Below are 72,089 nucleotides of genomic sequence, written 5' to 3' on the forward strand. Positions count from 1 at the left end.
TTCACCTTGGTTGATTCTTTGAGTTCAATGTATAATTAAATTTTTCACTTTCTGAAGTGTCATTCTTTTGTGTTTACTGTTTCTGCACTGAAAGTATTCTTCCTGAGCTTATAACACCACACCATGAAACTTTTAACTAAATATAACATGGAGCTAATCAATGCAGAAAAGGTTGTTCTTACTTAGTAAGAGGCAACATGGTGTAGTAGAAAGAGCTCATTGGGTAGACAACCTTGGTGTGAGAACTACCTTGACTACCGATCAGGAGAGGGCTTATTTGATTTTGTTGTTTTCTTATGTTAGGTCTCCTAATTTTTCTGAGGTTCAATATCTTCACCTATCACAGCTGGGTAATTAATATTTTCCACACATAGAATTGGTTGGAACTATTTGCTTGCAAGTAATATAAACCATTCTAAACTAGATTAAGCAAAATTAAGTTTGTTAAGGAAATAGGATGTATTATGACCCAGGAAAAAAGCAAAATCTCAGGAAGGGCTAAAACCAGTAAATTGAAAATAAAAATTGTTTTCTCATTTGCCATTTCTTGTATCTGCCTCTTTTTCAATCTTTACCTCATGGCAACCAACTTCCCTGCCTCTCTGTCCATACAGCAGGAGGCAGTGTGGCAGAGTGGCTAAAAGGTGACCAGCCATGCAGTCTAAGGCATGTTACACAGCTCTTTAGAAGTAGTTTTCAACATAGGTAGAATGGTTCTATTAATAGTTTCCTCTCTCCTTTAAAGATTAAATAAGCTGATATATGTAACGTGTTTATTGCAACCCTAACATACAAATACTATCATATGGGAGGGTAAGGGTTTCAACAAAATTTAGGGGGGAGTCACACAAACATTTAGTCCATAATTGTGGTTATGTAAATAGCTGAGGAACAAGATAAACAGATGAGATACAAGTATTCATTCATTCACTCATTTATGAATTAAACCTTTCACTTTAGCAACTGCTATACCCACATACTTCTCTTTACACAAGGTTGAGGGAGGCAGATATGATCATTACTACCACATTGCTAAGTGACATCCAGTTTGATTTTTTTCCCCTCTCAATCACTAGTAGCCCACGGAGAAAAGTCATTACAAAGAAGAGGTGTTAGGTGTAGTTTCCTACAGGGAGCTCTCTCCTGCCATTTGGACAGTGGACTCCCAGGTTTTTGTGACTCTACTTCAGCAAGGACAAGGACCTTTAGGATGAGACCAAATGACTGCATCTTACATGCTTGCCATCTGACTCACCCCTTGAAACCTGGTCTCCCAGGCCAGCTCTCTGGTGAAGGGAACCATGCAGAATGGAATCTTGGCCTAACGATGTCTGCTTGTTGCAATGCAATGTCCTTAGCCTCCCAAGGGCTCTGCCCCAGAGCCCTCCCTACACAGCCAACTCCATTTGGCAAGCATGCCTCTAACAAAGCAATGAGATTGGCTCCATTAATCTGCTTGCCTCAAGGTCTGTAGTACGTCTGCTTTCACTCTTTGGGGCTCAAATTCTTTGGTTTTCCAGGGCTGAGTATACTCAAGGTAACAGATGGAGTCAAGAGACTTGAACTTCCTGTCATAAATGAACACTGCTCCAAAGGGCTTACAGTGAACTTAGACAATTCTTTCCTAGATTTATCCTCTATTCTTTACTAGATATTCTTTTTTTTTTCTATCTGTAAAGTGAGAAACTTGGCTAAGACAGTGATTTCAAACTTTGTAATAGCAGCAGAATCATTTGTACCAAAGAAAGCTCATATGCGAGCCTAACATGTTCTGTGCTCCAGAATAATTATTACTTGTAGTTCCCCAAACACAGTCACACCTTGTTCTTTTGCACAAGCTATTTTCTTTGCAAGAAATGTTCCTGCATAACATTCTTCAAACGTAGCTCAACAATCACCTGCTCTTTGAAGCCTTTCCTGTCTACCCCCTCCTCCTCCAAAGTGTTAATCATCCATTTGCTCATTAATTAATTCAGAGATGTAAATTTAACTTCAACTGTGTAGCATCCGCTACTGTGCTAGAATACATGGCTGAATGACAGCCTCGCCTTAAAATCTCTAAAGCCTAGGCTTCAAAGGCTCACCACCAACTAGGGGAGACTGTATGAGCCAGGGTCCTGGTAAAAAACAGGTGGCCCACTCAAGTGGAAAAAATCAAGAAGCGTCTAATGAAGGACTTATTTACAAAGGTGTGGATAGGGGTAAGGGAAACCAACAAGGGATGGAGAATGGACCAAGAGAGGGAGCCTGAGAAAGGCAGAGGAATGGAACATGGAAAGAATAACTGGCTATAGGAGATGTGACCTTGGGACCAGGGGGTCTGACAGGGAGAGGAGCAGGGGAATGAATACCTGGCCTTCTGCCATATTGTGATTCATAATAACAAATATATATTTGGTCCTCATCCCCCTTTCTGACACAGAGCTCTTTAACCCTTAGAATTTCTGAAGTGAGGAGTGTATAAAAATGTCTTTTGTTATGATAACAAGGTGGCTATTGGATCCTACTTAAGGATGGGGACTGGCTGCCCCTGGAGCCAACCATGTGATTATCTATCTGGTTGGAATAATATAGTCAACGATTTAATGAATCATGCTCATGTAATAAATCCTCCCTAAAAAAACCAAAAGGACCGGCTTCAGAGAGGACCGGCTTCAGAGAGCTTCCAGGTTGCTGAACACATGGAGATTTGGTGAGAGTGGTGCCCTCTGAGAGGGCATGGAAGCTCTGAGACCCTTCCCCATACCTCGTCCTACGCATCTCTTCCATCGGGCTATTCCTGAATTATATACTTTTATAATAAACCAGCAATCTAGTAAATAAAGTTCTGTGGGGCATTCTAGCAAAGTAATTTAAACCTGATCTATAGTCTGTCTGTGAGAAGCACAGAGAACAACCTGGGCTTGCAACTGGCATCTGAAGGGGCGGGGGGAGTGGGGAGCAGTTTTGTGGGACTGAGCCCTTCCCATGTGGGATCTGGTGCTACCTCCAGGAGGATAGTGTCAAAACTGAGTTGAATTGCAGGACACCCAGAACCCATTTTGTCCTCACTCTCCCCTAGGCCTCTAACCATCTGACAGAGCCTCCTGTTGTCCAAACCCCAGCAAATGCAAGATAAGCACTGGGGCAGCCATAAAGCTTCCAGAGCTGTGAGGAATAAATTTCAGTTGTTAATAAACAACCTAGTCTGCATTATTCTGACATAGGGCAACTGCCCTGAATTGGTATTTATTTTAAAGATCCACTTATCTATATATATAAAAGGCTAATATGTTAAGTATCCATTCAATCGGTTGCTATGATGAGCACTGACCACCAGGGGGCAGACGCTCAACACAGAACTTTATTTACTAGATTGCTGACATACACTGGCCATTTATAGAGAAATTGCACCATGGTCCTGGCACCCACAAAGCAACACTCAGCTTCCCCCAAGTGGGACACAGGCCCTATCACCACCTCAGAGTGACAGCCTACCAAATCTCAGGCAATGCTGCCAAGACCCCATGGTGCAAAATGTGGTCCACAGTCCAGCCCAGCCCAGAAACGGTCACTGTGGGTGCCTGGTAATGATGTCACGTAGCAACGCCCAGCTTCCTTTCCCTAGTGACAACTAGCCTCCTTGTAGTTTCTTCAGCCCAGGAACACAACTTGCTTTATAGCCAGGTGCAAACATTTCACACTTTAACCAAATGTCTGTGAAGTGTTTTTCCATGCCTCATCTCATTTGATCCTTACAGAAGTCCTGGAGTAGGTAGATAGGAGACTCAGTGGAATCCTATTTTCTTTTCATTAGCTCGGAAATGGAGATTTAGAAAGCTTAGAAGCTTGACCCAACTGAAAAGAAAAAATGGTGGACCTTGAAAATGACTTCCAGTTTTCTCACTGCACGGAATATAGTCAAATATTGCTGCAGTTAAATATTTTACCCTTTATTCTCCCTGCGTGATCTATAATAATAATCTATAATAATAAGCTGCTTCATGTTGATATTTACTGCTGTGTTGCTGCCAATTACCTGAAAGAGAAGTTGGGGTGCTTCACTGGGCTGGAAAAGTTTAGCTAAATCAGAAAGCAGGTCTAATTAAGCAAGTTTATTATATATATATATATGTATATATGTGTATATATACACACACACACACACACATATGTGTGTGTGTGTGTGTGTGTGTGTGTATGTGTGTGTGTGTGTGTATATATATATATATATATATATATATATATATATATATATATATATCATCAGTCAGACATCCCTCTCACAATCCTGGACCACTGGCTCCTAATCGCTCACCTGCCTGCCTGCCTGGTCACCTCTAACTGCCCCCCACTGCCAATCAGGTTGCCCCCAACTGCCCCCTCCCTGATGGCCTGGTTGCCCCCAACTACCCCCCTCTGCTGGCCTGGTCACCCCAACTGCCCCCCCCTTGCCAGCCTAGTCACTAATCACTTCAACTGCTGCCCCCTGCCAGCCTGGTTGCCCCCAACTGTAACCGCCCCCCTCGCTGGCCTGGTCTCCCCCAACTGCCCCCTCCCCCCCACAGGCCTGGTCGCCTCTTACTGCCTCCACTGCTGTCCTGATTGCCCCCAACTGCCCTTCCATTGGCCTGGTCATCCCCAACAGCCCCCCCCTACTGGCCTGGTCACCCCCAACTGCCCCCCGCCCCTGCCAGCCTGGTTGCCCCATGCATCCTGCTTGTTCAGTCATTTGTTCATCCCTCGGGCCAGCCCTGGGTGGCTGGGCAGCCACCATCCCAGGCTTGCCTGCACCTCAGGCTGGCCCTGGGAGGCTGGGGGGCTGAAGGGACTGGGCGCCACCATCTTGTGGCTGTGGGCACCGCCATCTTTGTGAGGGCATAATGGTCAATTAGCATATTCCCTCTTTATTAGATAGGATAAAAGGCTAAGTTGACTCACACATGCACAATACATATAAAGCTCTCGCTGGCACCAATCACACGTGTGTTTCCATCTGTCATTGTCAATCATGAATTTGGTTGACATTTCTATTTATAGAGAAAGGGCGAATAGCAATATTAAAATATTTCTTCTAATTAATTTTCTTTCAATGTGCACTAATTCGTGCACTGGGCCACTAGTACCCAAATATAAATAGATACTTTGAATGGACAAACATCATTTCTTTATTCCACCACCAAGCGAGAGCTGTGGTACAGCAGGACGGGAGAAGCAAGAACTGGGTGATATCAGCTTGAAAACAGAGAGCATTCCTTTTTTGTACATTGGAATTGTAGTAAGAGACTTGTGATCATGCTACAAGTAGTAAATTTTAATGATCTGTCTAATGATAAGTTTTCCTCCTAGACAAGGAGCTCACTGGGAGGAGGAATGTTTCTTGTTCATCTATCAATCTCCAGGTCTGGCACAAAAGAGATGCTCTATAATTTCCTACAGAAAGAATAAATAATCCAAAGATATATTAGTCTACAGAGACAGGGCTCAGTTGTAGGTACTCTTGGTTTGTGTAACTAGTGGATAAACAGGCCAGGGTTAGATACCTAGCAAAGTTCCAAAGTTTGAAAACTCATTGCCGCGAACTCTTCTAGCTTCATCATGTGACTTCCCCTTGAGTTATGAAACAGTTATATATAGGGATCCCCAGCAGAGCACTGCACTTGAAGCTGATTCTGTTTTGTTCAAATGAAATCCAGACTCCAGGTACATAATGATGGCACCCCAGAGCTATTACCAGTGTATATTGTGGCTTTGGTGTTGATAATGAGCATGTTCAAGTACATTCCATTCCCCTCTCTGTTTTAATCTCAACAGCATTCTGGTTACAAAGCAGAGAGCCTGACCTTATCTCTTCTTCTTCTGTCTGCTTTGGTTCTTTTCAGCATATTCTTGGGTCAAGGGTGAGATTCCATTCTTGGCTCTCAGCTGTAACTCACCCAGAACAAACCCTTCTTTGCTTTTCCTGTCCCCAATTGTGCTTTCAGAAAAGACAGGCTTTGGGATGACTCCACGTCCTGTCCTAGAAAATTTCTTTTCACTCAAGTCTGTAAAAGGAATGTTCAAAACGTGATAACTATATTCCTTTTGGTCACACCCCACCCAGCCATATGTTGTTGTTTTTTCGGCACACTTAGATTTTTTTGCAGGGTGGCAATATGTTGTTTTTTTGGGTTGCCGCTTGTTTTGGAGTGCTTTTTTTTTTTAGTCCTGTGGTTGTGAGAAATATGCTACATTTCTGGGATCAGCCCCTTGACCAGACCCCACATTTCATGAAAGTTGACTAATATCTGACCCAAAAAAAAAACTGAGGTAGAGGGAAAGTACTTCTTTTCTTGTCCTGGTAAATCTCCAGATATAGAAAAAGAAGTCACTTGGCAAAGCAGCTACATTTTCATTCCTTAAAGTAAAAATGGTCTCCAGCCCCGCCCACCCCCAAGACACAGATAAAATATTTCTGTTTTTGTTACATGCCTGAATTCATGTTCATGTTCATGCACTAGCATGTGTGTATTTGTAGAGGCAAATTTTCCTTCTTGTCTCAATATTTCAATTTTTTCTTATGTTATCTTTATTCTTAGGTATGTCCTTAAGTAGAGCATATAATTTACCCCTAGCTACCTGGAGAAATCATAATAGCACCTTTTATGGAGACACTGGACATGCATGATCTCTAATGCTCACAATCCCTCCACCAAATGTCAGAGCTGGAAAAACAGGTCTCACTGGCTCCTGATATGGCATTCTGTTGACCTTGCTGGACTGTGTCTCTCTCCATCCCCTGCCCTTGATTCTGCCCAGTAGAACCAAGAATCCCTTCTAGGACCAGACGACAATAAATTCTATCCTAATCCCCCAAATGCGGCCTCTCTCCTTTGAACCTTGGTGAAAGAAATTCCAACATTTATAATGACACCTTCTTGGGACCTTTACTTTTCTGTGTTAACTTCCACCATTTACATAGTTGTCTTCACTTGCACAGTTACTCTGATAAGCACTTGAAATGCAGAAGTCTTGGTCTTGCTCGGGGCTTTATCCTGCCAAGGGGTAGTTATACGGATTCTGGAGTCAGGAAAGCCTGACTGGAACCCAAAGCAACTTGCTTTTCCACGCTAAGGTACAGTGTCCTCAGATGTATAAAGTGAGTATGTAACAATGACAATCTGTAGAGTTATTGGGAAGAGCAAATGAAATAACTGCCTGTAGACTGGGAGTAATATATTAGTCCTTTGAAGTCCTCCATTTTTTTAGGAAATTTATATGGTTCTCTAGGACTTTCACTTCTAGAACTGTCGAACTTTATTAATGCATTGCCACCTCAACATATTTATTCCCCAACATAAATCCTGGCTGTTGGGGCATCTGACCTATTCCTGTCTAGGTCCACATGCCATATGGGTACTTCATTCTGAATGGAATTACTCAACAGAAGGAAGAAGCACCTTCTTGCTGGAAGTGGCTGGTTGCAAAATTTAACTTATCCACTTTTATTTCCTGCGCACCTTCTGCATGCCAAGACCTGTACTAAATAATTATAACATTTGATTAATCAACAACTATTCTTATAGTACTTATATGTATTGAGTTTTATGTATGCATGTTCTAAGCAGCTTTTTGTGGGTTGCTTTCATCCTTACAGCAACTCTATGCAAATGGCACTATTATTATCTCCATTTTGCAGATGAGAAAACTGAGTTTTAGGAGCCTTAAACAACTTGTAGAAGTTTGAATGCTCAGCTTGAGACAAAACTGGAATTTGAACACAGGTAGTCTGACCTGTCCACCATGCAATACTGGGCCTTTTTAATATCTATGGTAAAGGTGGATTATTACTACGAGTCTTGGAGATAGGTGATGAGGAAGCAGGCTAAGAGAGGCCAAGGGCTTGTCCAAACTCACTTGCCTTGAAAGTAAAAATGCAGAGCTCTGAGCCAGGCTCATGCATGTGGCCTGTCAGACTCCTGTCTAGCACCCTCTCTCCTTTACCCTGACTTGCATGTTTCTTCAGGGGTAAAACGAAGGGACAGGGCACAGAGGGAAAGACTCCATTTATTATTCCCTAATCACATGATCAAAAAGCAATCAATGGTCTTTTTCTAGACCCTTATTAGAGGTGGTAGAAACTCACTTATTTTCATTTAACTAACAACCTTAAACTTTTCTGTCAAAGTCCTGAGGATAAAATTTTGAACTTTACAGAGATACCGACACATACCTCTTTGACTAAGACTTGGTTTTGGTTAACAATATTCATATTCCATGCCTTAAAAATATGTTTTATCCCCCAGCCGTCATGGATCAGTGGTTGAGCATAGATCTATGAATCAGGAGGTCATGGTTCAATTCCTGGTCATGCAGAAGGCAGCCAATCAATGATTCTCTCTCATCATTGATGTTTCTGTCTATCTTTCCCTCTCCCTTCCTCTCTGAAATCAATAAAAAAATATATTTTAAAAATATGCTTTATTTTCCTTTCTTTGAGCAAGCTGTGATTCTTGTGGAGTGGGTGAGATGCAACACTAGACCCTAAGTTGCACTAGCCGTCACAGGTGAGTGTGACAGTTGCCCTTGTGGCCTGCATATCACACCAGTAGTTCCAGAGACCAACTTCCTAATTATATCCGAAGATTTTAGGCAGTTAATCTGTGATTGTGATTGTCTACTCTGTTGATACTTTTTTTTTCCTTATAAATAAAAACAGAAAACTTCTCAAATCATTATTTACTTTCCCTTCAGAGATGCTATTTTGATATTTCCAGGCTGTCACTATGTTCTGGTTTGGAAACAGCCAGAGCAGGGCCTGAGGCTGCCGCTGACTGGCCTCACACACAGGAAGCAAAGCCCTGGCCATAGCAGCATGTGTCCTATGACACAGAAACTTCAAAGTGCACAGCTGGCCTTTTATGTTGGCTCCAAGATGACCCGAGACGTTTATTCCCTATTGCTTTGTTCATGGTGTTCCCATGGATAAAACTGTCTTTTCCAACCTATTTTCATTTTTATTTTAGTGGTCTCACTCATCCTTCAGGATCAGAATACATAATTATATGAAGAAAAATTAATCAGGAAAGCAAATCGGAATTGTAGGTGAGGTTAAGATTCCATTTTAATTCGAGTAATTGAGGTGGACCTCACGGGGAAGGTGATTTGTAAACAAAGTCCAAAAGGAAGGAGTGAGCTGGCAGTAAGGATAGCTGGCAGATGAATATGTAAGGCCAGGCACAGGCCAGTGTCCAGTGGGAGGAGGTCTAGCTTGCATCAGAGCATCAGCACACAGGGTGGGCTGGTTAGAGCTGAGGGAGCAATGGGAGGCTTGCAGGAGTGGAGGTGAGAGAGGAAAGGCTGTAGTAAAGAAGTGGGGCCCTGATCCTGTAGACCGCTGCTAAGAATTTGACTTTCCCTCTAAATGAGATGCGAGTTACTTACCTAATATTGATCAGAGGGTTAGTTATTTAGTAGTCGACAGCTTTGCAAGTTACCTCTTTGCTATGAATTAAGAAGCATGTACATGCTACTGTGTTCAATATATCTCTCCATGAGTCCCTTGACTATAAGAAAATTAATAACCTTTGAGCCAAAGACTTGGGTTCCAATCTTATCTGTGTCATTACTGTTTGGGTATTCTGGGGTAAGTTACTTAATCTGTTATTGCTCAGTCTTCATCTGCAAAATGGGGTGATGATGTCTCTAACTTATTTAATGGGATATGTTGGAGGAATAAGATAATGTTCCTAAAAATGCTTTAAAATATAAAGTATTATCAAAATAATACAATATTTTCATCCAGGCTGGAAGATCTCCATAGAAATGCAAATACCATCCATAATTAATAGACAAGCAGATAAACCTTGGTTTATTGGATGGCAGAGCTATTCACCCATGTGGGTCCATAAGGAATATCACCTGGAGAGTGGAGCTTTGGTGAGGTGCAGTGAGGAATGAATTTAGAATATAAGCTCTGCTCAGAAGAACATCACAGGAGGTGTGTTAATTTTCTACAGCTGCTGTAATAAATTACCACAAACTGGGGAGCTTAAAATAACAGAAATGTGTTCTCTAACAGTTCTAAAAGCCAAAAGTCCAAAATCAAGGTATCAGCAGGGTCTTGCTATCTCCAAAGCCTCTAGGGGAGAATTCAGCCTTGCCTCTTCCATCTTCTGGTGACTGCAAGCATTGCTTGCTTTGTAGCTGCAAAATGCTAATCTCTGCCTGTCTTCACAGGACCTTCTTCTCTTCTCCCTGTGTATCTTCTATAAGGATGTTTGTCATTGGATTTAGGGCCTACACAGATAATCCAGGATGATATCATTTTGAGTCCCTTATTACATCTGGAAAGACATTTTTATAAATAAGGTCATGTTTACAAGTTCTGGGAATTACAATGTGTATATATATTGTAATGGGAGCTTCCATTCAACCTTCTACAGAGGAATGCTTGGCGGTGAAAGACAGCTTGAGGACAACAGCCACTCATGATAGAAAAGTTATACAAATTAAGTGGAAGAGAAATTGACTTCAAATAAAAGCCACACAAAGTAACTGGGATCAAATGGATATTTGGCTACAACATATTCAGAATTGAAGACTCAGTTCTAAAGCTTTTTTCTTTTAGGGAAGTCAAATACTCTCTCTCTTGCTCAAAATTAAAAAACAAACAAACAATAAGCTATTCTATGCTTCTCTCTCTCTCTCTCTCTCTCTCTCTCTCTCTCTCTCTCTCTCTCTCTCTCTAGCATGAAGTAAGCCCATAACAAGCATTATGAACAACAGTAGCAACAAACTTCCACTAGGGATACAGAGGCTCTGACTATGACTAGGGCTCCCTAGGGTCTAGGTGACTGACCCTATAGGTAACTTACCCTATATTCAATTTGAAGAAATGTTTTTTGAAGGCATGCCATTGATTTAACAGATGTTTACTGAGCTCCTGGCATGTGCCAGACACTGAGCAAGTTGACCCACTCTCAGGCAGCCAGTCCATCATAAGCCAAATTCAGCTTGTTTCAAGAGTCAGGGCATGACAATTACTGTAAAAACATTCAGCCAAGTGTGGCTATCTACAGCTGCTCCTTTACATCCTAGTACTCGCTTCTATGTCAAGCCATTCCCCAACTCACTGTTGTCACCAAGTGACCTATTTATCATTATATAAAAGTGGAATAAGTATAAGTGGAAGAATAAAGTGACCCTATTGTTTCCCCCTACCTAGAGAAGTAAAAGAAGACATCAGCTAAGATTTAATTGAGTTCTGATACAGGGTAATCTTTAAGCTATATTTGGGTCATTGTGTAGCAATGGTAGTGGATGTGTAGAAATTCAGTTATAGGACCCTTGAACTTATCTGAGTTCTGATAATTACATGCAACCACCTACTCTTACCTCCACTAGTTTATGAACAGGCACATAAAACTTAACAACCTAACAGAACTCTAGAATTTTCTAACCCTCACTGTCTTGAGAAGTTATTCAGCTTTTTATTGTTATTGTCTTGAAGACTAAGGATAGAGTTAGATACACTTTTAAGTAGTCATATTTTACGCTGAAATGAAACACGAGGAGTTATTTCCACCCAATACCCTGAATGTGGAGACACTAATGAGGCAAGTACTCTCAACACACCAGACCCTTAGCCTGACCTAGTCTCAGGACACCCCGCAGTCAGTTTCAGATAGCTTCTCCAACCCACATTAACTCCACAAGGCTGTGCTCTCAGAGCAGTTTCCTTCCCCATTTACTTGTGGTGACTTTAGCCTAACATGCTTATTGACTAAGTTGGAACACGGATATAAATGAGACTCTAATCACAGTCTTAAAGGTCCAGAGAGAGCAGCCCCTCAGCGATATTCACTGACCTGACAACACACTGATGTCCTCCTTAAAAATGCTCTGCTTCAGAATTCAGAGAATATCTGAGGCCATCATCACAAAATGTTCCGGAAGAGGAGAAAGACCCACAGATAAGTGTGGACTCTGTCTCTCTATCATTCAAAACTTCTTGAAAAAGCAACTCTTACAATCTCATTCATAGATTAAAAACCAATCTTCTTAAAGACACACTGCTTTACTGTTTACCACACTCTTGGAGAGAAAATTTCCCTCCTGCTTTCCACTTTCGACAAATAGCATGCATCTCAGACTTCCCTTTAGTCATAGCAAGGCCACCCTGTCACTGGGAGTGAGGTTGTTTCCTCCCTGTCTCTCTCCTCCTTATGTACGTTCCAATCTATCCCTGGGCATTAAGGCAACATGACATAAGAATATATTTTCTAAATTTGCATAAAATGAGAACTTCACAGATGGGCAGCACATGCTTCCCATAAGTCCAGTGTGAAAATGGCTCGATAGCACTTGTCGCTACACACATCCTTTCCACATTTCTGGCACACGTACATCTTAAACAAACAGGAATTGCGACAAGCAAAACAGATGGGCAACAAAAAAAAAAGTTTCCAAGGCACGCATCCCAAAATTCTTCCTTGAACATGATACTGTATCACTTGTCACAATAAATCTGAAAGTAGTTGGAGTATTAGCAGACAGTCTTTGCTGGAGGGAAAAGATCAAGATATTAATTTCCATTCCTCCGGAAGAAATGTGGGAGCCACCATTGCCTCCCCTAATTAAAGAGAGGGGGTTCTCCAAATCACCCTCCTGTATATTGGGTGGCTTGCTAAGTGTGTAGAAAGCTTCCTTTGCTGTCCTTTGCATTTGTCAGTACACAGAAATAGAAGTGGTATAACTAGAGAGCAGGAGTGGGCCAAAGCATATTTCATACTGCACATATTGTCAAGTATAGCTCCTGACTCGTTTCTCTGAAGCTACACTCTACCAGGTAGCCTCTACTCAGACATGTGCACATCCCCATTGAAGAAGACATAGTACACTGACAAGGTTTGCAGCATTAGCATCTAACTAAATTTTTATCAAAAGTTATCGGCACTGCCCTAGCTGGTTTGGCTCAGTAGATAGAGCGTTGGCCTGAGAACTGAAGGGTCCCAGGTTTGATTCCAGTCAAGGGTACATGCCCTGGTTGTGGGCTCCATCCCCAGTGGGTGGCGTGCAGGAGGCAGCTGATCAATAATTCTCTCTCATCATTGATGTTTCTATCTCTCCCTCTCCCTTCCTCTCTGAAATCAATTAAAAAAAATAATGTTTTTTTTTTTAAAAAGTAACTGGTACCACAGATGGGTACTGGAAATATTAGGGGGAACACTTTATAAAACATATGACTATCTAACCACTATACTGTACACCTGAAATTAATACAAAATAATATTCAAAGTCAACTGTAATTGAAAAATAAAAATAAAAGAGTTATAGGCACCATACAGTTCTAACAAAATTTCTAGAAGTACCTGGAAGGAACTAAAAGCACGTTTGATGAGAAGTTACGAAACTAGAGCTTTGGTTCTACCTTTATCACTGACTGCCTGAGCGAATTTGGCAGGCCGCTTCACCTTTCTGGACTTCTGTTGTCACCTGTCTAGTTGATCCACTAAAGGGATATTCCCTATTGCTATCACTGCAGGTTGTTCCGTAAACCTGAGGACTTAGGAAAAGCTGGAACCGATGTCTATTCAACATCACTACTACTGCTCAGAGCACTGATTTCTCTGGGTGCTAGTTCAAGAGACGTTAGCAGCTGTGTCAGGACCAGACCTCCCCCACTAGCTTGCCCCACACTTTACACAGTCTTCTCCTGAGAACAACTCCTCAACCCACCTCTGACTAACGGCAGTTTGCAGAGTCTATAGAAGGCAACGGTAATAATCCCCAACCCATTTTTTAGATCTAGGATATTTAGCTTGTGTGGGGCCTCAGAACTTCAATCTAAATCTTAACATTTTTCTCCTGCCTTGAAAGCCTCATGCTCTCTGTGCCTACCTCTCTAAGCAGAACAAGTGTGAGTGAACCCAGGCGACAGCTTCTCAGCGTTCTTCAGGAAGCCTTATTTGTTTGACTAAGAGGCTTATCTTGGAGAGTTTATCAAAATGAAGTAATAATATACTCACATCCAGAAATTAAAAATTGACAACAACCTTCTTAAAGGTATTTTCTCTAAAAGGCTTTGTTTTTTAAAAATTAAAGTTACTAAGTTACTCTACTTTGGGCAATTTACTATACATGTTGTGCTTACAATTTAAATAAATAAAAACTAACTAAAAATCCCTAATTTATAATAGCTAACAATTTTTAAATTAATTGACTCATTTAATCCTCTTAGCACCCCTATGAGATAAGTATAATTATATCATTCCCATTTTATAGATGTGGATATTGGACACACAAGGTTTAAGTACATGCCCTTACTCTTTTTTTTTTTCCAATCTCTCCAGCCTCATGAAACTGCAATGAAAGCTAAGTCTTTGAAGTCAGACAGACATGAATTCTATTCTCAGTTCTGCTCTTCATTAGCTTCATGGCCTTGAGTAAATTCCCAACTTTCTTTAAAGCTCAGTTTGCTTCCCTATAAAATGGGAAAATAACTACCTATCTCATAGGGTTACTATGAGTGTTAGGTGACAAATTCATGGTACAATGTATGGCACAGAATAAAAACTAAGTAGATATTAGCTAGTGTTAAGATTTTCCATAGGCTATGGCAGGAAGAAAAGCATCCATCAATCTAGACCAATATCATTTTTATCTTATTGGTTGGGTTTCATATTTGTTGACTTTATTGCTTTTAATGAGATGGAACAGCCTATGTTCTTGAGACCCTTGGGTCTATGTATAACATGGTATCAGGCAGGTTCATGAATACATAAAAATTTATTACATTTCTATACACTAGTAATTATTAAAAAGAGAAATTAAGAAAACAATCCCATATGTAATTGATCAGGAAAAATAAAATAACTAGGAATAAGTTTAAGCAAGTAGGTGAAAAACCTTCATACTGAAAATTATAAAACATTAATAAAATAAATTGAAGAAGACACAAATAAATGAAAAGCTGTTCTGTGCTCATGGATTGGAAGGATTACTATTGCTGAAATGTCCATACTACCTATACTATAGATTCAGTAAATCTCTATCAAAATTCCAATGACATTTTTCACAGAAATAGAATCGACAATCCTAAAATTTGTATGAAACTATACAATACCCTGAATAGCCTAAGCAATCTGGAGGTAAAAAATAAAAAATAAAAAAAACACACAAAAAAAAACCCAGCAACAAACAAATCTGGAGGCATATGCTCCCTGATTAAAAACTATATTATAAAGCTATACTAATAAAGCCAGCATGGTTCTCACATAAAAACAAAAACATAGATTAATGGAACAGAATTGAGAGCACATAAATAAACTCATGCATTTGTGATCAATTAATTTATAACAAATGAGCCAAGAATATGCAATAGGGAAAGAACAGTTGTTTCAATAAAAAATATTGGGAAAATTTCACAGCCACATACAATGAAACCAGACCACTACACCACACACAAAAATTAACTCTCAATAGATTAAAGATTTGAAACCCATAAAACTCATTGAAGAAAACATACATAATAAGCTCCTTGACATTGGTCTTGGTGATGATTTTTTAAATCTGACACCAAAAGCAAAAACAAATAAGTGGGACCACATCAAACTAAAAATCTTCTACACATCAAAGAAAATTATCAGCAAAATAAAAAGGCCACGTACTGAATGGGATAACATATTTACAAATCATATATTTGATAAAGGGGCTAATAACATTCAAAAAATATAAAGAACTCATAAAACTTTATAGCAAAAAAAAGCAAACAATCTGATTTAGCGAAGGACCTGACATTTTTTTTAAAAAAGAAGGCATATAGAAGCCACTGTTCTCAAAACAGCCTGGTACTGGCACAAGAACAGACATATAGATCAGTGGAACAGAATAGAGAATCCAGATATTGACCCAAACCACTATGCTCAATTAATATTTGACAAAGGAGGCATGAACATACAATGGAGTCAAGACAGTCTCTTCAATAAATGGTGTTGGGAAAATTGGACAGATACATGCAAAAAAATGAAGCTTGATCACCAACTTACGCCATACACAAAAATAAACTCAAAATGGATACAGGACTTAAACATAAGACGGGAAACCATAAAAATACTAGAGCAATCCACAGGTAGCAAAATCTCAGACATATGCCAAAAGAAATTCTTCACTGACACTGCACCTAGGGCAATGGAAGCTAAAGAGAAAATTAACAAATGGGACTACATCAAAATAAAAAGCTTTTTCACAGCAAAAGAAACCATTAACAAAACAACAAGAAGGCCTACTGCATGGGAGAACATATTTGCAAATGGCATTACTGATAAAGGTTTGATCTCCAACATCTACATACAGCTTATACAACTTAATAAAAGGAAGATAAATGATCCAATAAAGAAATGGGCAACAGACCTAAATAGAAGCTTTTCAAAAGAAGACAGAAGGAAGGCCAAGAGACACATGAAAACATGCTCAACGTCACTAATTATCCGAGAGATGCAAATCAAAACAACAATGCGGTACCATCTCACACCTGTCAGAATGGCTATCATCAACAAATCAACAAACGACAAGTGTTGGCGAGGATGCGGAGAAAAAGGAACCCTCGTGCACTGCTGGTGGGAATGCAGACTGGTGCAGCCACTGTGGAGAACAGTATGGAGCTTCCTCAAAAAACTGAAAATGGAACTCCCATTTGACCCAGTAATCCCACTCCTGGGAATATATCCGAAGAAACTAGAAACACCAATCAGAAAGGATATATGCACCCCTATGTTCATAGCAGCACAATTCACCATAGCTAAGATTTGGAAACAGCCTAGGTGCCCGTCAGCAGATGACTGGATCAGAAAACTGTGGTACATCTACACAATGGAATACTATGCTGCCATAAAAAAGAAGGAATTCTCATCATTTGCAGCAACCTGGATGGAATTGGAGAACATTATGTTAAGTGAAATAAGTCAGTCAATGAAAGAAAAATATCACATGATCTCACTCATTTATGGGTAATAAAGAACATTATAAACTTGAACAAAAAGATAGATACAGAGACAGTAAAGCATCAAACAGACTGTCAAATTACAGGGGGAAAGTTAGGGAGAGGTGGGGGAGATAAGAGATCAATCAAAGGACTTGTATGCATGCATATAAGCATAACCAATGGATGCAAAACTCTGGGGGGTGAGGGCATATATGGGAGTGGGGTGGGGGGTGGCAATGGTAAAATATGTACACATATAATACCTTAATAAAAAAAATTGGGAAAAAAAAAAAAAAAAAGAAGGCATATAGGTGGTCAAGAAGTACATGAAAAGATGCTCTATGGCATTAATAATCAGGAAAGTGCAAATCAAACCCACACTAAGTACCACCTCAGACCTGTTAAAATGGCTATTATCAAAAAGACTAGAAATAATAGGTGTTGGCAAATATGTGGAGAAAGGGAACCCTTGTGTATTGTTGGTGGGAATGTAAATCAGTGCAGCCATTGCGGAAAACAGTGTGGAGGTTCCTCAAAAAATTAAAAATAAAGCTACCCTATGATCTAGCAATTCCATTTCTGGGTTTTTATCTCAAGAAAATGCAAACACTAACTCAAAAAAATATCAGTACCTGTATGTTCAGTACAGCGTTATTTACAATAGCTAAGATATGGAAGCAACCTAAGAGTCAATGGATGAATGAATGGATAAAGAAATAGTAGTGTATATACACAATTACACTTTGGTGTATTTTCATACACAATGGAATATAACTCAGTAATAAAAAAGTAATGAAATCTTATCATTTGCAACAACACAGATAGACCTCCAGGGCATTAGGCTAAGTGAAATAAGTCAGAGAGTGAAAGACAAATACCATATGATCTCTTTTATATGTAGAATCTAAAAATATAAACAAACAAACCCAACCTCATAGAAACAGAGAACAGATTGGTAGTTGACAGAGGGGGTGGGTTGGGGTTGGGAGAAATAAGTGAACTCTTTTTTGTGTTGTTTTTCCTGCTTAATTTGAATTTTTAAAAGTAAAGAAATAATCCACTGCTCTCCCCGCCCCCCCCCCCCCCCAAAAAAGAAGTATTTTAGAGTGGATGTTGGCATGTAAATAGGGCTTTGGACTTTTTTCCCTTTGGTCATATTAGTCAATTAGAATATTATTTAAATTGCTAAGGTCCCCTCAGATAGCTTTAAAACCTAGATACAGTCTTGCATGTAATTTGCTAGCTACACAATTGAAAAATATAAGAGAGTTTGGATTTCTGTGCAGAAGTGCTAAAAGAGTATGGGTGGATGATCTACAAAAAGACAAAGATTATTGCAAACAGTTATTATTTCAACAGAATTAGTCAAGGTTTTGCTGAAGGTCAAGACTTATAAATTGCAATAATTCCCTTCTTCATTTTATCCTAAGCAGAACCTACTTTCTTCCTAAACATTAATAGTCCTTTTTTCTTCTTTTATCACCAAAACTTTCTCATGTTTCTTTGTTTCCTGCTTAGATCCCTGTAACATGCACAAACTGTCCAGAATCTAATCTTCCTTTTTATCTAATAAAGGAAGCTTTTTATACCCAGCATTGGTGATTGAAGCTATTGCTTGATTTTTCCTAAACTCCTAGGTGAATGTTTATGTAGTTTAATATAGCCGTTGACCACTGTGAAAGGGAAACAGACAATCAAATATTCTCCAGATAACCAGGAATGGTGGAAGCATCTATATTTTTAACACTCTAATGGGGCTTCATGTGAATTAGAAAATGTCTAGAACTTCCAAAGGGAAAAAAAGGGAAACAAACACATAATTTTTCTTTTTACCCTTCTATGTATATGATTTTGCATATTGTATAATATGAACTAAGTTGTCAGTATAAGACCTAGTTTAGAAGACTTTGGCAAAAATTGAAATGAATGTTGTGTAGGGAAGACTTGCTTAATTATGGGAAATATTTACTATGTGGTCTTGATTTTAGATTTCAGATATGGGTAAACATATACACCACAAACTAAAGGGCAGAATTAGCAACTAAGTAAAAAGTCATATAACACATTTTAAAGGCATAGAGTGATCAATCCTGACTGACATGTCAATGTCTTCCCAAAGATTGATATTTTCAGGTTTAACTCTCTAGTGAAAGAATAGTTTAATTCAAGATTATATTATAAAACTATGTTTCCTGCTTAAGAAATCCATTTAAAATAAGGTAAAGAAGGCTTAAGTATTGCCCCTGGTCACACAACTAGGAAGTAGGAGAACCATTTTCAATCCTGGGAAGTGTGGCTTAATAATTAATATTCTATCTAGGTTTTGTTGTTGTAGCTATTTTGCTTTTGTTGTTAACCTTATTTTTTTTGCATGTTTTATGACATAAAAAAAATCTTTCGAAGACTGAAATTGGTATACATTTGGTCTATTCATTTATCTTGTAGTCTATGATGAAAATTGATGTTGAAGTCTCTGGGATTCAACAATATTCTTGGCCATCAAAGTAAGATATTTCCTAAACTTTACTTACTAACAAAATGAATTATATGTTTTGTAAAATAATCTATAATAAGAATTAAAAACAAAAGAAATGTCTAAGTAACTTTTACATAAGGTTTAGATATGTATATATTCTATATTTTGGTTTAAAATTACATTTCTCGCCCTAGCTGGTTTTGCTCAGTGGATAGAGCATTGGCCTACAGACTGGAGGGTCCCAGGTTAGATTCCAAGTCAAGGGCACTTGCTCTGGTTGTGGGCTCGACCCCCATTCGGGGGCGTGCAGGAGGCAGCCGGTCAATGATTCTCTCTCATCATTGATGTTTCTATCTCTCTCTTCCTCTCCCTTCCTCTCTGAAATCAATAAAAATATATTTTAAAAAAATTATATTTCTCATGCAATTTTGTCGTGCTAATGTTGAATGAGTTTGTATTGCTGATGAAGGTGGGCCATGATATAGGAAAGCAACAGAAATACATTGGGTGGCAAAGAAAGTCAGTTGAGACAAATAGCATGTCATGAGCAGTAGTTAACCATGGAAATAATTAAATATCCTGAAAATAGCCCTAACCGGTTTGGCTCAGTGGATAGAGCGTCGGCCTGCATACTGAAGGGTCCCAGGTTCGATTCCGGTCAAGGGCATGTACCTTGGTTCTGGGCATATACCCAGTAGGGTGTGTGCAGGAGGCAGCTGATCGATGTTTCTCTCTCATCGATGTTTCTAGCTCTCTATCCCTCTTCCTTCCTCTCTGTAAAAAATCAATAAAATATATTTTTTAAAAGATTTTTTCTATAAAAAAATAAAAAATAATAAATATCCTGAAAATAACATTTTCCAAAAACCTGCATTTCTGAAGTCTTCATTATAATTAGAACATTCAGATTTATGGTACTTTAAAAACCAAGTCATTTATTTAAGCCATTGGGTTAATTTTCTAAACTCCAAATTCACCTCAAAAACTACTTGTGAGAAAATGTCAGTGTGTCCACGTGGGACAAATTCCAATCATTCAGAACACTATGGTGGAATCTTTTCTTCCTGTTTGAAAAAAAAAAGGCAAGCTCAGGGAGCCAAATCCCTCATCCAGATAATTAGCAACGATCCAATCTGTTAATTGAGGACATGTGTGCCAAACCTTCTTGGCAACCTCAGACAGACAGTTGTACGGTGGTCAGCCAGTCAGTCATAGCTACCGAGTGCCAGAGTGTGCTCGGCCCTACACTAAGACCTTTGCATTGAAGACAGATCAGATGTGCTCTTTGACTTGGAGAATAAATGTGCTAAATTGTTAGGAAATTGGCTGTTCTTAGTCCTAAATTTGGTAATGCTAAGCACAAAATGATTTCACTAACCCAAGCCCTTTTTATGGTCTTCTTTGAGAGAATGACTCCCTTCTCAATTTTCTCTGTAACTTGGGAGAAATGTTCAAGAATCAGGTGCTGCTATGTCTAAATACAAGTAAATAAGCGCAGGTGTAATGTTAATGGGAAGAGGACAGTTCTGGGAGAGGGATATTGGTATCACTCACAATAGATTTTCTAGAAGACTCTTCCAGGTTTCTGGCATATTTCTACAGACTTAGATCTGGGTCTCTTCCTGCTGACCATGCACACCCATGCATGCCTTAAGAGTGCAGACATCTCCAAACAGAAAGCTAATCTGAGAGGAGAAAGACACTAGAACTAGGGAAAGAAGCAAGCCTGAGTGAAGAAAGGTAAATGACACCAAGAAGTATCTGGCAGACAAATTATGGACCAACATCCGTTTAGAGAATAATAATTATCCAATTTTTTGCTACTCCAATAAAAATGTAGATATATCTTGGTTGAAACAAACACCTTTTCTAGTGATTAGAGAGTGGTGTTGCTCCAATGACTAAAATGCTCATTGTTTGCTTAGAAATCAACTTCGCTCAGTTTGATTTAAACTAATGATGGAAAAGAAAACACTGAAATTGAAACTGCAAAGGAACGATGAGGTTTAAAAGTGTCCTAAACAAGAACAGAACCCTTGTCTGCCAATTGTGAAAAAAAGAAAGAAAAACAATTGTATAACTCTGTGTCCATTGCACAAAGACCCATTGTGAAGAAATGGGCATGGAAGTCCTTCAAAATTAAGGTCAGTTTTAGTGAGTTGCAACTTGGTAAAAACCATGTTTGTCAAAAATGTGAAAAGTGAGTAAGATGCAGCCACAACTTACGTGTGGGTGAATACCTCAACTACAACACAGTGGAAGGATTTACCATTTAAAAAAAAAATAGTACTTGACATTTTGGAAGTGAAATGATAATGTGCAAAACGTTAGTCAGATGGTGCTTCTTGCTTTGTGAATGAACTGTATGTAGTCTGAACAAATTGCAGGCAAGGTTTAATGCCATCAACTTTTTAGTCAGGGGCCCACAAACCATTACATTCCCATTGCACCTGATAGTTTAACTACATAAACCTCCCAAATTAGTGAAATTGTTGATGGCACATTGGGAATGAGAGACAGCCCACTAAATGAAAGGAGAAAATAAAAATACGAGAAGGAAATGACAACTTGTACTGCAATGGTTGAACTTGCTAGAATGCAAGCTCCAACTCCCCACGTGTCCTCTGCCTCCCTTGTCCACTATGGTACTTCCAGTACACTGTAGGTGCACAATAAATGTTCACGGGCTCTGGATTCAGAATACCTGCTCAAATCCCCACTGTAGCATTTACCAGCTGTCAGATCCAGGTAAGTTACTAACCTCTCATGCTTGGCTTTACATGTCCACACCTTCCCCCTAGGTCTGTGGTGAAGAAGAAATGAGTTAATTTGACTCAAGAATTAGCACATTGTGAGTCCAAGTAAGTGGTTGCCTTTGTGATTTGGGTAATAATTTGGATTTGTATGTATCCTTTGTTTGAAAGAATCCCAGATCTCACATATACAATCTTCCTTGGGAGTTTTATTTCATCTTCACAGCATAGAGTTTAGGATATACTTTTTTTGTTGTTGTTATTCAAGAAATAGCCAATTGGGGGTTCGGGAAATGGTGTCTAATTGGTTATTCTTCTTGCACATCAACACTTTGAAAACCCATAAACCATAATGACACTATAAAACAAGGCAATAATATCAGTAAATTCCATCTGTCTAAAATAATGATGCTATCTCATCTTTAAATTACACCTCACAACTAATTTTAGCCGGCAAATCATCAAGTATGTATTGAGTCCTTACTGAGAAGTGGGATGAGTTACAAAGTGTGGCTACCCCAGCACAGTCTCTCCTGCTCTCTGTTCTTTTTTGTTGTTCTAAAATAGTGGTGTTTTTTTGGCCAAAAATAGTGTCATAATACTCAATATATATGTACTCAATCCTATATAATAAAGATGTAATATTCAAATGGTCGTTACACCGTGAAGCATAATGACCGACAGCATAACAACCAGATCACAGATCAGCAGGAGGGTAGGGCAGCGAGCTACAAGCTGGTGGTGGAGAGCTACAGGAGGGGGCAGGGCAGCAAGCTATGAGGGGAGGTGGGGGAGCTATAGGAGGGCAAGGCAGCAGGCGGAGAGCTACTGGAGGGTGGCAGCAAGCTACTGGCGGCTACTGGTGCACAGATTCATGCGCAGGGCTACTAGTAAATTAATAAACACTTTATATCAGTAAAATATTTTCCGAATTTCTTTTAAAATCACACCCAACAGATATTTTGGGGCATCTTCTAAGTCCAAATCTCTACTCAAGACACTGTTTATGGACATGATCCCAGTACCACACTTGGTCTAGGCACTTCTCAGACATCAGTCTTCAAGATTGACTTTGTAAGGCCTTCTGAAAGGCCTTGTTGGCTTCAGAGATATGTTAGTATGTGGACAAGCAAATCTAAAGAGACACCAAATGGACATTTCACCATTTGTGAACGTGCTGTAGGGTTGATGATTTCTACAACCATCAGATAGCAATCCACGAGAGCACAAAGTTATGTCATTATAAAACAAACTAGAGGCCCAATACATGAAAATTCATGCAAGAGTAGGCCTTCCTTCCCCCGGCTGCTGGCACTGGCTTCCCTCGGGCACCCAGGACCCAGGCTTTCCTCCAGCCGTTGGCAGGCACCCGTGACCCAGGCTTCCCTCATAGCCCCGGCTTCATCCGGAAGGTCTGCTGGAAGGATGTCCAGAAAGATGTCTGGTCTAATTAGCATATTATGCTTTTTATTATAGATTTGCTAACAAAGGAGGAAGAATGTCCTTTAGTGCTATTTGGAAAATACTGAATACATCTTTATTTGTATAGTATACATGGTGAACATTAATTGTAACAAACTCTTGCAATAGTTCTCCAACTCATACAGGGGTATACTTTTAAGCAGTTTTAACAAATTTCTATTGTTCTAAAGAGAGTTTTATTCATTTATTAGGGCTTCTATAACAAAGTACCAAAAACTGGGTGGTTTAAAACAATATAAATTTATTATCTCATAGTTCTGGAGGCTAGCAGTCCCAAATCAAGGTGTGACAGGATCATGCTCCTCTGAAACTATTAGGGGAATATCCCTCCTTGCCTCCTCTTAGCTTTGGGGGATTTACTAGCAATTTTTGGTGCCCCTTGGCTTACAGCAGTAAACTCCAATCTCTTCCTTTGTCATCATATGGCATTCTCCCTATGCACCTCTATCTTCACATGGCCATCATCTCATAAGAACACCAGTTATACTGGGTGAGGTACCCCCAACTCCAGGATGACCTCATCTTAAATAATTATATCTGCAATGACCCTATTTCCAAATAAGCTCACTCTGTGAGGTAACGGGACCTAGAACTTGAACATATCTTTTTTTTTTTTTTGGGGGGGGGGGCAAATGCAATTCAACCAATAACAAAAGTAAATCTCAAAAATAGGTCCACATGTATTGCAAAGTCAAAAAGAGACAGAATGCCCTTGATTCTATAGGCTATCTGGCTATTTGATCAAAGTGTTTGCATTTCTCTAGACATTTCTTAAAGTATGCATTTTCTACAATAATTGTCAACAGCTACCATCTGTATTTAGGAATTGATCTGGGTAGAAAATACAGGGTAGGACCTGACTGGTGTGGCTCAGTTGGTTGAGCATTGTCCCATGTACCTAGAGGTTACTGGTTGGATTCCAAGTCAGGACACATGCCTGGGTTGTGGACTAGATCCCCAGTAGAGGGTGACCAGGAGGCAGCTGATTGATGTTTCTCTCTCTCTCATCGGTATTTCTCTCTCCCCCTCTCCTCTCTTCTCTAAAATCAATAAAAACATTAAAAAGAAGAAATACAGGGTTGGGCAAAGGTAGGTTTATAGTTGTTTGCATGAAAAATAATAAAATAAATAATAATATAAGAATTCTGTGTTTCACATATTTTTAAATATAAACCTACTTTTGCCTCACCCTGTATTTCTAAACAGCAGGAAATAACTTTAGGATTCTCACATCTCCCAGAAAGAGTTATTTATGAATTTGTTGACTACAATGCTATGCTGAACCATATGGTTTTTGGGTGTTTTTTTAATGACTGCCTGACAGGACTATCTTTTTGACATGATCTAGTAGAAAAATCCTGAAGGGTGATGAGGTGATTTTAGCTTCGTCTTTTCTAATCTATAGTTATAGTTGAATGCGTATTTTATTTTTAGACAGTTTATTAATTTGGAGAGTGTGAGTTTGCTTTGCATTCATCCAGGGATTTTTGTGGTGTGTTTCTTATAAATATAAACACTACAATGAAGATTGATCACTGAAAAGTGGTCAAAATACCAAGTAACTGAACAAGGGGAAAGGAAGCTGAAGAAAGACATTTTTGTGAATCAAAAGATTTTGTTTTAATTTTGAAAGAAGTATATCCGATTATTGTTTTCTTCCCAGGATCTAAAGAGAAGTGGGTCAGAAATTTCACTGTGTGCTTATGGAATATGCTTTCTTCTCAAACACTTCCATGTGAAAGAGGCTGCAAGTCTGAAAAAAATCATCAAAACTTGCGATTGACTATTCTCTGCCTGACACTTAGTGGTAACTTGGGAGAACTGCAGCTTTTGACCTAGGGGAGATCTGTGGGAAAACCACAAGAAGGAAAATACATCTTTGAGTTGATTGTTTTCTGCATTCACATGAGCCCTCATATTTTTTTAAGAACCTGAATGGATCTAAGAAGTGATTCTAGAAAGTTGAAAGGCAGACTGTGATAATAGAGCCTGAAAAATGCCTGATTCTCTTTATACTTCACAGAGACATCCAAAAGTAAGAGGAAACAGAAAATATGCCTTTATATTTGCTATTTTCATGTCACTTCACTTTACTCATATTATCCTATCTAATAAAAGAGTAATATGCAAATTAACCATCACTCTGCTACACCCACAAGCCATGCCCACCAGCCAATCAGGAGTGATTATGCAATTTAACCCAACCAAGAAGGCTGTGGCCATGGAGAGAGCAGGAGGGAGGCTTGGGTTTCCCCGGCAATGGAGGAAGCCAAGCTTTCCGTACACCCTGGCTGGCCCAGGCCTCCACTTAAGGGTACAAAGTTTCAATTATAGAAGATAAATCCCAAGAAAAATGGCAGCAGCCATGGAGCTGGAGAGAGCAGGCTAGGGTTTCCCCCAGTGACTGAGGAAGCCAAGCTTTCCACTTGCCCTGGCCAGTGTAGGCCTCCACTCCAGGATACAAAGTTTCAATTATAGAAGGTGAATAAACCCCAACAGAAATGGCTGCCACCAGGGAGCGAACAGATGGCTTGGCTCCGCTCCAGGCTACAAAGTTTCAATTATAGAAGATAAATATATCCCAGATACCAGGGCCTCCCTTGGGTCGCTGAGGGGCATGGCCGGCCTGCAAACCACCACAGGCCCCTCGCCCAGGCCACCCCATGCCCCAAGCAAACCCCCACCCTGATCCGGGACACCCTTCAGGGCAAACCAGCTGGCCCCCACCCATGCACCAGGCCTCTATCCTATCTAATAAAAGAGTAATATGCAGATTGACCATCACTCCAACACACAAGATCAAGATAGCTGCCCCCATGTGGTCAAAGATCCTGCCCCCATGTGGACATAAGATGGCCAGCAGGGGAGGGCAGTTTGAGGGACCAGGCCTACAAGGGAGGGCAGTTGGGGGCAATCAAGCCTGTAGGGGAGAGCAGTTAGGGGTGACCAGGATGGCAGAGGAGGGAAGTTGGGGACAAACAAGCTGGCAGGGGAAGAGCTAGACATCAATCAGGCTGGCAGGGCAGTGGTTAGGGGATGATCAGGCTGGCAGGCAGAAGTGGTTAGGGGCAATATGGAAGGCAGGCAGGTGAGCAGTTGGTAGCCAGCAGTCCTGGATTGTGAGAGGGATCCCAGATTGGAGAGGGTGCAGGCTGGGCTGAGGGACACCCCCCCCTCCCCATGCACGAATTTCCTGCACCGGGCCTCTAGTTATTTTCTAATGAAAATAACTGTAGAGATTTGTAATGAGGAAAAAATTAGGGCAAGAACTTAAAAACAAAACAAAAAATACATCAAATTGTAGATAGGTACCACTCTCTTGAAGACCTGGTTAACAATCTGTAGTGAAAGAAATTTTTTTAAAGAATTGCCTCCTTGCTTGTTATGAACTTAATGTTTGCCTCCCACCTCCACCCCCAAATTCACAAGTTGAAAAGTAATCCTAGGGTGATGGTATTAGAAGGTTAAGCCTTTGGAAAGTGATTAGGTTATAAGGATGGGGCCCTCATGGGTGGGATAAGTGTCCCTATAAGAAGAGGACAAAGAGGTGGCTCACATTTTTTCTGTGAGGATTCAATGAGAAGCCAGCACTCTGCCTGAAACAAGGCCCTCACCAGAACCCTGATCTTTGGCTTCCAGCCTCCAGAAGTGTAACAAATAAATTTCTGCTGTTTATAAGTCACCCAGTCTGTGGTACTTTGTTATAATGGCCCAAGCTGACTAAGATAGTGCTCAATCAGAAGTTCCACTTCTAGGAATATATCCTGATGAAATAATCATGCATCTATTTAAAAATTTAAGTATTTGTATTTAAAATTTTAAGTATTTGTATTTAAAAATGTTCATTATCTTGCTATTTGTTGGCAAATATTGGATGAAAAAACAAAAATGTCCAATAACATAAGAAATGATGCAATTTTCTTTATCATTGATATCATTAAAGTAATATTAATGAGATTAATTAATGATAGAGGAAAATGTTCATATATTTTTAATAACAAAAAAATTGACTGCAAAAAATTGGCCAAAAATTTTGTAAGAAAATATCTGTGTAATATAGTCAGAAAAAAACTAAAATTATAGAACTCAAAATATTAACAATGTTTATTTCTAGGGAGTGAGATTGTGAATAACTTGTCATAATGAACAGGAATTCCTTTTTAAATTATAAATGCAAAAATAGATATATTTTTTTTAATTTGATTTTTATTTTTTAAAATATTTTTTTATTGATTTCAGCGAGGATGGTAGAGGGAGAAAGAGATAGAAACATCAATGATGAGAGAGAGTCATTGATCAGCTGCCTCCTCGCACGCCCCACACACTGGGAAGCGAGCCCAAAACCCTGGCATGTGCCCTGATCTTGGAATACAACTGGGTTCATAGGTCCACCTCAACTACTGAGCTACACCAGTTGGGCTAATGTTTATCATTTTAAAAGTCCCCTAAAACAGTGGTAGACAACAAAAGCCCAGTGATTTGTCCTCATATTATGGATGCTGGTCTCATCCTGCATTATATGTATGAGTTGTCCCTTAAACATTTTCAGGGACCTAAAGGAGGAGACTTTATTTTTTTAAATAAATCTATTGTTCAGATTACAATTGTTCCTCCTTTTTCCCCCCATAGCTCCCCTCCACCCAGTTCCCACCCCACCCTCTGCCCTTACTCTCCCCCCCCCCATCCTCATCCACAGGTGTACAATTTTTGGCCAGTCTATTCGGCACCCCCCACACCCCTTTCCCCCCGAGAATTGTCAGTCCACTCCCTTTCTATGCTCCTGATTCTATTATATTCACCAGTTTATTCTGTTCCTCAGATTTTTTATTTACTTGGTTTTTAGATTCACTTGTTGATAGATATGTATTTGTTGTTCATAATTTTTATCTTTACCTTTTTCTTCTTCTTCCTCTTCTTAAAGAATACCTTTCAGCATTTCATATAATACTGGTTTGGCAGTGATGAACTCCTTTAGCTTTTTCTTATCTGTGAAGTTCTTTATCTGACCTTCAATTCTGAATGATAGCTTTGCTGGGTAGAGTAATCTTGGTTGTAGGTTCTTGTTATTCTTCACTTTGAATATTTCTTGCCACTCCCATCTGGCCTGCATAGTTTGTTGAGAAATCGATTCTTGCGATTCTCTAGTCTGCTGTTGGATCTTTGTATGTTAGTTTTTATTTTAGTCAGTGTATGCTTAATCTCTAGTTGGTCCTTTTTCATATCCTCAAGGGTCTCACTAAATTTATTGGCCTTTTCTAGAAAATTCTTGAAAAACCTTATAACCGTGGTTTTGAACTCTATATCCAGTAGTTTGTTTTCCTCCATTACTTTCATTTGTGACCTGTTTCTTTGTCTCCACATTTTGCCTGCTTTCCTGAGTTGATAGAGTGGCTTTGTGTGCTAGGTGTCCTATAGGGCCCAGTGGTTCAGCCTCCCCAGTTACCTGAGGTGGACACTCTTGGTGCACCCGTTGGTGGGCTGTGTGCACAGTCTTGTTGTAGTTAAGCCTTAATTGCTGTTGGTATCACTGGGAGGAATTGACCTCCAGGCCAATTGGCTGTAAGGATCAGCTGTGTGTACGATGGGAGAACTTCTGTACTGGAGACACCCTTATAAGGCAAGACTTGCTTCAGTGGGGCTTTGGTGCTCACTGAGTCTGCCCCCTGAGTGTGTCCTTTATGGATCTGTGGAGTTGTAATCTGGATGGTCCCAGTCTGACCTCTGGGTACACTGGCTCTTGGATCTCCAAGGAGGTGCTAATTTAGCCTCTGCCTGAGGCCACCCAGCAGGAGCTACAGAGAGATCTACAGATTCCTCTTCTTTGTTTGGGTTTTGGAGTTGCCCAGATGAGGCCCAGCTGTGAAGCAATGCAAGCCTTGGGCCTTCTTTTGGATGTTCTGGGTCTCTCTGACTCAGCTGCAGTTTGTTAGGTAAGTTTAGATTTCAAATGACCAGGCCATTCATATGCAAAAGCCTCTGCGCACAGCTTGGATGGGGTGGAGTCTCAGGGCGGAGCAAACAGCAATGGCTTCCTGTCATCCCTGCCCTAAGAGGCCCCCGGGTCTCAGTGTCCCTTGGTAATCACTACAAGCACCTCTGAGAGAAAGCCGCCCTCGAGTTCTGCCTGATGCCAGACAGCCCAGTTTCTCCCAGTATGAGTCTGGGTCCCCAGAGTCTCACCTGGAACTGGAGTTCAGAGCAGTCGGGAGCTTGTGTCTCCTTCCAGATTGAAAAAGCCAGCCACGTACTCAGTTGCCAGCCCTCTCCACGCGTGCGCCTCCGTACCTCTGCCTTTACTTCCTCAGCTCCTCTGAGGCTCAGTGTGCTTTTCTCTTCCCTTCTAGTTGTAGAATTTCCACTTAGCCAGCCTTCCTGTGGTTCTGGATAATGTCTGTTTTGTCTTTTAGTTGTAGTTTTGAAGTTGTTGTGCGAGGCAGCAAGTTCAGGTGTTTACCTATGCCTCCATCTTGGTTTCTCCCAAAAATAGATATATTTTTTAAACAGCAGAACTCTAACGTAGAAAAATCACTACTAAAGGTAATGACCATTGGATGGACATAAGAAATTACTTATCTATAATAATAAAAGGGTAATATGCTAATTAGACCTGACGTCTTCCAGACATCATTCTGGACGTCCTTCCTGACGAAGCCAGGGCCGGAGGGAAACCAGTGTGGGTCCCGAGTGCCTGTGGGTGGCCTGAGGGAAGCCAGCCCGGGTCCTGGGTGCCAGAGGGAAGCTGATGCTGGCAGCCCGGGTCCCAGGTGCTGGAGGGAAGCTGGTGCTGGCAGCTGGGGGAAGGGAGGCCTACTCTTGCACAAATTTTCGTTCATCGGGCCTCTAGTCTATATATATAAAACCCTAAGCGACTGGTCAACCAGTCCATTGTATGACTGGTCACTATGACATGCATTGACCACCAGGGGGGCAGACGCTCAACGCAGGAGCTGCCCCCTGGTGGTCAGTGCGCTCCCTCAGTGGGAGCACCGCTCAGCTGATTGACGGGTGCCAGATGTCAGGGCTGGCGAGCGCAGCTGCAGCGCACGAGCCTCTCTGGCCTCCTTGGCAGCGGCAAGTGCAGCAGGATGGGAATGAGCGGGAGTGGTGCAGCGCCTGGCCTGGGCTCCTCCCCAGCCACCTGCCACTTCGCGCACTACTACATCCCTCTAGGGATGTTGGACTGCCAGTTTCAATCTGATCCCTGGGCCGAAACCAACAGTCCAGGCCGAAACCCGAGGGGTCCTGGATTGCGAGAGGGCACAGGCCAGGTTGTGGGACCCCACCAGTGCACTAATCCATGCACTGGGCCTCTAGTTAAAACATAAAATTACAAACACATAGGGGTCCTGAATTCGGTTGTGTAAAAGGAAATATAATTGAATCCCAGTTATCTAGGATTTGGAGGGCCAGTGAGGAAACAGGAATCATGGAGACATTTGTAATGTTCTATTTCAACCAGATTGATTATTTAAAGTGTCTTCTCCCATTTGATTTTTAATTAGAACTAACAAGCGACCTGGGAGCCTATCTCTGTGGGATCTGGGATAACTTGCTTAGGTATTCTGAAATTTACTAACCAAAGGTTTTGAATTGCATGTACCACCTAGAGCCACATGGGTATTCTCTTTAGGAATGCTCCTGCTTTCTAGAAGTGCTTATTACTCAGCCTGCCCATGACATCATACTCCCTTAGACACTGTAACTTGGATTGGCGGCCACCTTTTACAGTTGAGTCATTGTCTCTAAACACGATTGTGCCTCACTGATCCACTGGGGAGGTTCTAGAATTTTTATAGCTAGATCATCTGAGTTATGACCAACATGTTAATTTTGGAAATTTTGTGTGACTTATGTCCCCAAATTCTATAGGATTACAGTCACCTATCCCAAAGGAAAATAACCCTAACCCCCAAAGTATTTGGGAAACAAGTGTAAACTTATAAACTCATTTCCCAAATACTTCTAAGAATTCTTAAGAACTGATATCTCCAAATCCTAGTTGTCAGTTACCACCCCTTACTCTGGACCACTGCTATATGTTTTTTCCCTCTCTCTTCTTCCCACTTTCTCACTTAACCATAATTCAGATTCCAGGTATTTAGTAAAATGCTAGCATTTTGAGACAAGGGAAACTGAAGCAAAAGGGGAAGAAAAAAAAACCCAGCTTTTGTGTAGAGAGAGCCTTCAGACAGTGCCGCAGACATTTGCAGTGGAAAGTCGTTGGCATCTATGGGAACATGAGTACCAATGGGATATGGGTGAGGTGCCTGCAGCATCTGCCATGCCAGGCGCCCAGAATGCATTGCCTTCATTTTACTGATAAGCATCTGAGAGGATAGGATGTATACTGAGGGTTACATCACAAGTAATTGGCAGAGCTGGAAGTTGAAATCAGAGCTACCTTTTGTTTTGCCATGTCTCCTTCCCCACTCAAAAGTAACATGCTGTGGGAATAAATCCCATGTTGTAGCTGATTTGAACAGAAGGAAACCTAGGAGAGGAAGTGGTTGAAGGCAGCATGGATGGAAGATTCTCACAATCTGAGCTCCAAAACTTGAAGGAGGAAAAGAAAGAGCACTTCCTTCATAAAGATAGCTGGCACTGAATGTGGGCTAGTTGAATAAATGAATAAATTAGAAAGATTACTAGATGTCTAAATAAATAAATCGGTGGCAGTAAAGTAGTTCAGAGAAAATAACATTTCCAAGCATTAAAAATCAATGTCAATACATTTTTAAAATTCTTTTTAAATATATTTTATTGATTTTTTACAGAGAGGAAGGGAGAGGGATAGAGAGTTAGAAACCTCATTGAGAAAAACATCAATCAGCTGCCTCCTCCACACCCCCTACTGGGGATGTGCCTGCAACCAAGGTACATGCCCTTGACTGGAATCGAACCTGGTACCCTTCAGTTCGCAGGCCGATGCTCTATCCACTGAGCCAAACCAGTTAGGGCCATTTTTTAAAACTTTTTAATTTAAAATTTAAAAATAAGAGTTAAAAAGAATGGTAGAGTTAATTTCTACAAATCTATAATCTACATTGAATAATGATTAACATTTTTCTATGTTTACATTTTTTATCTGGTGAAGTAGTTTAAGGCAAATCTTAAACATGATATTTTATTCATAAGTACTTCTATAAACATTTCTAAAAAATAAAGATGTTTTCTTATATAAACACAATATTGAAACTAATAACGTGAACAATAATTTTTAATATCACCTAATACCAAATCATATTCAAACTCTCCTGATTGTCCTACATCTAACTCTTGCCAGTTTGTCTGAAGCAGTGTCAGAAAACAGCCCACATATTGCATTTGTTTGTTATGTGTTCTAAGTTGTGTTAAATTTATAATTAACTGCCCCCACCCTTTTTCATGCCCTTGCCTTGTTAAGGAGACAAAATCAGTTGCCCTGTAGAACATGTGGAATATCTGTAATTCTGAATATGTTGTATCAGTGTATTTTACCTTTTAGTATTCATAGTGACACATGCAACTAACTTACGTTCATCATGTTGGTTACTGATATAGCCATAGGCAGTGCAAGCAGGTGTTTCTGAGGGGTCTTCACAAGCTCACCCACACTGCTTCTGGGGCAGGTAAAAGAAGCATCATGCCTGGAATGCTTGTAAATCACCTCACCTAGATCCAGCTATTCTGGAAGCCCACACATTAGGAGCTGTCAGTGCAGCTTTAGGCAAGTCCCAAACTGATGGACGGTGGAAGGAGGGCCAAGAAATAGAGAGATAGAGATCCAAGTCAGACCAACATCTGCTTCATCCACACTGTGGCTCCATTCCCTACTTCTCTCTTTTAGGGGCACTGTTCACACGAGCTTTGTGCAAGGGCAAGTCACAGTGGAGCTTCGGGACCAATCCTGTCTCACTCCAATACAGTAATGAAATTTTCATCTTTAGTCATAGTTTGAGAAATACACTTTTTCCAATCCTGAAAGTCAGTGATCTTAGAGATATCAAAGTGACTTAAGAAGTGTCAGCTAATGAACAACATCCTTTATAATAAAAGGCTAATATGCAAATCGACCAAACAGCTGAACGACATGCACTGACCACCAGGGGGCAGACACTCAATGCAGGAGCTGCCCCCTGGTGGTCAGTGTGCTCCCACAGGGAGAGTGCTGCTCAGCCAGAAGCCAGGCTCACCATTGGCAAGTGCAGCAGTGGTGGCGGGAGCAGAAGGAAACCTAGAAGAGGAAATGGTTGAAGGCAGCATGGATGCAAGACTCTCATGCTCCCATGGGGAGCGAGCCTAAGCCATCAGTCGGACATTCCTTGAGGGCTCCCAGACTGCAAGAGGGCACAGATCAGGCTGAGGGACCCCCACCATCCTCCCAGTGCACGCATGTCATGCACCTGGCCTCTAGTAAACTGATGAACAAAAATAGACCCAGAGTCATAGAAGCATCAAACAGACTGTCAAACCTCAGAGGGAATGCAGGGGAGGCGGGAGGGCGGGAGGGGCATGAGAACCTGCAAGAGAGATCAACCAATGAACTCATATGCATATATACATAACCCATGAACACATACAATAGGGTGGTGAAGGCGTGGGTTGGGGTACAGGGGTGGGGTGGGAGAAATCAATGAGGGGAAAAAAGGGACATATGTAATACTTACAACAATAAAAATTTTAAAAAAGAAATGGTCAGTACCTATCTCAGGCTTTTTTAGATATTTCCAGAGTTGGGTTCCTCTGCTTTTGTGGGATGTCACTAACCACTCTTACAATTTTGGGGTCAAAATTAGTTCAGCTCAGCCTCCCAAAATACAAAGGAAAAGATTTCCACACCATCCAGACTCCATCTGACTCCACTCCCTGTAGTTGTCCAGGATCTACCCACTTCCCTTTGGTATATGGTGCCCTAATAGTGAGAGAAGACCTGTCCACAGTGAGTCATATAGGTAAAGCCCTCACCGTTAATGCACTGAACTCCTCATTGGACTGGAGAAAAGGGAGCTCTAGCAAGGTTCCTGGTGCAGACAAAGGGAACTTCATGAAAAGTCTTGAAAGCCTTTGCAATTTATTGTCATTCAAAGACCCTCCTCAAGACTGGCCTGATCAACCCAGTGAACCTCACACTCTCCAATCCTCTCTGGACTCCTGCCTCTGGAATGGTGCTCTCAGGACTACAGACCCACGGGCTTCTCTCCAACATCACCCTTCTCCCAAGTCCAAGGAAAGCTCTTTAGTCTGTGAGGCAAGGGTAAAACCTTCCGCTCCCCGCTGCCTTCCTAAGACATTGTGTCTCTGACACATAATTCCGCTTTCTCTGTCATCTGCTCCCCAACACATGCCACTCTATTCTTTCCCAATAGGCTTTGAAGGTCCTTTAAAGCCCCCAAAACAACCTAAAACTAATTCTCTTTTCCTCAAAAATAGAGGGCATTTAATCTTTCATTCTCTATTATGTAGCAAAGAAAGGATGAAGACATTTTTACATTAAAATAAGTCTGAATATTCGTACCAGGCTACATGCTTATAGATATTCCCTTCATTTTTCTTCCTGGAAATATGGTTCCTATTTCTTTCCATGGCAAATTAGGGATATAATCCCTGCACTTGTGGTTTTCACACATGCTATTGCTACCTTGGAAAACATAAAATCTGATGGGCCTACAATTAATATAAATAGCTTATAACTAGTAACAGTTTTACCATGGTTCCTGCTTCTTCTTCTTTTTTTTTTAAATATCACCTCCCCCCCCCAAAAAAAATCAGAAATTGGGATATTTTGACTATACCTAAATATACTAGTAGAGCTATCCTTTTTATGCCACTTATCATAAGTCACAAATGTGGTGAGGCTTGGTAGTTTTTAAATTCTTTGTAGCTTTTTTTCCACCTGTAGAACGAAACGACTGGCTCCATTGATCTAGAACTTACCCTTCCTGCTCTAAAGTTCTCTGCATTTCATCAAAAAAGCTGGTGCCATATTTCCTGGAGTGTTCCCCTCATGCCCACCCAAAAGGCAGCCTCTCGACCACACACGCACACACACACGCACACACATGCACACGCACACACAGCAGCTCCTGACAAAAAGAAACATATAAGGTATGCTTAATCTTATAATTTCCCTATTCTTTTTAAATCCTCCCCGAGGATATTTTTCTATTGAGTTTTAGAGAGAGAGGAAGAGAGAGGGAAAGACAGAGAGAAATGACGATATGAGAGAAACACATTGATTGGTTGCCTCCTATACACACCCTCATCAGGACCTGGGCCAAGGAGCCTGCAATCAAACCGAGGTATGTGCCCTTGACCAGAATTAAACTTAGGACTCTTTGGTTCACAGGTCGACGCTCTATCCACTGAGCCAAACTGGCTATGGCCCTATTGCCCTATTTTTTAACAGTTTGATTTGTTTTTTTGAAAATTGTCAACTTGTCAAAACCCAACAAAGATATCCTAACCCTGTAAACAATTGAGGTTACTAGAAATAAACTAGACAAAAGTTAGACAAAAATTATTTCTGACAGAAGCAGCTTTGTTAAAAGCATGGTTCAGGGTCAGGCCCTCAGTGGTAATGGGCAATTACAGATGCCCTTCATTTTGACTAATTTCACAGTCTTATCACTACTGACACACTTTATTACTTGATTCTTACTTTTTTCATAACCCTACTAATGCTAAATAAGTGCTGCTTTAAAGGCTCACACCTCTATGAACCCCAAAATGCCTTCATAATGGCCCCTCTTAACTGAGTGAGAGAATGTTTTCTCTAGACTAACTACATTTAATCATATCAACAGAGTACAAGCTGTTTACTTGGTTGCTGACTTTCTTGAAACACAAAAAGACTTCATTATTTGAATTACCGTCTAAACATCAATCCCAGAAATAAACTCCACTGGGTATTATTTGTGAATGTTGAGGTCTTAAGTGATTCAAACTCAGCTTCACGCACATCCACAATAATTATTACCATCCAAGAGGACATATTTTAGAGAACAAGATGTTAATGTTCTGAAGAACTTATCAAATAAAATCTGGACTGTTTTCTCCCATAAGTTCTCAATGAGTCACTACACACTCCTATCGACCTTATTAGGAAATTTCTATTTGAGGTGGGATTGATTTGGGAACAATTTATGGTGATATGCGGCATAATATTTGGAAAACGTAGAAAAAAAACCCTCTATTGCTTCATTGAAAAGGCCTCATGAACTTCAGGCAAGTGTTTCAAATCATAGGAGGCTGATTAACCACTTCTGAACAATGTGTATACTTGAGCTCCCTTTTGAATCTAAATAGAAGCTTTGCTATAGCTATTCAATGTACCATGTTTGTAAATTTTGGTAAGATAAACATGTTGATGCAATGTTAGCTACCACATGGAGAATGGAGCACATTCAAGCAAGAATGGATGCAAGTGATGAGTGAATTGTTGAAAAAGTAGCATATATTGAAAAGTTCTTATATGCCAGTTATTATTCCAAGTGTCATATATATAGTATTTTATTTTTTCTTTTAACACCTTGTTAAGCAATACCATTACCAATGATACCTCCATATAACAGATGAGGTAACTGAGGCAGAGGGAGGCCAAAAAACCTCCCCAAGGCCATATTTATAAGATGAAGATCCAGGGTCCAAACTTCCATGTTCTGACTCTAGCCCATGCTGACCCACATGTGGTACTGCAGTCACACATGAGCCAGATGGTGGTCACTTGGACCAGGGGGTGGCAATGGAGAGGGACAGAAGCTGATAAACTGCAGATACATTTATGTTTATATTCATCTACCAGAGAGGACAGTTGGAAACAGTATTAACGTCCAACATTAGGTGTTTGACAATACATTTTAGCATATTTATATAAAGCAACACCATGTAGCTACTCAAATCACTTTTCCCAATCATGTTTAATAATAAGCATGAAAGGCATTATTTATTCTTGACTGAGAACATCATGTTAAATAAAAAATATAAGCATACAAAATAAAAATTTTATATTCCCATTTCTTATAACTGTGTGTGTGTGTGTGTGTGTGTGTGTGTGTGCATGTACATGTGTTTATAAGTGTGTACAACACTAAACAGTCTGAAAAGCCATACAAAATGGGCTGGGAGTTGGGACTTTGCATGATTTATATTTTGCTTTGTACCATTTATTTCTGCAAGAGCATGAGTTGTTTCTATAATGATAGCAAAACAGTTTGGGGGGCGGGGGGTAGGGCGGGGCGGAATAAAAGGATGACCAAACCATAGTTCAATCGTGAGGACTAGAAAGACCAGTGGGGATTCAAGACATGGCTGATGGGAATGATGGCAAGAATGTGGAATGAACACTGGGTCAAGCCTTACAACTACAGGCTCCCAAGTAAGTCCCCCAGGCTTGGGGAGCACCAGCCCAGGCACCTGGAGAACTGGGCTTGCAGAGAGATGATCCTCAGCATCTGCGCTTGGAGAACACTGGGAAACCACCCATCAACAGGATCAGAGAGGATAACAATAACGCACCCAGAGCCCCACATAGAATCTAGCAGTTTGTGCATTGAAAATGGGGACTGGAGGAGACAAGGAGAGGAGGTGGGGAGGGCAGGGAAGAAATGGGGTTTGGAGGAGAGCTGGTGGACTTTTTCCATAATTTATGCATCCTCTGGGTAGGGAGCCCCTATGTAATAAGATCCTATGTGTGTTAGCTGCAGTCAAGATTAGCAAGATGAGCTAAGGCTAAATATGCACCCCCTCTGGAGTTCAAGGTCATCAAAGGTAAAGACCTATAGTTGGGAGAAACTACTGAGAGAGGGGGATTTGAAGGATGGCTAGAATTCATTTTGAAGAAGTGGGTAGAACAGAAAGCATTCTTGTAGTTGGGTAAAGATAAATTTAAATATCAAAGTTCAAAGTGGGGTCAGTCGTTGGATTAAAAAAAAAAAAAACACTACTGAGGTAACAGTCTTTCAGTCCCAGAACCTCTGGGCTTTAGCCTTCAAGGCATAGACATACTAGCACAAGACAATTACATAAGAAACGATCACTATAATGGACACCCTCTCTTTCAAAGTCCTCCCTCTTCCTGCTTCCTCCCAATCTCTCTGCTCCTAGGCTCTACACTGACTTTTTGGACCTGACATCCCAATTCAGATTCTCTTCTTTTGTGGTAGAATTAGAACTCCAATAAGACACACATGCCACAGAGGGACCACATTCCTCAACTCAAGCCACACTGAGACCAGCCCATTCTGTCCAGGGAGCTGGGCTGATCAGATAAAACTTTTGTTCATCATTTCAAAGATGTTCTGCTGTGAATATGTTCATTTCACCTGGTGCAGGTTTGAGCAAAGTTAACTTTTCCTGGACAAGTGCAATTCCTAGTCCATTTGCATGCTATTAGTCTTCCGCTTTTCTGCAGAGCATTTTATTGCCAAGCACGTTTCAATGATTTATTAGCCAGTTCTCCACTAAAGGCTGAAAACTTGTTATTTCCTCTATGTTTACGGATGATAAAAAACAGAGCTACAGAGTCGTTAAATGACTTCCATAAGGTCATCCCACAAGTTTGAAGGACAGAGCTGGGGTTAGAACTTGCACTGTCTGACTCGCCCCGCCCTGAGAGGTCCACTGGGCCACACTGCCTCTCTGCAGGACAACATAACATGCCGTCAGGGGCAGATGTTGCCTGTCACCCTGACCATCCATCATGCCCATAAGAAGGTGCAATTACAAAGAGAGATTTTAAAAAATAGCCCTTATCCAGGTGGCTAAAATCACTTCACTGAAACAAAGGCTTAAAAATCAATGTCTGAATAGTGGTAACATTTTAATCCTCACCTAAGCTTCTTTCTGCTGGCCCACCCAGCACAATCTGCATCACCTTCCCCTGACATTAGTGACAGGTACTCAAAGGATGAAAAATAAGATCTTTTTAGTATTTGTCTAAGCAATTAGGAAAGGAAAACTTTGGGAGGAGGCAAAGTCATCTGTTGAATTATAAAAGCAAGGAGTAGGATTTAGGGATTGTCCATTGCCCCCAATTTATCAGAACCACTTCTCAGCCCTGCCTCCTCCTACCTGTCCTTTTTCTTTGTGAAAGAGCCATTTATCATAGGTGATTAGGGAATGACTTTAAATGTCATGAAGAAAAATAGGCCATAGAATTGATCTAGAAGAGAACAGCTACTCCAACTTCTTTATTATACCAGTGAGAAAACTGATAGAAAAGCTATATAAATTCCTGAGAATTACAAGGCTAGTACTGATAGCATCAGATCTATGGATCCATCATATAGATCTGTAGATCTATCCATCTCCCAGCCTGGGGTCTAATCTACTACACACCCAGGACTCAATGGATTAAAAATATTCAACACAATGGATTAACAATATTCAACCATTTGTTCAATAAACTCTAAGGGCCTGCTATGTACCAGAAGTTTGACAAAACACGGCTTTTGCCTTCAAAGCATCTATAGTCTAAAGGAACAATAGCAATATAGTATCCAGATAACAACTATCATAGAATTTTAAAATGCTTTCATAGATAATAGAGTGAAGGAATAACATCACCTTTGACTGGCTTAGGAGATATCTTCTATTTCTAATTATTTAACACTTAAGGGAAATGTATTTTAAGAGACACAAAAAAAAGGGACTTGGCTTAGTTCATACAGAGCCTAGATTTCACTAAACTCTCTCAATTTGTGCTCCACTCTTGAATGCTAAGACACTTAATGATTCTAACACTAATTGTGAATAGGGCAGGAAGTAAAATTTAGACACATAATAGAATAGAATAGAATCTATATATACAAAAGCCTAAGCGACTATTACAACCGGTCGACTGAATGACCAGTCACTATGACGCACACTGACCACCAGGGGGCAGCTGCTCAATGCAGGAGCTGCCCCCTGGTGTTCAGTGCACTCCCACAGCCAACCTCCCATGGCTGGCCAACCTCCCATGGTCCTTCCCCACCAGGGAGGTTGGCTGGCCAGCCCAATCAGACTGGGCAAGACTGCCCCAATTGGCCCTGATCACCAGCCAGGCCAAGGGACCCCACCCGTGCATGAATTCGTACACTGGGCCTCTAGTCTATATATATAAAAGCCTAAGCGACTGTTACGACTGGTCAACCGAATGACCGGTTGCTATGACGCGCACTGACCACCAGGGGTCAGCTGCTCAATGCAGGAGCTGCCCCTTGGTGTTTAGTGCACTCCCACAACCAACCTCCCATGGCTTGCCAACCTCCCGTGGTCCCTGCTCTCCCCCCCCCCCAGGGAGGTTGGCTGGCCAGCCCAATCAGACTGGGCAAGACTGCCCCAATTGGCCCTGATCGCCAGCCAGGCCAAGGGACCCCACCCATGCACGAATTCGTACACTGGGCCTCTAGTACAATATAATGCAATACAATACAATACAATACAAATCAACATCCTAAGAACACTGAGAAGATACACAGAATTAAATTCTTCCATGTTGCCCTGCTGCTTAACCAGGTACATGATAATGTTCCTTGATTCTTGTACTTGTTTCCATTCTGAACAAGAGTTTTGAAAACTCCATGGAGAATTGTGGTTCTACTTTGTGAATTTTGAGTATCTGTTCTAAATCTGCCTCACAGTTCACTAATTGTTGGTCTCTTATTTTAGGTGACGCTGACCAGATACATTACTGAATTTAACTTCTGCTCAGTTCACTTGGTTTCTGTTTTTGTTTTGTTTTGCCTGCAAAATATTTAAAGAATTTGTAACACGTAATAATAAATGGATAAATGAGTCACTTAGAAAGACTGCATTGCTAAAAACATTTATACAGATATAAGGAAAAATGAAATATAAACTTGAATTATTTAATAAAATAAAAATAAGTGTAGGTCCTTTTTTACATCTTTAAGGATGGAGAAATAGATATATGATATTCATAAAATATTATCAATCAGCCATAGCACCTTAATTTAAACAGAATTTTAGAGGTCATATAGTTCAATCCCTTGCCAAATGCAAAAATATATTCTCTATAATCTCTCTGAAAATAAAATTTCAATAAATAGCAACTAACTCATTACCCCATAGTCAATGAATGCCATTTTCAGGATGTTATAATTATTTTAAAACATTCCTTTAAAACAAGAATCTACCGTATTTTTCCATGTATAAGACGCCCCCATGTATAAGACGCCCCCCACTTTCCAACCCAAAATTAAGAAATCAATATTTTAAACATAAAACAGAACACATTTTTATTTAGTAATTACCGCTGGCAATGTTTATATACCAGCCCTATGATATTATGCAGCATATCACTTTATTCAGCCTCTGTTGCATCACTGCTCTCTTCTTCATCACTATTAGTTCCAGACATATCAATTTCTTCAACTTCTATTGTATCACTGCTGTCTTCTGAGTCACTGTCTATATATGAGAGATCATCCTCATAAACTGGTGGCATTTTCTGGGCTAACTTTGTTTGTGTTCTCATCGCCAACCCTTCTCTCCTCATGAAATTGAAGCACCATTTTGCTTTTCCTGTAAAATCAATGATGTTCATTTCACTTGCAAACATTCTTGCCTGACACTGAATACGCCACTCTGGCTCTGCTCCATAATCCAAGTCTTAAGCCTAAGGTCCAAGTTTGCCCATTTTGCTGGCTTTCCTCTTAAGGCCTTCTTCTTTTTTGGCATCTTAAGGAGTTGTTCTTCCTGTTTTCTCCATTGTCTGGTCATACACTCAGTGGGAGGAGGTCCAAATTGTCTCTCTGCAGCTCTATTTCCATGTTCTTTTGCATAGCTGATTACATTCAGTTTGAATTTTGCAGAGTAAGACAATCTCTTACTGGTATTTATCTTTTTATTTTTTGACATCTTTATGGGCTCAGAACGCTCCAGTCCCTGTTGCATCTGTGCACTCTCCACCTCCAATTACGGCATCAGCTGACATCAGTAACAATAAGGCTCGTGATTGGAGAAAGCCTGTTTGACAAGGTATGGACAGCTATGCACCCACAGGGCTCCCTCTTCGGCTGACTTCCATGTATAAGACATCCCTCTATTTTCAGTCTAACAATTTTAGAAAAAAAAAATAGCATCTTATTCGTGGAAAAATATGGTATTTCCATCTAACTTCTAGATAAGTTCTTTCCCCTGGAATAAACAAGAATGGTAACTCCTCAGGTATCTAAGACATTGCTGTCGTTTTATCTCCTCTCCTAGACAGTTTAGGATTACGATCGTTCTCCTAACTTTCTTCACTTTGTCAACAGCTCCCTACATTCATCTAGTTGTACATGGGACCTGGTGAGTGAGGTGGTGAACTTCCTAGTCAAAATCAGCAAACACCATGTCTATGACATTCCCCAGGACTACCCATCCAGTAGCTTTATTAGCAGACATAAATGGTAATAATTTGGTATTTCTTATTCTTAATACTTTAGTGATGGCTTCTACTGATCACTGTTTCTTTTGCAAAAAATGAAAAACTCACCTGTTTAGGAATTTAGTTGTATTATTTTGCTGGTGATAGAATGCAACTTCATTACGATACAGTAGAAATAATATGTTTTTCCACTTTATTTAAAATTAAGAAAAATAATTTTCTCATTGCCCATTTTCTAGCAATTTTCCATGATTTGCTTTTAAGATTATTCATAATTTTATCAGGATCACCTTTTCAAACTTTCATAATTTCTGTGTGCCCTCAGCTTTCTCATCAATAAATGAAGCTAAGTAAGAATCACCACCCAGAGTCGGAGGAAAGATGAAAGGAAACTGTATATAGCTCCTAGTTCCATGTCAAGGGCATGAAAGTGACTCAGCAAACCATCCCTTCTCTGTGACCTGGACACCATTTCTGCAACTTCAGACAAAGTAGGAGGTGTCCTCAAACTCCCCTTCTGATAGGTACTCAGATCTGCCTGGAGACTGTGTTGTCATCTGCAGGAGGCCTGTAATAACTCGCAGCACTGGAGAGACCACATCACTCATTAATAAAAGTGTCAGGTGCGCGTTAAAATTCCTGTTGCAGTGAAAACAGCTAGTGACAGCATTTGTAGAAGAGAATGATTGAAGGAATCAACTGGCCGTGGCACAGCCATATTAACATGCTACTTCTCTAGAAAAGTCCATCAGGAGATGGCCTGGTCAAGGCGGGCGGGGCTTCTTTCTTTCCTTCCACCTCATCACTCCCCTTACAAAGTAAACACAACCGAAGTGATTCAGGTGTGGCTTTTGTATTCTTTATGCTCAGACTTATGTTGCTGCCTGACCTGAAAGACAATTTGATCTAACTAAGTTATAGATCATTAAGCTGAAGGGAAAAAAAAAGTTTGCCTGTTACTGCTGTGTTACCATCTTGCCCCATCTTGTCTCATTAGCAGGAACTGATTGAGCATGAAGGTGTTCCCTGGCTGTCAGTAGATAAAGTAGGTGCTCTTGGCTTTCATCTGTTCTGAATTCTCCTTGTCTCATTATCTCCCCAAGGTCAGATTCTCTGACACAGCGGCTGCTTGCTTAGCACTCCATCCTGGCAATTACTGGCCAGGCAACCTTCACCAGAATAAGATTTCTAGTCTGTGCCATCAAGGCAGGCATGGATGCCAGAATCTCTGTGCCTGGTCCAAGCCCGCTCTTCTTCCCTCAACACCCCTTCTCCAGCACTATGGTATCGAAGATCCATGTGGTTGGTTCAGGGTTGCATCCTATCACCTCTAAGGTGCCATCCCATTGTGATGTTCTAATTAAGCTGCAGTCTCATTCCAATCAAAGAGTGATGGCCAGTCTTATTTTATATTGGGGCAAGTTGTTGCATCACAGACTTCACACGTTGGGCCCCATCCTTCAACTTCCTTGCTCTGCTTCAGGGAAAGACATAGAATCGAAAAGCTAAAAAACTTGGTTCTTAAATGCATCATCTTTTCTCCACCGATAATTCCTGCTGGGTATTACCTGCTCTTTTGAGAGGTTGATAAGAGCATGTGAGCAAGGAATGTTCCAGGCGCAAGCCCCAGAAGTTCCAGCCAAAGCAGTCTGTGAAGGTGAATTTGGTCACAGTGGCTTTGCCTAAATTATGTGCCTTCTTGCCTAAAGTTGGCAAAGTCCTTTTGGGTATCATTTTACTTTGTAAAGAATCCATGAAGGTAAAACAAGGAAAGAGATCTCTAATCTGATGAATTTAAGGGGAGGTATGGTTAACCATTTTCTTTCGAAAATTTGGAGAAGAATCTTGTCTATTTGGATTGCATGAAGAGGCACACACCTGCTGGGCAGCATTTTGCTCAAAGAATCAGGTTTTTTTCAGATTAGATGCAAATCCACTGGAAGTATCTGCATCCTTTACCAGATTGAAAAGACCGTGTACAAATGCACATCCATCTTCGTGGAATGGGAGTAACCAAGTCACCCGGGAGGCTTCCAGATAGCCAGGCAGCAGGGCAACCAGGTGCGAGCCTTTGCCGGCCGAGCAATCTGCCACTGGGAAAAATCCAGCCATCTGCCCTCTTTCTAACACAGACCCTTATTTCCCAGACTTAACATGTGCAAACAGAATGATCCTTGGCCCAAGAATGGATACCATTATACTTACTGCACTCTCTAAACTCACAAATTTCAGGCCACTCAGCTCAAAACGTAGCTGTATCCTACAATGGCATCTATTTTATACTCATCACAAAAATATCCAAAACAAGGAAATTTGAAATATTTTCCTGCTTCTTGCCCAGAAGTTATATTTCTTCACAAACTTTGGGCCAGAAACACAACTCCCAAGAACTTTCACATGGTAAGCCCAATGAGTGATCCCAACAGCTTGGTTATCTACACAGGAGTGGTGTGGGTCCAGAGCCTTGTGGATTTCTAAAATTCTGCAAAGTTATGAAGACTCAGTTTTATTTCCTGGCCAGTGTCTTTTGGGTCTTCAACATTTAAGCCTGTAAAAATGCTAAGGCTATTTGAGCCACTATCCAACAAGTCCAGCAATGTAACTTTAGGCCTGAACTCTATAATAGCTACTCTCTTCCCTCAAATCAAAATTTTGTTTATTGAAATTATGCATTCTTTTCTGCATGGCTCCTATGGTCTTTGGCTTCTTAGGGAAATATGTGGGAAATGTGTAAAGTATAAGACAAGCTTCCATGCCTCTATATCTGAAAGGGACAGACTTCGGATGTGGGGTGGCATCATTCTTTGCACTAGGAAAGGAATATGTTTCTCTGACCAATATAAAACCTAAATGGGTTGGTTCTAGAAGGGTGGAGAATCTGGGATCCCCTCTTCTCTGGCACTATCTCCAAAGATGACTAGATTCCCAGGAGTCCAGTTTTGTCCATCAAGATACATGGTGATAATTATAGCTAATATTTAATGAATATTTAATTCTACCCCAGGCATTGTGCTAAGTACTTAAAAATACTTAATCCTCCACATAACCCAATGGGGTAGGTGCTCTTATTATTTCCATTTTTCAGATTAAATAACTGAGGTTTTGTAACTCGTAACACATCACACAAATAGTAGGTGTGAAAGCCCAGTTTTAAGATGGTGCCTGGTATAAGGAACAGGTTTAGAAAGACGGAAGCCTGGCAAGGTACCTACAGAATTCTATCAGGCCTCCAGTGCTGGAAGTTGCTAAGATAAGAGTAGAAATCTTTTCAAAGCTCACTGTTGTAACACTCTATTTCTTCACATTGTTTGTGCCTTGATTTCCTTTTTTTTTTTTTCCTTTGGAAATTTTATCTGTCTTAAATCAGTTAAAAGAAACCAAGGAAGGAATTTATAACAAACACTTTAGGGCCAAGAGGTTATAGAAATAGAGAGGTTTGTATAAATGTGACCATACTGACAACCCCATGGAAGGAAAAACTGGGGAGACTAGACATCATTATGATTCATTTTATAGGTTTCATCTTCTTACAGAGAGATTCTTTTTCTAAAAAAATATTTTCTGAGTTTTAACAAAAAATCAAAGGCTGGGATATTGTTTGTTTGTTTTAACCAAACTGGAAAAGAAAACACAATGGAGACATACATACCACAGACTTCCTGCTGCTGTGGCTCCCACAGCTTCTCTTGGCCCTTTAAGGGATGAGGCACCATCTCATGATCTTGGAAACGGAGCCCAAAGATAATCTATTACCATAAAACATCACTCTGCAGTCTGATCATATCACTTGACAGTATCACTTTAGTTAATGTTGAGTTAGTGTTTCTATTATAAACCCAATTTACTGAAGGCGGTTGGGGGAGAAGACAAGAAGGAGGGAGGGGCTCATATGTCAACCATGTAAAACGACATGAGGCTGAAAGCTGGTTGCCAACGAGGATAGGACCTTTAAACCATGACAGCTAAGAGAGAAAGAATTCATTTATGCTCCATACTTATATAGAGTAGCACACACACCATCCAAACAATTAGTACAACACAGAGTTTGCCTGTCCTGCTGGCGGGCGGTATGTGCACAGCCCTACATATATGCACTAACTTCCAGATTTCCAAAAATATGTCACAACTTTTCCAAGCTCCTAATGAACATTCCTCAGTTTTCCATTTTAATCTTTTTAGTTAGCCTATTTGCCCCAATTGTTATTTGCCATCTCAGGCAGGCACAATGTTAAACAATTGCCGCTGATCATTCTGACAAATGCCCTTGGGGAAAAGGCTATCTGAGCTGAGTGAGCTGCGATTAGAAGCTGTTCTTTTTCAAAGCTAGCACAGACCTGGGGAGGGAGAATGGGAACAGGGCAGCTTAAAATATCACAAAATTCACTGTTCTTATCGATTTCAGCCATTTTTCTTTGATAAAACTCCCCAGATTGCTCCAAGCTCTTTGTTAATAAGCAGATTTCTGAAAGAGTTGATTTTAACTATTTTTGCCAGTGTTGTCATTGCTTTGGTAGAGAAGAAAATTTTTGGATTACTGCCTCATTTTCATTGAAGTCCCCTCACCATCCCCCAATACAATGCACATTCATTTTATTCCTCTGTCTGAGCAAAATTTTTGTTCAGTTTTGAAACCCTAAGTTTTCTTTGGCATATCATTCAGTACATATTACTAATAATATTTCCTTTTATGCCTATGCATAAATGCAGTTTTTCACAAATAGTCACAAAAGGAAGGATTCACAAAATCACCTAATCATTATGCACATACACAAATGCAAACCCCCCATACAATTCCTACTGTGCCCCCAGTGTTTACTAATTTCTCTTCCTACGTGCTTATCAGCTGGTTTTCCTGAATTATTCAGGAGAGAAACAAATAGGGGATAGAATTTTGTAGAAGCAGCAATTTCTGCAAGGATAATGACTCTACGACCTCATGCCTCCACTCTTCAACCTTCATCAGAAACGATGACCTTCAATAGCTGACGAGAAACTGGAAATGCAGTAAGGTTCTCTTTACATCAACACCCCACCTCCCTTTAGTGAGAAATAGAACACAAAAATCTAGGACTTGAGGATACTAAGAGTAGCTTCTGACATAGTTTATGCATTTTCAGGTCATCCAATTCTTGACCTGCCCAATGTTGATTTTTCAAATTCTAGACTTCACTGAAAACCTAGGAAAACTTCCCTTGCACAAAGTAGAGGTTGCACTGCTAACAGGCCAATTTTAGTTGTGTGAATTACTAACAAGGAAAAGTGTTAAACCTTGAAATATGCAAGTGAAGAAAAAGTCATATCCATTTACATCAAACCTATACCTTTCAAGTATTATTCCTCTTGAAACAGGATGATGTTATTCTACAAGGATTGGGAAGCTTTGATGCAGTGATCTCTGTTTGTAAAATGGGGCACATTTGGAGTTTTCCTTTTGAGCAACAACTCTAGAGGGCCTTGCATCAGAGCTTAAAAAACACACCAGTGAAGATCTCTGGCACTGGAAGCAGCCTGCCAGAAGCTAAGTCGTATTCATTTTAAACACAATAATAACTTCGTGGACTAGACAGTATTCATGCAACTGAAAACAACATATGGTATTCAACAAAATGAAAGGTAGGAAAGTCCAGCTCTAAAGATTATTTTTAAGAAGGAGGCATAAAAATTAAATTCAACATTCCCTTTCCTAATATAAAAACAATAACAACAACACATGTTTATCTGCCTTTTATATTCTAAGAAATTCATGAGGGGACCCTAGCCGGTTTGACTCAATGGATCGAGTGTTGGCCTACAGACTGAATGGTCCCAGGTTCGATTCCAGTCAAGGGCCCATACCGGGGTTGCAGGCTCGATCCCCCAGTAGGAGGCATGCAGGAGGCAGCTGATCAATGATTCTCTCTCATCAGTGATGTTTCTATCTTTCTCTCCCTCTCCCTTCCTCTCTGAAACAATAAAAATATATTTTTAAAAAGAGGTTTTAAAAAAGAAATTCATGAGGGGAAAGTTTATCTACTGGCCCTTCTCCCCCACCTCTCTCCCCAAAATAGTGCTGAGAGCATACCTTAAACCACAAACAAAAAAGAAAAGTAGAATATTTAAGGGCTGTTAGGAGTTATAAGAATCCAACTCATTACATACAAGTTTACTCTCACCAACCCATATCTGTCATTTGAAGTTTTATATCTCCAATTTCTCTAGCCTGTCAGAGGATTCATCTTAAAATTTTGAGAAATCAGATTTTAATGTATTTCTCATTTGTGTCCTACCCAATCCCATACAGAGTTGTGGAAGTCAGCACACAGTTTTCCTGTAAGAGTAAACATCTCTCTCTTTCTTCCTTCTGAAATTCTACATAGAGTTTTTCAGTATAAACCATTTACATTTATGATGTAAAATGGACCTGTGAAATGTAGTCATGGAAACCATGACAGTAGAAAGAGAAAAAAGAGATTTGGGAATTTAGTGAGTGTTTTTGATTTTTCAAATACAATAGCTCCCTTAGAAAAATCAGTTGTGCCATATGGTGAACTGTGTGAGATAATTTTCTAAGCCTGCAAATAGGATTCTGCAAAATGTGATCAACTGCTAAGTCATTGCACTCCAAGTGAGCCCAAATTCCACTCCTGCTCACTAGTCCCAGGGGTAGTGGATGCCAACACTTCACATATTGCAGGCAAACAAACAACACTTAGCATTTCATTTCAGGAAACCTCAAATAAAGATGCATGGGGCAAAAGTTCACTAAAATCATTCAACTTTAAAAGTAGAGAAAAATGTTGGTTTCAGAAGGCCATAGACATCTTTGAAAACTCATTGCTGTTCATCTTTCTGAAACCTAAACTGGTCTGGGATTCAGTTCTTGCCCTCTTACCACCACTCACAATCAATAACATTGTCATTATCCTCTTCTAAAAAAATGAGCATTTTCTGTCATTAAATGAAGCCATATTTTTCTACAAAGAAAATAATCATAAAATCTCAGCGGCATAACAAGAATTAATTACTGTCTCACACATCTGCACATTGGCTAAGGCAGTTCTGCTTTAGACTGTAGTTCTGTAGGTTAGAGACAGCTCTGCTCCAAGTATCTAACACTGGAGTCCAGGCCAGAGGGCCAGCAGCTACAGGTTATGTGCTACTTCATAGCAAGAGCCAAAGTGCAAGAGAATAAGTCCAACCATGCAAACACATTTTTTAAAAAATATTTGTTTTAGTCAATTCCTATATCATTTTTTATTTAGAGAGAGGGAAAGGGAAAGAGAGAAACATCAATGTGAGAGTGAAACATCCATCCATTGCCTCCCTCATGTGCCCAACCGGGATCAAATCCACAACCTGGGTATGTGCCCTGATGGGTAATCTGTTTATATGTCTTAAAAAGGGACGTTAAATTCTGAGCTAATTTGGCCTTTATAATTATCACATTTTTGCTTTGATTTAAAAAAAAAAAAAAAACTACTTTATTTTCCAAACTTGAGATTTCTGGGCTCTCGACAGACCCTTTCAATCCTCCTTGCAAACCAACCAATTGTGTTTACTAAGTTTATCTTTTCCTTATAGCATTTTATTAAGTGTGATGAGTAGCTATCAGCTCATGCTTTTGAACTTAACCAAATGCTACAAGTTTATTAAGTACATATTTTCTGTCTTCTGAGTTACTACAAACAACAGTATCATCAAATATTTTGTATTTTATAACACAGGTCATCATTTTTTCAACCTCCTATACCTTTCTCATTACTCACTATGTGGTCCCAAAGCCAAAGTCAAGCCAAATATTTAAGTTTTTATATAACATCACCTCATTTCCTTTCCAATTTACGTATCGTTCAGTTATTGCTACAACAATGCTACATAACAAACCATCCCAGCCATAACCATTTATTCTCATATTTATGCATTTTCATGCTGACTGCTGTTCAGATTACTCAGGATGAGTTTAGCTGTGATAGCACTATATCAGCCTGTAGCTTGACTGAGCTTGACCCACATGGCAATATATATCTCCTGCAAAGGCTGGTTTTGAGAGACAATGTTCCATGGACCACTCACATTTCTATACATATTTTAATCAGAGGCACCTTTATTGTAGATTATCTTTTCAAGGATATGTAGCAAAAGCCTTAGAAAATAAAACTATGGCCTCCCTCCAGAATAAAAGGCAGACATGCTGATTGCCCATTATAAAAGACTAGAGGCCCAGTGCATGATTGAATCATGCACGTGTAGGGTCCACTACACGCTTTCGCTTTCAATTGCGGTGGAGCTGGGTGCCTGTCCCAGCGCTGGTGCACCAGGCCTTTCAGAAGCCTCTGGCTCGGCGGAGGCTTCTGAAAGGCCTGGTGCCAGAGCAGACAGGCACCCAGCTCCCCCGCGGCAGGACATGATCTCACTGCCCCAGAGGCCCCTTCTGTTCCGCAGCACAGCCATGGCGCAGACGCTGAGCTCACGCCGCCGCTGGCCTGGCGACGTGAGCTCAGTGTCCCGCTGGCCCAATCGGCTACCCCGGCCACCCCAAGTCCCGCCCCCTGCACCTCCCGCTGGCCCAATCGTGGGCATAGCGGAGTGATGGTAATTTACATATTACCATTTTATTAGGTAAGATTGGGGTTCCCTAAGCTCAGGGTTTCTGTCCTGTCATGCAACTTACTGAGTGTAGGTGTCATATGGCCCTCTTTATTATACCACTCTATGGGACTGGGGCTTGGGGAATCAACACAAAAAAAATCTGATCCTATAGCTATTGTTATTTGTCCCTGTCACAGGGGTCTCATGTTTCTTGCCAGTATCCATGAAATTGTGACAGAAGAATTTATTAGCTTGCAAATAGAGTAAAAATATCAGACCTCTTTATAGTTCTTGACAATCAAAAGCAAAGCAAGTCACATAGCCATGCCCACCATTAATGGGGAGAGAAAGTTTGACTTGTTTGCTGAATAATAATCTAATGTATTATATCTGTCACTGTACCTATTTATCATTTCTTCTCATTTAGAACTTGGATTTTATTTGGAAAATAATAAAATATGTCAGTGCTAAGTCTTGGCATAATTGATAAACAAGTAAAAATTTCAATAATTTCAGCTTCTATAGTGTTTACCCTTTTCTCTCTCTTATGGACACGTAAGTTCTCCTTACCTATTCTGCAGATTTTCTTATTACTTTCCCAAAGACTTTTCTCATATCTTTAATACCAGGCTGAAGTTTTTAATATAGGCAGTATTTATAAAAGTCTTTAAGAACTCTAGAAATGGCATTTAGGATTGGAGTGGAGTGAAAAAAAGCGAGTGGGGCCTCCCGGACTTCTCTAAAACCAAACCAAGGAGGTGGCAAATGTCATTCCTGCTAACACAGCTGCCACCATTGGGACTCTACTCCAGCAGCAGTGATTACACTAAAGACAGCATGGTGAAGGATGAGTTCAGTTTCTTTTGTAGAATATGTTGTGATCTTATTTACTCAAACTATGACTGTTAAGTCAACAGCTTTTGTAACAAATTAAGACTATTTCCTTGAGGTCATATAATGACAGTGAATTCATAGGACACTAAAAGGAAACGCACCCTCATGGACAAGCTGTACTAGACAGGCACTTCCTACTAGGTTTTAGTATTACATGACAAAAGGCTTGCAAACACGTGACAGATTAGATTCTGGAGTTAAAGTTAGGTGACTATTTCTAATCAACAGGCAAGGTAATTGAAACTTTAAGAATTCAAGCATTACGAAAAATAAATTTCTTGCAAAATTAGGAGTAAAATAAAAATTTTCAGACCAGTGTTTCACCTCCTATATTTCCAATCTACCTATTGATCACACACATCTATATGTAATAAGTATAAAAAAACAAAACACACAAATCAAATCCTCAGCTCTTGCATAATGTTTGGTTTTTAAATTGTGTGTAGTTATTAATCTAATCTCAAGATTTGCCTTACATTCTCACTGAAGAGATATCATATTGAAAGCCAACTGCTGTAAGAGAGAATGGACTGTTTTAGGCACTGTGGATACCAGAATACATCCAACATCTGCTTACCTGATATGTTTGCTTAATGTAACTCTTATTCTTATCTGAGGTTCTCAGATACCAATAGCTTCAGTTTATTCAAAGGCATCATCCCAAACTGAACAAAAAGATACCAAGTCATCTGGTTTTGCACTCACCTTTACAAGTGTCATAGACAGAAATAAAGACTGCTGAAAGCATGGTAGGTGGGCTGGTGGGTAATTGGGCTACTGTAACTGGAACCCAATGTCCTACATTGGGGAGAAAAATCAGAGAGGTAAATAAGAGCTAAACTGTGGAATTCTTTGAATGCTAGGTTGGCAAGTTTAGACTAACCTGTTTTAAAGCAGAAAAATGACATGATGTACATTTTAGGAAGACCTTTCTGGGGAAGAGTCAGGGTTGGCTGGGAGAAGCCAGGACAGTTAGACAATAGTCACTGAGTCCCTGGGAAAAGGTTACCAAAAGCCTGAATGGGTGGATATTAGTGGAAGGGGCATTACTGAGGTTGATTTGACTAAACTTTATGACTGATTTTATAATTTTATAAATTTTAAATAAAATTATAAGAATTCTTAGAGGCAATGAAACATCATAATAAGCCTTCAATTTTTTAATAAAATATGAAAACTATGCCCTAACAAGTTTGGCTCAGTGGATAGAGCGTCCACCTGCAGACTGAAAGGTCCCAGGTTCTATTCCGGTCAAGGACATGTACCTTGGTTGCAGGCACATCCCCAGTAGGTGTACAGGAGGCAGCTGATCCATGTTTCTCTCTCATTGATGTTACTAACTCTCTATCCCTCTACCTTCCTCCCTGTAAAAAATCAAAAAATTATATATATATATATATATATATATATATATATATATATATATATATATTAAGGTGACCAGACATCCCGCTTTTGGCGGGACAGTCTCGATTTTTAACAATTTGTCCCGCGTCCCGCGGCGTTTTAAAAAAAGTCCCAATTTTTGGAAAGAATGCACGACAAGCTAGGGAACGGCGGGAGAACGGGAAGGGAATATACGGTTTTCGGCGGCCATGTGGCTATTTAGCCAGGATATGAGTTTTATATTATTTTTTGTTAATTTTATAATGTTAAACTTTAATAATAACAAATAATTGTTGAGAACTGCGGCTATTTAGCCAGGATATGAGTTTTATATTATTTTTTGTTAATTTTATAATGTTAAACTTTAATAATAACAAATAATTGTTGAGAACTGATTATCGAGAACTGCTTATCAAAGTTTGCATTGTTGATCAGTTGTTAGAATTCGACCACCATTGTTTGGACTTAATGAACAATGGCATTTTTTGGGATTGGCAACGACGAAAACATTTTGTAACTGTCTCTCAGACGATACACATCGTACTGCGTGCTAGTAAGCTAGTTAAACAAGTGATGTCATTACAAATCAGCTATTCAGATAATTTAGGAAAGTAATTTATTTATTTATTTCATAAATACATAAATTTTCTTGAATTTAGCAGACAGTATTTGTATTATTTATATTTTATAGTGGTGGCAAAAAGTCTAGCGCCGGCCTTGAAAGTGACACGACTTACGTTATGGCAAATTCAGAGGAAAAATAATACAAGTTAGTATTGTTATTATTTAGAAAGAAATATAGGATTAAAATTAAAGTAATTTTAAAATGTAGTTACTTTATAACAATCAAATTAATTTAATTGATAAACTAACAATAAAATATGTTCATGTAATTATGTACCTACTTACTGTGTTTTTAAGCAATATGTATATAATAATTTATAATATAATTTTAAATTATTTTTTTTAGATTTTTAACATAATGAGTAAGAAAAGAGGATGCAAATTCAATGATGATCTAAGAAGTGAATTTCCTTTCATTAAAAAAACCAAAAGCGATTACAATATAGACCAAATTTTTCATCAAGAACCACCCCCCCTTCCCGGTAAATGGTGTCCCGCTTTACCAATGTTAAAATATGGTCACCTTATACACATACATATATATACACATACATATATATGCACTTCTTTAAAAAATAAAATATGAAAACTATACAAAAAATTATGAGTATCCATTTACCTATTACCCAGCTTAAGATATAAAATGCTACAAATGTAAATAAAGTTCTTCCCCAAACCTAGTATATCCCTCCTGCTCAAAGGTTACTTCTCTTCTAAATTTAGTATTTATCCACATTCTCTTTTCTCTCTTCCCCTTATCCTTTGCTGTTGCTGCTGTCACCAATATCTTTGCTCAATGAAGCAATATTCTCTTGCAAAACCACAACTTTAAATATTTACTTGTAGCATGTCTCCCCTATAAAGGAATTTTCTAACTGTTCTCTTCCTGTTCTTCACACTGGATTCTCCCATTAGTTCCAAAGCAATCCCCTTCTTCACATGTCCCAAGACCACATACTTTCCCCACTTAATCTTTGAACAATTATAAACCATTTATATGCCAGCTACTCTGCTAGGAACTGAAAACACAACAATAGACATAGTAGGCCCATTGTAATTGCTTAGTAAGTATTTGTGGAATGAATGACTGAATGATGAAATCTATTCCTGCCCTTGAGAGCATAGAGAATAATGAAGAAATATACAGAAACTATTTGATAAATTGCATTGGACAGAGAAATAAAGGGTTATGGGAATGCAAACTTAGATAGCCCCTAAAGGTATGCCCCTGGCTTATTCCATGGAATATTAGAATCTTGTCAGTCAATCTGACGTGCCATTTAAACATTTCCAGACTACAACCATTCCTACACATTTATGAAGTAAAATAATTAATAAAATATAATTACTAGTCAAGATGAGAGCCTTCTTGACAGTAGTCCAGTACTGGCCACCCAATGTCCACTTCCCCCAAAATGGCAGTGGACAGACAATGCCACCCTTTTGTCAACTCAGATCCCATCTTGACCAATCCTTAGAAGGCCTATCTATACACGGCCACTCCTGAGAGATTTTCCTGTCTTCCCACTCCCAATAAGAGACCTGTCTTAACTATGAAATGCACAGAGATTATTTCCTTGCCATAGTTATCCAATAATAAAAATAACCATAGCAAAACTAATATTACCTACCATATATTGAGCATTTATTATATAAGTGATATGTATATATCACTTCACATGCAATATCCCATCTAATCCTTACAATTTCTCTTTTAAACATCAGGTCTTATTATTGCCCCCAAAACCTCCTGTAAAGTTTCCCAACTCGCTGTCAAGTATGTTAAGTAATCTGTCCAAGAACACAGAGTCAGAAATGGCAGAGGTACATCTATCTGAAAGTTACCAGTCCTTTAGAAAAATGTTATGCTAATAAAAGGAAGTTTGGGTGAAATTAGCAACTGGTTACTGGCAAAATAGTAATAATTAAAATAATAGCATAATTTGTGAAAGTGGACAGCCTGGGCAGAAAGAGAAGTTATCCTTGGTGGAGGAGGCACCTCGTTAAAGGCAAGTGCAGGGACTACATTGGTAGAATAACTAATGATTCACCTTCTCTTCACTTGTCACACTGTGCAGTGGTTTCATATTGCCTGAGGCAGGTCCTTGGTTGTGGTTTGTGTTAGTAACGGAAGAGCCGTTTCCATGGTTCCCTTATGGTTTCTAAAGACAATTATATATGTTTTTAAAGCTTGGCTGATTTTATTCATGGAATCCACCCAATAGTTAATACATTACAGGTGGCCTTCTTTTTAATGTGTCAACATCTCACAGTTATGAAGTGTTGCATTCTGGAGTAGAAAGGTCTTTTTAAGATGATATACATCTATGACAAGCCTGTTCAGAATACCCAGCTGCAGGCTGCTGTTGCTAATGGGAACCAGGTATCCCCATGGTTCCTTGCTGGCCACGACCTCACGGAGGTCCCCCAGGCCAGCACAGATGCAGAATGGCAAATGGTCTCACCTCAGGTGCCATGGTCAGTGGATGGTAGAGACAAATGCACTGATGGAGAGGCACTTGTAAGTAAATTCCCAGTAAATGTGGTTTGTTCTTTTGTATATTTTAGGACAGAATGATTAACTCCCCTTAGGTATCCACAGAAGGTATAATATGTGAGCTGGATTTTTTAAGGAAAAATGAGAATAATTCACCAGATGGAAAGTTGGTTAAGGCCTAGGAGACGCAAGCACATAGTATCGGAATGTTTTCAGCCTACACCTGATGAGTCGGGAAGTATACATGTATTTTTATGTGAGATCGTACTATTGACCAGTTTGTGTAGGGCTTTTCTACAATGTTATATCAGGGTCACATTTCAAATTCTTGAAAATACCATATTTTTTTATATAGAAGAGTCCCAATTAATTTAAGCATTCATTTTTGTTGGACAGTTATGTATTTTTGCCAACTTTTCTGTATTATAAACAAGGTTCCAAAGAATATCATTGTGTATAAATTTCCATCTGATTTTCTGATAAGTTATGTAGTATCTATTCCTAGAAGTACAAATACTCAGCAAAGGGGAATGGAAATACAGGAACTTCTGGATGTATTCTGACAAATTCCTTTTCAGAAAGGTTGAATCATCTGACTTTCCAGCCAGTTATGTAACAGCACTGGTTTCACTAAACCATTTCCACTTTGAGGTATCAATTTTATCAAAACTTGCTCATGTAATTGAGGTGTGTTTGTTTTTTTTTTTTTTTAGAAAAAAGCGTCATTGTTTGAATTTGTATGTCTTTGAGCGTTTTCTTCCCAATGTAAAACAGTCATTTGTTCATGGTGTGTAGTCACACCCCTTCTCAATTTCTATATTGCTTCCATCTACAGAATCTAGGGAGCAGGAAGCAGTACTGCCCAACATTTTGACCTAGTCCAAAGGTATGGGGAGAAGGAGAAGAGGAGAGGAAATTTAATCCCCCATATTCTGCCTGGTGTTATGATAATTAAAAGTTGCTGAGTCTGTTGCTTGGCACATCCCTGGTATGGAAGCAGAAGAATGAGAAAAGGAAAATTGATGTTGCTCTGCATTATAATGTAACGCTCTGCATTGCCTGTAAGAAGTCCTTATTTTCTGAAAAGTACCGTCTCACAAAACTGAAGAATACACACATTTTTCAATTGTACTTAGAATGTTACAAAACCAGACAATTACAGGCCAATATCCTTGATGAACGTAGATGCAAAAATTCCCAGCAAAATATTAGGGAACTGCACTTACAGGACATTAAAAGGAATATATACCAGACCAGGTTGTACATTAGGAAGAGGGCCAGTGGCAACGTGGAGATGCATGTTCTAGTGCCCACTGGTCTTGCTGGTTGTGAAAAGTCAATGTCCTTCGTGTCTCCAGCCATGTTCAGAATGGGTGTCTATGCTGAATTCCCCTGCTAGGCCTGGCCCCACAGTTCTGGGATGACACTATTGGGCATCCATGATTGATAGATGCTTTCTCAGCAGACTTTGCTCTTGTGCTCTCTATGTGCTAAGATGAACCAGTATTTTTTTCATCTCAGTCCTGTCGTCAGTGTTCCTCAATTATCACTGGTGCTTCATTTCTCTTCATGTGATAGGAGGTCTGAGAGCTGGAGACCACCCTTGTTCTGGCTTCATTCATGCTGTGATTTCTCACCTACTGAAAACTATTCTATTTGGGTGTCTTTCCAGCAGCTGGCTTCCTCCTGCTCTTTTTATGTCTGTTGTTTGCTTGACAAATTAAGAGAGAAAAAGTCTCTCCCTGTTTTTTATTTCTGTCATGGGGCTGGGGGCTGGGAGGAAGCTAGTTTTCAAAAATACCTTTTTAGATGCCCAGAAATTAGGAACTCTAAGGGAACTGTTGAATTTGCTTTTAAGATTAAGTACACCAGAGATTGTACCTGCTGGGTTTCTGGGCTGTAAATAAATACTTAATGAGTGGTTATTTCACCAGGATTTTGCATACAGGCTCATTAGCTTCTGTGGAATTCTATGTGAGACTCAGTTTTGAAATGACGGGTGAAGAAAGACTACGAACCCTGTATACTAAGCAAATGGTATAAACTCCCAAGGCCATCCACCATCTGCCAGCCCAGTGTCTAAATTGCTACAGCTCAAATCCCACTCCAGTAAACAACATTAACCAAAAGGTTCACTTTGCCGAATCATTTTCAAGTCCTGAAAAGTGGCCCACACTGACATTCAGTGTGGCATAGGGGGGGAAACATCATTTTTAGAGAACGGATGACCTGAGTTTCAGTAATTTGCAGAAAAGTGTGAGGACTACAAATAATAAACTCATAGTAGATTCTGTTTATTGGGAATTTACTCCTTCCTGGCCCTGGGCTGAGCACTTCACCAATATCATCTTGTTGACTTCTCAACACGATTTTTGAAGTAAATGTAACATAGCCTAGTTTGGCAGAAGTTGAGTATTTGAGAACTTCAATGACTTAGCTGAACTTACACAGATGGGAAATGCTAGAACCAGGATTCAAACCCTGTCCTGCCTAAAACCCCAAACTATGTTCTGAACCAGTGGTCTCTCCCAAGCCAAGACTGGACAACTGTCCTTCCGTAGCTGCACACATATCCCCTGAGGAGCTTGTAAACACCAGGAACTCTTGGCTTCACCCTGAGTGATTCCGAGGGTGTCAGATGTGAGCCACGAATTCTGACAGGGACCACAATATAGCCTCTACTCTGTAATGACCCCTGGATTCTGGATTAGTATGAGAAGATTACAGAAATATTCTTTAGATTGTAGCTGCAGAAGAAAGACAGACCACTGGGATTGGAGTTAAAGACATAGGTTTTCATCATTTGAGTAAGCTGCTTGATAATATTCCTCAATCATCATACCCGTCTCCTAGTATCTTCTAGGATTGTAATGAAGATCAGAAAAGATAATGTGGCAGGGAGAACACTGAAAATGGTGGAATGCTATATACACACTTTTTATACATTTATTACTATTGTATTCTATTTCCTGTTCCCTGGGTAGAGCAAACTTTAGTGCTCTATCCAGAAAAAATTTGGATCCTATGTTTACTATTTTTTGCCCAAACTTCACCCTTACACCTAAACCCACTGCCTTTGTTCCTAACAACCAGCACCTGTGGCCCTTCTGAGACAACTGAGGCTGTTTTGTCCTCAGAGGTTTACTTGTGCAGAGCGAGGGCCTGGCTGGCTTAGGCAGGGACAACTCTTGGGCATAATCTACTCTGCAGGATCAAGACTAGGATTCACTCAGAGATGGCACCCTTGCATAGTTTCCCCCGCCCCCCTTTTCTAACCCACCTTCTCACTCCCCTACCGGTATCTCCTGGGAGCTCTTCCTCAGTGAAGCTACTTGCACAGGAATCTTCCACTTACGATGGGCTCCTGTAGAAGCTAATTTCCAGGGTTTTGCCCCAAAGTCTGAGGGCAGTGCTCTTCTATGTAGGGCCCATCAATATGGATACTTTCATTGCTTCCCCTCTGTTTTTCCTTCTCCCCAAGCCCAGAGTCCCTTTCTAGTTTGAGGTTTTGATAAAGTTCTAGACTCTCAACCTGCTCAAGGTTATTTTTCCTGCCATTTAATTGATGAAAAGAGCCTAGGGCTAGGCCAATGGGGAAGTTGGTAATTGACCATCTCTTCAGCTTAAGTGGGAGGAAGGGGAAAATAGGAAAAATTGATGGGAGTGATAGTGATCAATGTTTCCAAATTATTATTATACCTCACTACTCAGTATCACAGTTGCTTTTTCGTTTTTATTCATTGTTAATTTGCTTTTTACTCATTGGCTCTCACTGGCTGACATTTTGGAAATGAAGAGTCCCAAAAGCTACTTCTGACCCCTTTTTCTTTTGTCTGCTCCTATTCTCTTTTCAGTCGCAAGTTAAGAGGCCCTAGCAATATGGCTTATGCCATCTGATGCCTCTGACTCTCTTATCCTGCACTGGACAGAATTGGCAGGGTGTGAGGGAAGTCAAGACTGGAATTCCTAAATAAAATCTCTGAACACTGGGAAGATTAATCTTTTGAGGAACCAAATATTTTTCACAACATGGCTATTTCAGTGTGGCTCATTTATTCGAGCAACAATAGGAAATTCTTGCTAAAAAAAACAAACACACAAACCTGAACTCTTAGAGTCAGTGTATCCTTCTGCCTGGATAGTGAACATCTGTAGACCCCCAAATATCTGTAAGAAACTGTTTTAGGAGAAGTATTGACACATTGATCCTAAACTGAATGTTACCAGCTGCTTCATATCATATATTTAGAAGGAATCTGTTTGTGCTGTTCTACAGTTCTGAGGAATAAAACCTGAATGGTTTCATCATCTTTCAAATATCGAAGTATCTTTATCTTGACAAATGTCCAAGGTTTCAAACCCAAGTGCCTACAGGGAGACAACACAGTAATAGACCACAAAGGAAGTCACATTATTTTTCCACATCAGAACTCTCAGAAATAATTGGGGATTTAAAAAACATGATTGCAGAACTCAGGTGTGTAGAGTTTATTTCTGACAATAAAACACTTTGGGGCTTGTAACCCTGAATTTTAAGATCTTTATATCTTTTCTAAAAAATCCCCTGCATGTTAATATTGTCCCTTTAAGGTCCCTTCCACTTATTGTTATCATTTTTTCCTCCAAAGGAGGGATTGGGGAGTAAGGGAGGTGGGTACCAGACAAATGATGTGCCTGAAACCAGAAAATGGGGGAGAGGGCTCAACTGTGTTCATTCAAAATGGGCAGAGTATTCTGGCCCATTCTCACTGGGGTACACAGCACATATTCCTTAAGGTCAAGCAAGTACAGAATCTCAAGCATGAATAATTAATAAGGATGTTCAAGATGTCAGAACTCACATTCCCTGGATTTGCTAAGATACAGATAAATTGAAATGTGACAAAAACAAATTGTGTTTAATAACCCTTAAAGACGCGACCCCTGAAGCGTTCTGCATGGCTCTGGGTGCCCCTACTCCAACTTCTTCTATCTTAATTTATAGTTGACAAAGACTAGCAAGAAAAAAAAATGCTTGAACTTGAGTAATAAAATCAGTTACAAAACCACTGACTATCACACATTTATGAGCTTTCCTAGCACTTTTTTTTTGTAATAACGTTCTAATCTCTCTATTTAGGGAAGACACATAAAGTATCATTTAGTTTCAGCTGAGAAAGCATCTTCCAGAGTCAGCTCTGGGCCCCGCGTCATGGAATGAATCATCCTTCTGCACCTTCCCTGATTAAGTGAAAGAAATGGGTGGGTGGTCGAACCTCGCCTCACTGAGAGCAGGAAAATAAAATACCCTCTGTGACCGCAAAAGCAGAACTTCCCAAGACTGGACACCGAGAACCTGGGGCGATAGCATGAAGCCAGGGAGAAATTATATGGCTGCAAGATTCTGTCTTCCTCCAACTTTTTATTTATCATTTTCCCTTGGGGGATCTTCAAACTTCTCATTAATCATTGGCAAATATGACGCATTGAACTTTTTCAGATTGTCCAAATATTTTCTTTTTTTTTTTTTCAAGCACAGGTGAGACTAGTTGGAAAACAACTGTGTCTCCCAACTAAAGGAGAGAAAACATCTACCTCCCTCCCCCAGAAAGGCAAGCATCACCAAAGCTCCAAGCAGCACCCGAGCTTAAGTCAGCCCCAAAAGGTGTTTTTAAACTCCTTAAATCTACCGAGTTAAAGTGTGTATTCAATGTGTGCCTTTCCTGGTGCTGTGTGTGTGAGAAAATAGCACTAATGACACAACTTTTCTTCAGAGCCTTGACGCAGCATCCAAAACATAAAGCAATAATCCTTTCTAAACTCTCAAATAGTAATTTAGGTTGATGTTAAGAAAATTACGGGACTAAAAGTGGGGGTAGGAAGGCCATGTAAATTAAGGGAAAGGGGGGAAATACATGTTACAGATTACCAACCGCTGAGTACGAACGTTAAAAATAACGTTTTCTCGCAGTGCCCTGGGCGGTCCCGGCTCTGTCTCCTGCTTCAGCCGTGTTTGGCCGGAACAGACCCAGGGCCGCCCCTCCTACCAGCCTCTGGCCACGCTCCTGCGTCTCATCCAGTCACCACCTCAGGGCCACCTCCGAGACCAGCCAACACGCCATTCTTTTTTCTACCTTAACTCCTTATTGCCCAACAACCACGAGCTCCCAAATTCGTCAGAATCACTCCACCGAGGTGGAGGCTGCTGTCAACCGCCTGGCCAGCCTGCATCTGCGGGCCCCCACACCTACCTCTCTCTGCTTCTATTTCCTCCCCGAAGATGTGGCTCCCGAGGGCGTGGGCCGCTTCTTCGGCGAGCTGGCAAAGAAGCAGCTCGAGTGCTCCGAGCGTCTCTTAAAGTTGCGAAGCCAGCGCTGCGGCTGCAGTCTCTCCAGGACGTGCTGAGGCCTCCCCAAGGTGAGTGGGCAAAACTCAGGGGGCCACAGAAGCGGCCATGGCCTTGGCGATGAACCCGAACCAGACCCTTTGGGAGCTGCAGGCCCTGGGTTCTACCCTCATCTCTGTGACTTCCTGGAGAACTACTTCCGGGGTGAGCAGGTGAAACTCATCAAGAAGATGGGCTACACCTGACTCACCTCTGCGGGCTGGCCGGCCCCAGGCTGGGCTGGGCGAGTATCTCCTCCAAAGGCTCACCCTCAAGCACGACTAGGAGCCTTTGGAGCCCAGAGGCCTTTGAGGGGCCCCTCTGCATGCCCTGGTGTCTGGCTTTTGCCTGAGCCTCTCCCCGAAACTACTAGCCATTCTTTTAACCACCCTGAAGCCCTCTCCCATGCATTGGACCAAATGAAACAATCAAGCTTTTTGCAGAAAAAAATATAAATAAATAAATGAATAAATTTTTCTGACAAAGCTGGAACTTCCAATCATGGAGGAAACAATGTATTATTCACTAAATGGTACTGGAACACATTACCAATCATTTGTACGACAAATTACAGTAGCTCATATATTATACAGCATCAAAATAAGTTCCACTTAGATGACAGATTTAAATATAAAAATTAAATCATAAAATATTAACAGAAAGTAGCAGGGATGATTTACATAATTGTGGTGTGGAGGCCTTTTTGAGAATTGTGCCCAAAGCAAAAACCACTCAAAGAAGTTACTATTAAATTTGATCACATAAAAACTAGAACTTGTGTATATCAAAGATCCACTATGAAAAAAAAAAAATGAGACAATACAAAAAAAGTCAGTAAAAAATATTTGCAAAAGTCTGTCACAAATAAATTTTAAAAATGAAAACAATAGTAGAAAAAATTAAAAATGAAATGAAAAAGCACTTTACAAAAGATGAAATCAACCAGTCTATAAGCATATGGAAAAGTGTACAAAGCACTAGTAATCAAAGAAATGCACATTAAAACAATAATGAGATAGGTTTCATCCATCAAATCATCAAAAGTGTTTTAAAGCTAAAATTCTAGGGATTCGGCATGTGTTCAGGAAAATGGTCCTTCTGAGAAGCACAAATTAATATACTCTTCTGGAAGTCAGTTGAAAATACCTAAAATTGTTCTTGCCCCTTTTCTCAAGGATCTCACTCCAGAAGTCTTCCTTGTATAGTAAGCATAAGTAGCAATTTAATAATATATATCTGAGAATCACGGAGCAGATTGGCTCAGTCAAATCCATTTCTACTCCCTTGTAGAATATTTCTGCCGGTAAATATAGATCTACATAATCAATTCTGATTACTTCATAATATTGCATTATGTGGTTGTAAGATAACTTATGCAGCCATTTCCATGCTGATTGACATTGAGGACATTTCTTATTAAAATAAGATTTCTTAGTTAAAAAGTGCTTCAGAGAATGTCCTACTCAATACATCTTTGTACACATCTCAGGTTGCTTAATATCAGTTCCCAGATGTAAGAATGATTGAGTCAAAGTGTGCCCATTTAAAATATAAATACGTAGATTTTAAAACTTGTAGCAATCTATTCCCATCAGTATCACACTGGTGCCATTTTCATACACCCTAGTATCAGAGCATGTTAACAATCTCTAAACATTCTCTCTTATAGATTTTTTTAAATGTATTTCATTGCTTTATTTGGTAATCCTTATTTTACATGCGTAACATGAATTTGCCTAATTTTCTATTCCTATTTTTTCTAATTTTTTATTCTTTTCATTTTTAAAAAAGTTATGTTATAATGAAATATTAACTTTGCATACTAGTATGTGCTGCAAATAGTTTCTCCAAATATAGTTATTTTTTTATCTTGTTTACATTAACGTTTTAGTACCAAGTTTTTAAATCTCTACATGGCTACACCTTTAAACATTTCCTTTATGGTTTCTATACTTGGTGTCCGTTTCAGGAAGTCCTTCCCTCTCAGCACAACCAGGTAGGTCTCACTGGCCTCCTGCAGGGCTCCCAAAGCTGCACCCTGGAAGTTTGGCAAATCAGAAGTTCGGTGGACTTGCGATAACATCTGATTTCACCACGTGCCGAAGTACCAGGCCTGTAACAGTGAGGTCTGTTTGCCCATCCAGATGAGGGTGCGCTCTTTCCAGTGGCTTTGGTAGCCAGTTGCTTTACAACCAGTAGATTTGTCAGCAGTCTGCTCTGAAGGAACCATGGTATAGCAACCTCTTTACTTGGTTTCTGAGTAAGTAAGCCATTTTCACACACCCTTGGCTTCCCTTAGATGCCAGGTGGCCCGGAAATGGAGTTCCTGGTTGAGCAAGGGCTTCCCAGGAGCAACTCTAAAGTCTGGAAGAGACACACAGATCTTCATTGTTAGCCAGACACAATTTACTACATTTTCACACACACCCCACCCCCACACACACACCTCTTTTTAATAGTGTGAATGAGGTGGGTGATGTCAGACATAATACCTCAAACTACATAATTGGGATACTGTGAAAATTAAAGATTTAATCTTTGTAAGGTATTTACCGTGATTTCTGATGCATTGTAGGACCTCAAGAAAGTATTGCTAGTATTTTTGTCATTATAAACTTCCACTGGTCTTAGACCAAGCGGAAGGAGTTTAGCACAGATGCACTTGTGAAGCAAAGTCTGTCCTTTTGTCTTTCACTGAGATAGGCTACTTCTCAAAAAAATAAAAAAGCATATAATTAATTTACCTCCCGGAAATGTGGTGACAATTTACTAATTAATACTATAAAGTGCTTTGGAAACATCAAGTGAAATAAAAATGCTAAATATTGTATGCCAGCTCTCCTTTGAATAACATCTTCAATACACAGTCATGTAACCTGATTTAATTAAACAATACAAAGGTAAATAATAAAGAGCAAAGGAAGAGGTAAATTAAGAGGCATAATCCAGGGAGCAGGGAATGTTTTCAGATGAGATTTAAAAATAGGGTGAGTCAATGAGGCAGAGAGACACTGAAAAGCTGTTTTACTTGAGAGAAGACAGAGACAGGTCTCTTCTTAGACAATCTGCTACCTTCCCTGGGACTTCATTAGGACATTAAATGCATCAGCATCTCAAATAACAGTGAATGTTAATAGGGATCATTGGTGAGACACCGAAAGGCACTTAGTTACCATTTGGGAGAGTAAATGCAATCATTACCCAGAACTGTCGAAGTCAGATAAAAGTTGAAAATGTAGTAAATTGTGTCTGGCTAACAATGAAGATCTGTGCGTCTCTTCTAGACTTGAGAGTTGCTCCTGGGAAGCCCTTGCTCAACCAGGAACTCCATTTCCGGGCCACCTGGCATCTAAGGGGAGCCACGTGGCTATTCTGGCTGCTGGAGGGTTATTAGAAGTGATGCGTGTCCCTTCCAGACTGAGGCGGATCATTGGTAGTTGTGCTCTTGCCATAATCGTTTCCCTTCCACGGCACCTTTGATACCTCCATGTTGAAGTTAGTGGCATCCAAACACGGAAGGAGCCTGCATCCCAGAGTCCCTCCTTGAAGGGAAGCAACCCAGGAGAGTTGCCCACATCAAACACCCACCTGGGGCCAAGCATGGGTGAGAAATAAAACTGTTAAACCAATGATACTTTAGAATTGTTTGTTACCATTCCTAGACACTTTCTACTGTTCCTAGTAATATATTCTTACTTCTAAAGTTTAATTTTTGACCAGAAACACATATTTATTAGAATAATCTGTTGGCACAGGCTATGCAAAGGATAGAGCGAATAGGGCAGGGGAAAAACAAAAGCTCTTGCTGGAAGAATACAGATGCGATGTGGGAAGTGAGAGAGATCCCAGCAAATTGGTCAGTATGGCCGAAATGAAGAGTTGGGCAATGGTCTACTCTTAAATCCAGCACAGAGGTCAATTAGACAAGAAACATTCCTTCACAGTGGTTGGATTTCAGAAACCAAATGTCATAAAAGCCTTTAGTGAAAGCAGTTTTCCTTGAGTGTTGGTTGAGTTAGTCAGACTAGAGTGGATGAGGACTAGTAAAACTGAGTAGAGAAAATAAATTTAAAATGCTTCTTCCAGAAACTTGCCATTAAAGGGAAGGAAAATGTACAAAGGTAGCTAGAGGAAGCTGCAAGAATGAGGGAAAGACTTGTTTTTTTTTTTATAGGATTGGAGTGACTGATAGATATTCCTGGAAATGCTGCAGCAGAAAGGGATGATGGGAGAAACAGGAGAGCTCCTGAGAAAATGGGAGAGTGTGGTATAAAATCTACGTGGATAGACTTGCTTTGGATGGCAGGAAAATCACCTCTCTCTCTAACAAACAAGGGGCAAGCACAGGTGCAGATTGGAGGAGGGATGGCTGCCTGCTCTCACTATGGGGATTGTAAAGAATTTAAGGGATGTGGACAATAATGTTTCAGTCAATCATAAAAAAAGAAATGGGAATTATGTCAAGACAATGTACAATGAAAATATATAATACCAAGGAAAGAGGAAGACTGGCCCTAGCTGGTTTGGCTCAGTGGATAGAACGTCAGCCTGTGGACCAAAGGGTTCCAGGTTCAATTATCGTCAAGGGCACGTACCTTGGTTGCAGGCTCCTCCCCGTACTGGGCCCTGGTTGGGGCTTGTGCAAGAGGCAACCAATCAATGTGTTTCTCTCACATCGACGTTTTTCTTCTGTCTTTCCCTCTCCCTTCTACTCTTCCTAAAAATCAATGGAAAAATATCCTCAGGTGAGTATTGACCAAAAAGAAGAAGAAGAAGAAGAAGAAGAAGAAGAAGAAGAAGAAGAAGAAGAAGAAGAAGAAGCAGCAGCAGCATAAGACTGCAAGGATACAGATATAGAGATAGATTCACATAAAAGAATACAGATGTGAAATATAGTAAAAGCAATGCATAGAAGGAAAAGACAGTCTTTTTACAGATACTGCAATATAGTTGATAGTTATCCTGCAAATATTCTGAGTTAAATGAGGAAGAAGTAAACTAATTATTATCAAGGGTGTACCAAGTAATGGACAGACTAGTTTGACAAATATTTTCTCATTCATTCCACATCACAACAGCAGTGGTATTATTTTCATTTTTTTTCTAATGAGTTAGATGGAATTCAGGTCACAGCTATCGAGTAACAGAGCTACCATTCAAACTCATGTCGTGTGACTTAAAAACTCACCATCCCTTTACACTTCCAAACTGCTATTGTTGCTTTAGGCAATGAAAGAGCATTCACTTTGGAGACAAATAAACCAGAACTGAAATATATTGTTTCCACATCTCAGTTCCTATATTGTCAACTTTTTGAGAACAAGGTTTATGTATTTTTCACCTTTGTATTACTACGCATAACACAGTGCTTACGTATATTAAAAGTGTCCAATAAGTCCCTGGCCAGGTGGCTCGGTTGGTTGGAACATCGTCCCATACACCAGAAAAGTTGCAGGTTTAATTCCCAGTCAGGGCACATAATTAGGTTGCAGGTTCGATCCCTCATCATGATACTTATAAGAGGCAACTGATTAATGTTTCTCTCTCCTTTCTTCTCTCTAAAATCAATAAAAATATCTTCTCAGGTAAGGATTTAAAAAAAAAAAAGGTGTCCAATAAGTGATTGTAGTACTAAATTTCACTTCCTATGTCTATTTCCATATTCACAGCAGGATAAAATAAAAATATTACAAAGGAAGACAAATGAAAGTGAAAAATGTTTTGTAAAACACTTGTAATGAGATAACCAAGAAACAACTAAGATGGAAAAGTAATCTATGGTGTAGATTGCATAAAATAATACGTGTATTTGCCAGGGTTATTTGAGTGATTTGCACCTGTTGATGACAGCGGACCTATGTCACTGTCAATAGACAAGGATAGCACATTCCTGCTCTATGCCAGATCCTAATATCTTTAAATGGGTATACTCAAAAAGTCTAAACAGCGTATTGTTGTCAATTAAGTATTATCAAATATTCCAAAAGTGCTTTCTGTGTTCCAAAACCTACATTGAATTTTAAAATTACACTTCTATGTTCACACAGCAAATAATTATTTTTTTTTATTAAGTTGATTTTAACCCTTTTTTGGATTCCATTTGAAGAAGCCCAAAGAGCCCTCCTTTTAAAGACCAGATTTTAATTTACACAATTTTAACAACATGGAGTTAAGAGTTTGGAAGCAAAATAATGATATTCTAACAAAAGTTCACAGTTTTAGGTATCAAAGGAAATCATAATATGCATAACGCACAATAAGCAACATTTGCAAACTATATGTATGGAGCATGGGTACATCTGGCATAATATTTAATTTGAATATTATATTTGTGTTATGCACTCAGCATGTCAAATAGCACCACTCATTTCAGTCCCATAAATTAACAACATATTTAAGTGCTTCACTTCAAGTCTATAACCAACCAAGCCCCAAACCAAAAATTATACGAAAAGGGAATGGTCTGAGCTAATGTCAAAACGTCAGGTTTTATTTTTATTTTTAAAAATTAATTTTATAAATGATACATGATTTTTAAGTGAAATTCAAGCCAAAACACAAGGAAATAATGATTTTAGATCCAACGAGCCAGAAGTTTTCCTTACTAACCATAAGTGAACATCAGCCTAGACATCTCTAGGCATAAAATCAGATAAATAATAAATATGTAGAAAGAGGTATAGTGACTATAAAATAGGGATTGTTTTTATTCATGTTTTGAAATTATTTAATGATATTTTCACTTAACAAAACAAAATGAAATGTAAAACATTCTAATTTTGGATAATTTTTTAAACCAAATTGATAAAAGTGTTAATATTTCCTCTAGATTCTTTTGCTCTCCAGTATTTTGGCTAGATATGGAGGTTTGAGTAGAGGTGAAATACCCTGGGATGGGGTTGGGGGGGTTCTTGACACACACAATCCAGTAGTCACTCACTCACTCAGAGGTTCTAACATACCCTTGGGAGGAGTAAATATGATAAGTAATGCTTCTCAAGCCCCTCAAGTTGATAGTACTCATTTTACAGGTAGTAAAATACTATATCCTTCCTAAAGTTCATAATAGAAATGCAGGAAAATGCTAGGGTTAGCTAGCTATGCCTTTATTTTCTTATTTCCCAGGAACATCATGCTTGAATGGGTTTCCGAAGAGGACCATCTTCCTATTTGACCTGCTGCTCTGGAAGGTGAAGGGGCAAGTAATGGAGTAACATGCCTTCCTGTATATAGCTCATAGACTATGGCTACAGCACTTTTTTTCCTCTTTGAGATATAAAATAAACTGTGTAATTATTCACATCCACAAATTAAGGTCACAATGAAAATAAGATGAAACCTGAATATGAGGAACATAAAATATCAAATACGTGTTTACAGATGTATTAAAAACAAAGAATCAGTGAAGGAGAGGAAGCTATGAAGATGTTCACTAGCCACCCTTTAAAATCTTCAGTAATTACAAGGATGTGAAGTGTTGAAATTATGTTATGCATTTGAGCAAATGAAAAATGCATAAAATCCATTTTTATATTATAAAATATTTTAAGAAGTATCTGTTTGTCTATCTAATGGCCCATTTGGCAGTAAGTACCTTTGTAATCGCCAAATAAATTTACAAGCCCAGCAGATTATCATTACTTTCCATCTCTTTTCTAAAATAAACTCTCTATATGCAATTATAAGGGCAATGGAGTGTGTATAGACTTAAGAAGAATGGAAGGTTGTGAAGTGAGGGGGTATCCTTCCTTGAAGTAAATAAGAAGGTAAAATTTTGCTACTTTCAGTCACTGGTAAAAAAAATTCTTTTCTATTTTATGATATCTAGAAGAATGGTTGCTGCTACTGAAATTATATTTAATTAATTAGATACTGCTCTATGTACCTGAACCATGTCTACAAATTCATTTATGTACCACTAGGTGGCAGTAGTGCTACCTAGGGCAGCATTGACTAACACCTCTTTATAGCTTCTGGAGCTTCCCAACTATTACATGTCTCATTTAGAAAATTTTTGTTGTTGTTAAAATACAACTGAGTTGACCAATAAGAATTAATTAGATATCTGTTTCCAAAAGAAATATTAGAATCCGGATGTAAAGAAAGATGGCCTCCAACATTGTTGAATATTACTGTATGGCTCTGCATCCCATTGAGTTGAGTTGTACTGCACAAACCGAATCAAGTTAGATAGATGCTGGAATGTTTAAATAGGTTTTGTCACCACTTACCTTAATTTAGGTTACAAAATTACTCTGACATGCTTCACAGAGGCAGGAGCTTTCCTCATTCTGCTCCTGCAGGTGAGTTTTAAACTGGCTGCTTACTCTTATCAAGATGAAAATTACATTTTATCCTGCTAATGAGCTTTGAAGCATAGTTTCTCCTTGCAGGACTATTATTCCTCAAAAATAGACTGAAGAAATTATTGCTGGATCCCTCTGCTTTTCCTTTTACCATTTGCAAGGGTTCAAAACTGTCAACCCTGTTAAGAGTCACACTCAGGAAGAATCAGTACTTTCTTACTTATATCGTCATCTGTAAACCTCTCTCATATATTCCTCTTCTGAAGCTTCTTTTAATATGGGAGGACTTTTCCCCCACACGTTCACTTAAGGTATCTTATTAAGTTGGCAGTGTTCAGGATCTCCTCAGATCTCTCTAAAAAGAAGCTTTGCTGTCTTGTCTTTCATTGTCCTTCAATATATTTTAGAGTTGACAGATGAGATTGATATTAAAGCTTCTATAGACA

This window comes from Eptesicus fuscus, chromosome 19 (assembly GCF_027574615.1).
Source record: "Eptesicus fuscus isolate TK198812 chromosome 19, DD_ASM_mEF_20220401, whole genome shotgun sequence".
NCBI classification, from domain to species: domain Eukaryota; kingdom Metazoa; phylum Chordata; class Mammalia; order Chiroptera; family Vespertilionidae; genus Eptesicus; species Eptesicus fuscus.